General features: G+C 38.0%; 2 protein-coding genes, 2 long non-coding RNA genes and 1 pseudogene across 5 annotated transcripts; 3 read left to right on the top strand and 2 right to left on the bottom strand.

The window, feature by feature from the left end:
- Positions 1-7,529: 7,529 nt before the first annotated feature.
- Positions 7,530-18,707, bottom strand: LOC136238561 (uncharacterized). Of its 2 annotated transcripts, none has more exons than XR_010693031.1 (4): positions 18,615-18,707; positions 9,040-9,220; positions 8,578-8,699; positions 7,530-8,371 (listed from the first exon to the last, which is right to left on the bottom strand). It is a non-coding gene; the product is annotated as an uncharacterized lncRNA (long non-coding RNA). The 2 variants fall into 2 exon arrangements; XR_010693030.1 differs by lacking the exon at positions 18,615-18,707 and adding an exon at positions 10,416-11,661.
- An 11-nt stretch (positions 18,708-18,718) lies between these two features.
- LOC136238560 (basal body-orientation factor 1-like) lies at positions 18,719-22,044 on the top strand. Its single transcript, XM_066029114.1, has 15 exons — positions 18,719-18,845; positions 18,895-19,008; positions 19,057-19,114; positions 19,163-19,357; positions 19,483-19,563; positions 19,661-19,812; positions 19,865-19,961; positions 20,014-20,061; positions 20,482-20,550; positions 20,603-20,715; positions 20,762-20,852; positions 20,908-20,975; positions 21,024-21,119; positions 21,732-21,788; positions 21,836-22,044. Exons 1-15 carry the CDS (start codon positions 18,775-18,777, stop codon positions 21,942-21,944), a joined length of 1,419 nt encoding a protein of 472 aa, XP_065885186.1. The 5' UTR covers positions 18,719-18,774; the 3' UTR covers positions 21,945-22,044.
- Positions 22,045-22,683: 639 nt separating this feature from the next.
- Positions 22,684-28,876, top strand: LOC136237621 (galactocerebrosidase-like; annotated as a pseudogene).
- Positions 28,877-29,650: 774 nt separating this feature from the next.
- Positions 29,651-38,313, top strand: LOC136237620 (galactocerebrosidase-like). Its single transcript, XM_066027837.1, has 20 exons — positions 29,651-29,815; positions 32,227-32,295; positions 32,830-32,893; positions 33,559-33,647; positions 33,990-34,040; positions 34,092-34,205; positions 34,267-34,305; positions 34,350-34,480; positions 34,537-34,654; positions 34,704-34,741; positions 34,800-34,924; positions 35,169-35,311; positions 35,368-35,457; positions 36,215-36,304; positions 36,354-36,495; positions 36,546-36,646; positions 36,699-36,772; positions 37,489-37,649; positions 37,834-37,910; positions 37,965-38,313. Exons 1-20 carry the CDS (start codon positions 29,690-29,692, stop codon positions 38,109-38,111), a joined length of 1,989 nt encoding a protein of 662 aa, XP_065883909.1. The 5' UTR covers positions 29,651-29,689; the 3' UTR covers positions 38,112-38,313.
- Positions 38,314-39,158: 845 nt separating this feature from the next.
- On the bottom strand, positions 39,159-48,817 carry LOC136237622 (uncharacterized). The gene is made up of 3 exons (XR_010692588.1): positions 48,681-48,817; positions 40,364-40,502; positions 39,159-39,214 (listed from the first exon to the last, which is right to left on the bottom strand). It is a non-coding gene; the product is annotated as an uncharacterized lncRNA (long non-coding RNA).
- Between the last annotated feature and the right edge of the window lie 9,911 nt (positions 48,818-58,728).

Below are 58,728 nucleotides of genomic sequence, written 5' to 3'. Positions count from 1 at the left end.
GTTAATGATGTGACTACAGCAGCTGCTATGAAATCAATTGATGATGATGAACATTGGTATATATATTATACAAAACTATTTGCTACACCACAAGTGTGCATTATTTTTACTGCTATTAATTTCTTGGGGATTTTTACAGTATAATGCATTACAGATTATGATTTTCCCACGTAGAATTTACAGTTTGGCACCTACAAATTATTCAAATAAAAGTTGGAAAGTCTGGCAAAAGGGCAATTCTTCTTACTCTGCATCCTATATATTCAGCAACTTGTAATTGCAAGCTATATTTTATAGCAGCACTTTAATTTAAGCAAACACCAATACTAAACTATTAGCTAGTCTGACTATGTATGTTTACAGCTACTGTACCAGCCAATGAATTACATAATAGCCTGGTTGCACAAATAGTTTAGGCATTTATCAAATTGGACTGTGTTATCATGCCAAATTGACTGTGATCTTGATTATTGGAGACTGTGATCATGTTGGATTGACTATAACCATGATGGATGGTGAATAGTTTAGGCATTTTCTAAGTATTATCATGCCAAATTGACTGTGATCTTGATTATTGGACTGTAATCATGTTGGATTGGCTATAACCATGCATGATGGATGTGATCATGATCATAATTACTTATATATGTTTGACTCTTTACCTGGATGCAATGATCAAAGGAGCTGAGTGTGTAATACAGATTGCACCTTATGATGGCATATATTTCTGGATTCCATATAATTGCTTTCAGTGTACGTAGAAAGTTGGGTAGTGTTATTTGTTATTAGTAAATTGTGGCTATGGATGGAGTCATAAGTTTCTTAGAATCATGAATCGAGGCTTTTTCAAAGTTAATTTTTAAATATGCAATTAACAACACTGAGATAAGAAGAAAGGATGTATACACACCTCTCATGTATGTGCCTTATAGCTACCTGCCATAAACAAAACATTTGGCCAATGTGTCTGCAAATAGTTCATGTTTGCCGAGTTCAAGTGTGACTGTATATATACATAAGCCCATTAGTGACATATGCTGCAGATCTGGTAGACTCATTAGGTGACATCATCATGCACTAGTCCATTAGTTTGAAATGATATGACAACTTTATAAGATTAGTATGATTTCAACTTAGACCTTGTGATGATGTCATCTAATGTACATATCTACATATCCTCTCCTGAATTCAACTCCAGGAGAGGAGACAACAGACATGGATCAGAGTGAGACCTCTCCTAGTGAGCTCAAGACAACAGCCATGGATCACTTGACTCATTTAAATGCTGCAATATTTGTGAGCTCAGTAAGTAGCTGGAGTGCACAAGTTCAAAACTTCATAATTAAAATCGATATCACAGAACAAAATGGATACAAACAAGGTTCTGGGTAAACTTCAACTACAAAACTAACAAAGCATATGCAGGGGTATATCCAGCCTTTCATGACTAATAGGTTTTTCTAACTTTCCTTTAGGTTGACAGATTATAAGCTCCATGCAGTTACCAGGGCTAAGGTGCAGGGCTTTGTCATTGTTAGCCTACAACACTTGAACAATACAGAGACAGGTTGGTGATCTATGGGTGGTTGAGGATCTACAATGTGCTATACAATACATGAATAGCAGTGGCACAGCAGACATATAGGGGGTCTCCAGCACATTTGGAAAATAAATGCTTGGTCTCAAATAGAGGCCCGGGCTATTAATGGAGTCTACCATTAGTCTCTTTAATTCTTTCCCTTGCTACTGCTGTTTCCTCAGATTTAAGTTAAAGCCATTCGAGGGATGAAGGTGCTACGAGTAATCACATGAGTAGTCCATGCAAGTGTGTATGCACGCAGATCAGTGCTCAACTTCAACATTATCTTCAGCCCTCAGCAGTTTCCTGACATAACTAGCGTAGTTATATTGTAGATATGTTAAGCGAATTTGAAGTGCTTCAAAATAATGCTATTAACATGTCTCTATCAAAAGTAAAATAGAGACACATTGCAGATAAATGCTACATCACATAATGGATCTAACAGCTGTATAGATTGAAATTGAATTTCTTGTTACATACCTGTTCATCCTGTTACATACCTGTTCATCCCATTACATACCTGTTGTAGTACACCATCTTATGAATTCACTTATAGTAGATGATTGAGGATTTACCTTACTACTGTAAGTGTCCAGTCAGTAACATCTGTTATCCTGCTACATTTACACCTATTTTGCTGTCCTATATATGCCAAGTAACCAACAGGATACTACATTGAATTATTATAAAAAGTATGTTGACTGTGCATGCATGTCAAACTTAATAAGTCCTATGCAACCGTTAGTTAGGACTCTAAGTTTCAGTTTCAGTAAAAGCGGTGACTTCTGGATAAAAGCATGAAACTTGGTTTCAACAGAAAGTCTGCAGCTTACTCGTTCCAAAGCTACATCAGTTTTTAAAGGTACAGCATGCCATAATTTCTCCTGCCCACACATATGCTCTAATAGAGCAGTCACTTATTTTAATACAGCAGTCAGAAAACACTAATATACTCTAATAAATAGTCAGTTCTAGAGCATAATCTTGATTTTGAACACATAATTTTGAGCATAATAGGCTTAATTTTTGAGCAATGCTCAAAAGCATAATAGGTAAAATTTTGGACATACTGTAATAGGCCAGGGACTAATTTGAGGACAATCATTTTTTGGTTGTGCGGTGCCAATAATAGATGAAGGATATATATGCATGCGGAGCAAAGCCTCAGTGTTTGAGCATGCTGATATGTCGCTTTTGGATCTTGTAAGAACATAAACTATGAGCTATTCTATAGCACTGCACATATACTAATACACTCACAATTGTAGCACTAGGACACAGTATATATGTATGATTGTATCTTGATTATTGGACACTATCACGTGAGAGATCACTGAGTACCTCGTGGCAGATCCGTTCCCTACATGGCGCTGCGAGCAGTTACGTTCTAGCGTGGCTAATTGAACCAGTACAACAAGGGGAACAGTCACCGCCTGTCTTAACCTCTGGAGTTAATCCCTGGTGCCGGCGAGAGGCACCCGTGAAGGTGACGTCATAGCAGCCTTAGTGTTCATTCTCTTTCTGTTACTCCCCTCTAGCGGCAGCGAAGATGCCCTACGTGTTCCGGCTAAGTGACCTACCCAAGCTGGACCTCCAAGTAGACCGTGGCACAGACTTCGAGGCGTGGAGAGCCCAGTGGACGTCCTACTCAACCCTGTCAGGTCTCAGTGGTGAGTCAGCTGATACCCAGGTACAAGCATTAACTCTATGTTTTTCACGTGAAACACTCACAGTAGTTAATAACCTCGGTCTTAGTGAGGAAGACAGGAATAATGCTGAAGCAGTTATTGCAGCAATCAAACGCCATGTTGATGGGCACATTAATGAGTCTATGGAGCGTCGTCGGCTCCGGCGCAGAGTGCAGCAACCAGGCGAGAGCTTTGATGACTATCTAGTGTCACTGAGAGAGCTTGCTAAAACTTGTAACTTCTGTTCCACTGCATGCTCCCAAAAGAGTATCCGTGACCAGATCATCGAAGGGCTTGTGGATGGTGACACTATTGAACAACTGCTGAGGCAACAAAACCTAACCCTTGACACAACCATTACAATGTGCCGTGCACAAGAAGCAGCGAAAACCCAACGTAAAGACATAACTGACCACTCTGTCCTAGCCATCAGGCAATCCGCAAAACCACAAGTACGGCAGGTTCCACCGCACACTAGCCAGATGATTCCAAAACCTTGCCCAGGATGTGGGTTACAAGCACATCAAGGGGGTAGAGCACAGTGCCCAGCTCTCAAGCAGACATGCCGCTATTGCCTCAAAGTTGGCCATTTTGCTAGGGTTTGCCATGGTCGTCAACAGCACAAAAAACCACCAGCTGCTAGAGCCATCGCAACTGCAGAAGACCCAGACCAGGAGTCTAATGAGATATCACCAGAGCTATCCACCATCAGCCTAAAGCAAGTGGCCACAATAGACCCGGCACCAACCGTGACAGTGCACCTGCATACACACCATGGGTCCTATCGCACCCAAGTACTTCCAGATTCAGGGGCAGACATATCTGCTGCTGGTGAGCATGTCCTGCCACGACTCAATGAATACAGGGACAACCTTTTACCATCAGAATTCACACCACGCGCAGCTAATGGACAGAGGATGCATGCTATTGGGAAGTTGAGTGTTCGCTTTCAGCTAGCTGGTAATGAACATGAAGAAGATGTATACATCTTCCCACACTTGAGTGGGGTCATAGTTTCTTGGAGGGCAGCCAAGGCCTTGAAAATCCTGCCACCACATTATCCCCTACCACCCCCCAAAGCTGCCCCTGTGGAACCCAGTGTCAGATCCACAACAGCCACCCACCCCCTGCCAAATATGGATGACTTGAAGCAAGAATACCCCACAGTATTTGATGGCAGGATTAGGACAATGGAAGGAGAAGAATTCCATATATCTCTGACTGCAGATGCCAAGCCTTTCTGTGTCAACACTCCTCGGTCAGTCCCATTCGCCTATCGTGACAAACTTCAGGCAGAGTTAGACTTACTACAAACACAAAGCATTATTACACCAGTTACGGAGGCCACAGAGTGGTGTGCTCCCATAGTGGTTACTCCCAAGAAGAATTCTGATAAGATTCGTATGTGTGTAGATCTCTCCCACCTTAATCGTTTTGTGGTCCGAGAGAGGTATCAGTCTCTAACACCAGCTCAAGCTGTAGCTGATATCGCAGCTAGTGATGCAAAATATTTTACTGTCATTGATGCCCTAAAGGGATACCACCAATGCCCCCTAGACCAACACAGCCAGCCGCTGACAACATTCATCACACCATTTGGGAGATTCAAATACCTTCGTGCCCCATACGGAATCTCCTCAATATCAGAACATTATAATCGCCGGATGACTGAAGCGTTCAAGGGATTGTCAGGCTTTAGACGCGTGGTGGATGACTTTGTCATTTATGATGGCAACATCACAGATCACATTGCACATGTGAAACAGTTTCTTCAGCGCTGTGCGGATCAACACATCGCGCTCAATGCTGAGAAATGTAGATTCTTCCAAACCAAGACAACCTTTGCTGGGTTCTTGCTCTCCGACCAAGGCTACCAGATAGACCCATCCATCACAGAAGCCATCTCAAAGTACCCTGTCCCAACCAACCGAACAGAACTTCGCTCCTTCATCGGACTAGTGAACCAGTTGTCCTCCAGCACGAGCGCAGTTGCAACCCTCTTGACACCATTCAGACCCCTGTTAAGCACCAAGAATGAATTCATATGGTCACCTTGTCACGATACAGCCTTCATAGATGCTAAGAAGTCCCTCACCACTCAGCCCACCTTGGCTTTCTTTGACCTTACCAAACCCACTAGGCTCAGCACCGACGCCAGCCGGCAAGGGCTAGGGTATGTCCTTCAGCAACGACATGGAGACACGTGGTCCTTAGTCCAAGCAGGATCCCGATTTCTTTCAGACGCTGAGTCTCGGTACGCCATAATTGAGCTAGAGTTACTAGCAGTTGCTTGGGCAGCCACAAAGTGTAAGATATTTCTAGCAGGCCTTCAGCACTTCTCTGTGGTAACTGACCACAATCCATTGATCCCTATCCTTAACAATCGGAGATTAGATGAAATCGAAAATCCCAGGCTTCAACGACTCAAGTCTCGCCTAATGGCATACAACTTTACCGCTCAGTGGATCAAGGGAAAAGGCAATAACGCACCTGATGCCCTGTCACGCAACCCAGTTTCAGATCCTCAATGGGATGACTCCCTTTGTGAATATGACTGCCAACACCACCCAGAGCCCTCAATTACAGAGATCAGAATCCTTCAATGTGATAAACACGACAGCAATCGGCTGCATAACCTACGTGAAGAAGCCACCAAGGACCCAGAGTACCAACAGTTGCACCACACTATAACCCGGGGCTTCCCAGACCATCGTAATCAGCTGCCAGAGGCTTGTAGACGCTATTGGAACATTAGAGAGCATCTAACCATAGATGATGGGTTCATTGTATATGGATGTCGCTTGTTGATACCAGCATCTATGCGACAAAAGGTGCTAGCCAACCTCCACGAGTCACACCAGGGAGCCGTGCGAACAAAAGAAAGAGCCAGATTATCACTGTATTGGCCAGGAATCGACAACGATATTGACAACGTAGTCTTGTCGTGTAAGAAATGTCAGGATCGCCTCCCATCCAACTGCAAAGAGCCCATCATGTCTAAACCAAAACCATCCCGACCATTTCAAGAGATTGCTGTAGACTTCGGCAGCTATGGTGGACAGCAATTCCTCATCATGGTTGACTGCCTCACAGACTGGCCAGACATTATCCCCATGCGAAACAACACCTCCACACAGCACTTGGTCCAATCATTGACCCAGTCATTCTGCCACACTGCAGTTCCAGACATAGTGTGGTCAGATGGTGGGCCACAATTCACTTCTAAGTGTTTTAATGATTTTGCCAGTCAGTGGGGATTTGAGCACAAGACATCGTCACCACATTACCCTCAGAGTAATGGTAAGATTGAGGCCACTGTAAAGTCCATGAAAAAGATCATTGCATCGTCCTGGGGTAACAGATCAGTGAAACTAAATCTTATGTGTCGGGCACTGCTGCAATACCGAAACACACCATCACGCAAAGATGGACAGTCTCCTGCACAGAAGCTGTATGGTAGACCTATACAGGATACACTACCAGCACACCGACGCTCGTTTTCACCGGAGTGGCAACGCAGCACCCTTGAAACTGAACAGTTAGCAGAACATACCTTAGCACAGGCAGAGTTATATTACAACAGCCATGCCCAAGAACTCCAAGATATTCAACTGGGTTCCACTGTGGCTCTACAGAACCCTCGGACAAAGCTCTGGGACATTTATGGCACAGTGGTCAATGTTAGTCCCCACCGCAGATACTCAGTGAAGACTCAGAGTGGACGAGTCCTGGTACGTAATAGAAGATTTTTACGACATCGTACACCAGCCTCACTGTGCACATCTGGTAGAAATAACCCGCATCCAGATACTCCCCCCCGTCCAGAAGAGATAACAAGATATCCGAATGACAACCAAGACCTCCAAGCTCTACCACCACTGTCACAAGATCCTCAGACGCCAACACAGCACCCACAGACCCCACCACAAGAACTTCGTAGATCAGAGCGTACCTGTAGACCACCACAACGGCTGATAGAGGATCCCCAATGGCCATGATATCAGCATGGTTATCCTGTGGACTAAACCATGCTTGGTGGGGGGATGTAAGAACATAAACTATGAGCTATTCTATAGCACTGCACATATACTAATACACTCACAATTGTAACACTAGGACACAGTATATATGTATGATTGTATCTTGATTATTGGACACTATCACGTGAGAGATCACTGAGTACCTCGTGGCAGATCCGTTCCCTACAGATCTCATTAGTATCAACAATACTCAGTGTAATTACAACCATCATGATGGTTGTTCAAAATCTGCTCTCTATGATGCATATAGTACAACATCAGTATTAATGTAGCTATCTGTGAAATCATGATACAATGCAGTTCTATTATGTTTGATAGAATAGAGTAATTATAATTCTCATATTTATAGTTATTAAAAATAATTGACATCTGGCACACACAGCTAGCTTTCACAAGTCGGCAGGTCTGTAAAGCCTTCATCACATACATAAATACAAGTATCCCCTTCAGTGAGTATCCCATCATCATCCGGTGAACACCTGACCTCTCCATTATCAGGATCACCAAGCATTGGACACACAGCTGGTGTACATGTATATACAAATATACAATTATCACCTATAACAGTTCCGGAGTACTCGGCATAATTTGATTAACCTTACACTTTTTTGATTTTGCACTTTTTGACTAGCCCTCTGAAAGTCTGAACATCAGTTAGTAAACTGTATTTTCTGTAATATTTAATCATAATTGTAATTAATAGTATTGTTGGAAAATGCTAAATGCTTCTAGAGAACATATTCATACTGAAACAATTTTGTACTTAAACTAGATATTTTTGGCGATAATCAATTCTTGCACATGTGAAACGTTAGTTACATTACATTAAACATTTGAATACCTCACAGTATACTATCAATAAGCTAACAATTTCATTATTTCACCACTTGAGCAAATTGTTTCAGTTCCACTCCAGGTGAGATCATCCTGACAAGTCCTAGAGCTGCTATCACTGAACTCAAAGTCCTTATCACATGTGAAGGCACAAATGTCACCAACAGAAGTGCCAGAACACTGGATCATTCCATTATCAGGGGCAGGGAGTGATGGACACAACCTCTCTAGTGAAATGTGATACTATTATTAAGAATAGTGGAAAACTGTATCTGCATATAATTAAGAGGATTATAGTCTGTGAGTGCAGTCCACAAAATACATTAGGCCGGTGGTAAACAATCACCCATTTATTTAGCTAGTATTCATGGTGCGTATACTGTTTGTATAGTGCATAAACTCTGCATGCAATAGATTGGTACACAATGCAGACCTTCTGTGCACTCTGCCTCTGTGCCACTCCAAGTACCATCATCCTGACAAGTCCTAGTACCACTCCCACTCAGCTCATACCCATCATTCCATTATCAGGGGAAGTAAGTGATGGACATGACACTGGTTAAGAGAAAAATTCCTCAAAATAAACTGCATAATATACGTATACTATACATGCATGGATACTGTAAATTGTCATATAAACATTAAAAACAATGGACACACTGACACTTTGTGCTCTGCAATTAGTCCTACTGTTGCAATGACATTGTTACAAATGCAAATGATGCAATAAAAAATAATAATAGAAAGTGTACATATAAACTCTTTATATTACTTTGATCATGAAGTATCTTTGTATTTTGATATAATTATTATAGTGATCTATAGCTTTGTATTTTTGATATATTATAGTGGTCTATAGCTTTGTATTTTTAATATATTATAGTGGTCTATATACCTCTTGTACACATGGCTTCAGTGCCAGTCCAAGTGAAGTCATTCTGGCAGGTTCTTGTGTTGCTACCACTTAACACAAACCATGAAGCTACAAGTATCTCCTTCAGTGGGTACTCCATCATCACCCAGTACACAACTGATCTCTCCATTATCAGGAGCATCAAGCTGAGGACATTGTGTAGCTAAAATGTAATCACATTGTGTTATATATCAGAGCATATGCATTAAGCAAGAGCAGGCTATTGAAAGTTTACATGCACAAATTATAAATTAATGCTGAAGTCATTTAGAGACCGCCCCCTTGGATCTTTCAAATTGTGTTTAAAAACCCTCAGCTTTGCCTCAGGTTTTAAAATCTATGAAGATCCCCATGGTTGGTCTCTAACTATAACTAATAGAGTCAGGAGCCAAATACCCATTTATAAATGTACAAGAACAAGAGAATTTTAATTTCAATTAGGGATCATAGAAATAAACAGGGGACACCTGAAGATTTACTAGTGGAAAATTTAATATCTACTTCAGTTAGGCGGCCTTCCTATAGTTTCACAACTTTCTATCTCTAATCCCTAATTTTTCCTTATACTTGTTTATATAATTATGAATGGTGAATGCATGTCACATCAAAAGAAAGAATGCTACATACGCAATCATCAAATTAATTTTGTGTCTGAATGCATGCTCCAACCATCAATAAGTGGCCATTATGCTTCATTTTCAGCCATGTTTAGCACATACATGGCATTACAAACAAAGAACAACATGACAAGCATTTCTATGGAAATATGGATGACAGTTCCCATTATAAATGTGACAGTCAACACGTACAGGAAAGCCATGCTCTATACAACCATAAATTGATACTTGCGCTGTCAACGTGGACTTAACTTTGTCCTCCTTTCTGTCCCATCGAATGGGACACAAAAGAGACAAAGTTAAGTCCACGATGCGTGCACTTTTGGTACTGTGGTATGCCAAAAGACACCTGTTGGGCTGAAGCATGAAAAAGTCAAGCCTGTAGCCATATCTGTTATTGAGTTATGCTTGTCTGAAGGCATTAGTAAGTAAATCAGTTGGAAATCAAAACTTTGTAGCAACCTATTGAAAGCATTTTGGGTCACACTGAAGAAACTTTTGGGCTCACCAATACTGCCAAGGTGCCACAAAGGAATTGTGAGAGACTGATTTCTGGTAAATATTTGTTGTGAGAAAGTGCAAAACTTCATGATCCCTATAATATGCAATACTGCTGTACTGTATTATTAGTAAGCTGAATGCACTACGGTAACTATACATGCTACTAGTATGGGGAGTATATACATAGTATAACTTATAGTCTATAAAAACTAACAGAGTTACACAATTCAAGTTACATACCTAAAAACTTTCGTACATTAAATCCTGCAGAGTGACCGTGGCCAAATTATGATGTACTAAATGAATATGCTGTCACCTGGTCCATCATTAAAGCATCTGAACTATTGTAGTTTCACCAAGGAAGGTATGGACAGGATATTGCAGAACATATGCCACATTTACACTGTTGAGTTTATACTTTATAGGTGTCCATGTCACCATCACTTAGCGTCTTGTTGTATTTCCGCCAATCAACCGGATACTGTCAGGCTGAAAATACTCTGCCAGTACTATCAAGTTGACATGTCTTGCACTGCATGTGCTCTACAAAATTGCTGTGTGAAAACTCAAGCTCATTGGAATAATGAGTTACACCTGGCATTACTATCATCATTGTAGCAAGGCCATCATCACCATTACCAAACTGAGTCACCAGAACCTCCTTGTCTGAAAAAATAGCACAATTATCTTTAGGACCTAATATTTTCATAACAGACTCTCCCTCATCAATACTATGAGACTCCTGCACATTGTTACAATAAATATCAATATCAGTTGAATCATCAGTTGCCAGAACACTGATAGTATATGGGTGGTTGTTAGCTATGGGTGTAATATAGTGTACTCTATCCCATAAAGCTGTAGGTGGAATCTGCTCTATTGAACACTGCATGTAAGAAACATTGAATTCCTGCTCATGACCACTGAAAACAGACACAGGATTCTCTGTAACAATTTTACTTCCAGTCAAAGCATCAGGTGATGAAATGTACAAAGTTTGTAGCCTGTTGATCACAAAGGAGTATTGTGTATTAGGAAGAAGAGTAACTGTTCCATTGATATTGACTTGAACTTCTTGCGTGACGGTCAACCCCATTTCTGTATCATTCTCTGTACCAACTATCAGAATACTGCTTTTGTACTGACCATTAGTATTAGGAGATCTGGGAGATGTGCTGTAGTAGATGTACTATTGGGCAGCTAACCTTGCATGTGGTATCAACCTGAATGTACAGGATTTAGGACTATCAAAAGAGAAACCAAACACATCCGGCACATCATGGCCTGTTGTTAGGTGTATCCCTTTATTCTGATCATTGACAGATGATACAACCACACCTCTAGAAATGATTATATCAGGAAAAGAGGTAACCGTCCCATTTCTTAAATACCCTATTCCTGAGCTTCAATGCTATAGGGTACATCTTTTTCACTAGAGATATATATTCGTGGGGTGGCATCCACATAGTATCCTAAATAGTACTGATTTAGTCTTTTACCTATATTGGTGACCATAAAATAACAAATAAAGTTTGAAATACAATCCACCATGTCTTCACTTGAAAACACAAAATTTAATACTGCATGCATTTATCATGTTTGACTTCAATGCAATGCCTAACTATACAGTTAGGTAATACAGTGAAGCCAGGTCACTGTAAAATTACATAGTAGCTGTAAAATCCCAAAATGTTGCTGTATTACTGCAGCCACTTAATAATGCCAGGAGTCTTGGCCCAATGGCAACCAGAATGGACAGGTTTCACTGTAGTAGGATTAAACTTCACAAGTTCATTTAATGTTAATGAATGGATACAGTGTATGGTGGATATGCACAACAAAAAATCGGCCATGATTGCACCCTACTAAGGTTTGGAACACGCCAACAATACCAGCGCTTAATTATCTGAAAACTCCATTATTTTTGTCCGCTTTAAATAATTAACTATCTCTATCTCATCTTATTAATAGAGCGACACAGTTCAAAACGTGCACCTTAAATTTAGTTTTCTTTCGACATAAACTGTACACCAGAATTCTGGTACTTACCAGTGTACCACTGCAATTTGTTGTTATTTTCTAACTCGCTACATTTTATTCTAGTTAATTTCTTTAAATCAATACTCCTTTCAAGCAAAAGTTATGATTATCTTAAGCCACAAAGTGCCAATAATCCGCCATCCACAAAATTTAGTAATAGTTACATTTACTGTTGACCAATTCATGATACTGATAAGTAACTCTAAATTGCAATAACCATTTCAAAACAATGACAGTAGTATGGAAAACTATAGATGCCTTATCCTAATGAGAATGTACTGAACCAAACAGTAATGTTGAATAAACAGTTTTCCCCTCAATAACATTTACAATTTTTCATGCTTGAAAGCATATTCTGTGGAATATGTAAATCATCCCTACACAGGTTGTTTTTATGGGATTTATATAGTGATTGTTTGATCAGTTCTGGATTAATCTGAAGTCTGTTTTCATGTACTATACAGTAACGTTGTTTTAAGACAAACTATTTTCTTAACTTGGACAATTGTATGCAAAGTGCATGGTAACCCTGAAATAATGGCTATTAGACCACACTATAAAACCATGATTGATCATTAGATATTAGTGTATAAAACAAATAGGGTGTTCTTTCACCTATTATGTGAGTGCACCCCGAGTGATATATATTACTTTTACCATGACTGTTCGGGATTTGCTGACATAATATTATACACTTGCAGCCCTCAGGCTTTGGGTGCATATATCAGCAAACTCCCTCACAGCTGTGATGTAACTATTATACATTATGTGGTAGTTGTAACATGGGCACAAGTGATTTGCCTGAAATATGCACATGAGCACGAGGGTGCAGTCCGAGTGCAAGTGCATATCCCTCCTAGGAGGGATATAACTTGTATATACTATCTCCATTTCTCGTTGATGCATTCCTGAGTGCTGATAGCAGTGCTATTATACCACTTATACACCTTCTCTTCCCTTTGAAGTGAGGTGTGAAAGTGGTATATATATAAGTATATACATACAATATACATTAAAAAACAGAACACCATATAAAGGAAGCGGGGAAAAGGCTATTCTCCATGTATCCATATAGTTACAGTATAATTATAATGCTCAATTCCACTATCAATAGATGCATATATGTTACTGGAAAACATAATATCCATTATCCAAAGGAATCATTATTGAAGTGCTATCAATAAGGAATACATAGCTAGCTGCGGTAGATATCAGACAGTCAAGTATTACTATGACTTGAAAGACAAATGCGTAACAATGAAGTACACAACCCTAATAGTTGTCTAACACAATTATGTGCATGGGCTGTATAGATATGATCACAAATTGGCAAGGGGTGTAATAAATATGAGACACACGGAGGCATTATTACTAAAACACAATCATGCGGCTTGTTTCATGATAAACAATGCAGCAATGACGTTGACAGCAAGAATATACTGTACGAAATGGTCTCCACTAGAGCAATGCTCAGCTGAACTGTAACTTTTAGATCACATGCATTATACAGTAGATACATAAAAATTATTAACAGTTTTAAAATATGATGTTATAATCACAGCCTGTCAACATCTGGTCTCTTTCAATTTAATTGACTGGGTTTGTTTAATGATATTGTATAAGTTAATGATGTCATTGATGTGTCTATTGATGATGATGGAGTTATGAATCATGGTACAAGATAAGTATATACATGCTTCCTTCTTATCTTAGTGTTGTCAATTGCATATTTAAAAATTAACTTTGAGAAAGCCTTGATTCATGATTTTAAGAAACTTATGACTCCTTACATACAGTCACCATTTACTGTTAACAAATAACACCACCCAACTTTCTACACATGCACTGAAAAGCAATGGAATCCAGAAATGTAAACTGTAGTACACTCAGCTTCTTTGATCACTAAAAGATTTCAACCAGGTAAAGGATCAAACATAAAGAAGTAATCATGATCACCATCCAGCATGGTTATAGTCAATCTAACAATATCACAGTCAATATGGCATGATTATACAGATTACAGTTGGAAAATTCCTAAGCTACTTGTGCAACCTGGCTATTGTGTAATTCATTGGCCAGTACAGTAGCTGTAAAGGCACATAGTCAGACTAGCCAATAGTTTAGTATTGCTTGCTTTGTACTGCTATAAAACATACATAGCCTGTTGACAATAAAACAGGCAAATTTATATCAATGAAAGCATGCAATTGTGAGTCTGGACATAAAGGATACAAAGTAAGAAGAACTTTATTTCATGGTTTGTCCTTTTGCCAGACTTTCAAACTTTTATTTGGATAATTTGTAGGTGCCAATCATTTTAAAACTCAATTCTACATGGAAAAATCATAATCTTTAATGCATTGTAAAATCTCAAGAGATTAACAGCAGTGAAGTTGTCGTGTAGCATAGTTACCTGCTATTATACTATCTGGTAAACAAAAAAGTTGGCTAATGAGTTCATGTTTGCTGATTCAAGTGTGGCTATACCATTAGTGACATATTGTGAAGTGTTTAGTCAATTATGGTGCAGACTCATTAGGTGACATCATCACTATAGTTCATTAGCAGAAATGATAATATAATTATGACAACTTTGTAATGGACCATGATCCATTAATAGTGTAATTTCCTCTTAGACCTCATGATGAGGTCATCTAATATAACAGAACGCATCATTCTACATATCCACTCCTATATATAACTCCCAGTGAGGCAACAGGCACGGATCGATCACTACACTCATTTAAATGTTGCAATATCTGTGAGCTCAGTAAGTAGTCAGAGTGCACAAGTTTAAGGCTTCACAATCATACAGTATGGTAGTACTGTATATTAGAAGTTTTGGGTTTTTCTGGTCAAAAATATCACCCAAAAACCAACTTCACAATATCATCTGGCAACTTGGCAGCATTGGTATAACCATGCCCAAAAGTGCCTTCAGCACAACCTTAAATGCTCCAATAGATTGCCACTAAATTTTAAGAAAATTATATTCAATGGAATTTTATACTGACTGACTAACTGCCTGCCTGCCTGCCTGCCTGCCTGCCTGATGTCTTCGGACAAGCGTAACTTGATAATGGCTAAGACTACGGGCTTGATTTTTTACAGTGCTTCAGCCTGACAGGTGCCTTTTGGCATACCAGATACCAGACACAGTACATAGATGAACGCATTATGATACAAGGTACTGGGTAAACTTCAGCTACAAAACAAACAAACAGTTGCCAGCCTTTCATGATTACCAGGGCTTTCCAACTGTACTTTAGGCTGACAGATTAAGCTCCAGTTACCAGGCTTAGGTGCAGGGCTAACCATTGTTAGCCTACAACACTTGAACAGGTTTGGGAGGTTGAGGACCCACAAGTAGTCCATGCGAGTCTGCATGTATGCAGATTAGTGCTCAACTATATACAATGTAACCTTCAGCCTTCAGCACAGTAAGTTTCCTATGACATAGTTAGTGTAGCTATTGAAGACATGCTGAGTGAATTTGAAGTGCTATTAACATGTCTCCATTAAAAGTAATTAGACACACACTGCTCACATCACATTATGGATCTAACAGTTGTATAGATTGAAATTAAATTTCTTGCTACATACGTAGCACATGAATTCGCTTATAGTAGATGATTGATTACTAAGTGCCCAGTAACAACTGTTAGCTTGCTACATTCACACTTATTGTTCTGTCCTATAATTATTATTATTATATGTCAAGTCATCAACAGGATACTACACTGAATCATACAGTACGGTAGAACTGTATATTAGGTTTCCCTTCAAAGTCACACAAAAAAACAATTTCCTTTTCCCTTCATAACAGCTTGGCAGTATTGGTTAAGCGTAATCAAGTCTGAAATGCCTTCAGAACAACCCCAACTCTTTCCGTCAAGTTTCTATGGAATTTTAAAAACTTGGCAGATATAGATTTCAACAAAAAGTCCATAGCTTACTCATTCCAGTCACAACAACTTTTAAAGGTACAGCATGCAATAATTTTCTCTTGCCCACACACATGCTATAGTACACGTAAAGAAACAAAGTTGCTTATTCATTTCTTATACTCTTTGGCAATTATTATGCATGGGCATCAAGGATGGATCCATGCATGAATTACCATGGTTTGTATGCAGTATGAGTAAAATACAGGAAAGGGGTTGGATAGTATAATTCACCTGTATAGGCACAGCTGCAAAGGCACACTGATAGCTTAATTCTATCAACAAAAGTTGCAGCAAAAAGACTATTTTTCATTACAAATAACATGTTTAAGTGGTAGCATCCCCCGACTTACATAGACACACTTAATTGACCAGATTTGCAAAAAAGGGGTTTTCACATGCAAGAATACAATGAGAATTCATAACTACAGATTGAAAGAAGATGGCTACTTAAAATTTTGCAGCAAATAAGCTACAATGTAGAGCTATAGCTGGACAGAATTGCAGGTTTACATATTTGCACATAGCATGCATTGAAACAAAGTTACAGCCTTTCAAGATACAGAATTCAAATCCAATCACAGAGCTAGTAATGAAGTATGAACAAAAAGTCTCATGGTTTAAGCTACAATTTACAGTTGTCATGCCAGCCAGTGCAAAACTATATGTGTACACTGTATGCAGATATTCTACAGGAAATTTAAACATCCCTCAGTCACAAAAAGAATCACTTACTCTAATGCAGCACATGGTACTAACACAGACTGGCCATTACATATGCAATTCGTCTGCCCTACTTCCAACTTTGTTGGTATCATATAAAATTCTACTCATGGACATTAATAATAGGCATGATAGCAGTCCACAATAGTAGTTTTCATCAGCAAAACAACAAATATTGATTTGTTCCATGCTGCTTCAACAAAAGTATTAATTTGCTTTTGATTGGCTGCTTAATCATGTTTTCATGCATTTCCATGGAGATGAAGCAGTGGAATCATTTTGCTGAGATTCACTAAGTAGGTGAGTGGATTAGTGTTTCTAAGTGGTAGTTAGGAGAAGCTTACTAAATTATGTTAATCCCAAGAGTTACTGTCTACCTTTTTATATCCAGAACCCAGTTGGTATACCTTTTCAGCTGCTTGTAACAAAAAACATGACAAAAATGTAGCGTAACTGTGTAGCAATTACTAAGATTTTTGCTTAGGTTCCTTGGCTCATGGTAAGCACCTCATACAGGCTATACCTCCGGTGCCTAACTGGTAAAGCAGATAAGCAAAACAATTACCAGCTACTTAAGATTAGTTAGAGCTGGTCAATTCTCCTTGCATGGTTATATAATTATAGTTAGCTACAATTGTAAAGTGTAACACTGAATTCTACAGATGGCTTTAGGTGCATCAAACCTGCATCATTCATGTGGAAAGTATTGATCCTGGCAGCAATCTAGTATCTCCAAGAGACTTAGATTCTTGGAATACTCTTATAAGAGCTGCTAAACTTAGACAACATACACCACTGCTAGATATTGCTGCAGTTTTGTCTGAGGGAGAAGTACCAATTGTATTTTATCACAGAAAACGTTGGCAGATTTTTACTATGAAGCATGATTTAGAGGAACTGGAATGTAACAGTAATAGCGTCATTCTACAGCCAAAACGACAATCTGCTGGAGGAAAAGCGCTACATGTGTGGAACTGCAAATAGATGCCAAGTGGCAATACAGCGCAATGATACAAAGGTCTTAGCTCTTATGTAACTCAAGAGTTCATAATAATATGAACAATGAAAAATGATTTTCAAAATGCATAAAGATCCCAAAGTTTTGGGGATGAGAAGCATGTAAATCAAGTTTGCCTGTTCTGCTATTGATATCACGTATATAAATTAAAAACCATACCAATATTTTGGCCTTAGAGCAAACTCTGTAATACTCATGAGGATTAAATCACTATCAGTGAAAAAATCAAATTTGGCTTTGATAAGATACATGATCACTGTAGAGACGTAGTAGCTACAATGTAGGCAGGTGAGGCGGTTGCCTCATCAAATATTGGTGACTGAACTGAGAGCTACATTGGACCATTTAGATGCACTGAAAGCCTGCATTAACAAAGTTTATATGCTATTCAGTTCAACTTTTTGTACATATTAGGAGTCCATCCAGGGTCCCCTGAGCTCTATGGCCCCATCATGAAACTTTCAAATTACCAGACAAGATACATATAGTTAAAAATGTGCTCTTATAGACTAACCGAAACATGCGACTTACACACTGCTGTTTATGCAGCTTTGAACTATGTAATACGGCCTACTTTCTTTTTTATTACCCGCATTATTTTAATAGTAGTACTAACCGAGGATAACCGGCCATTTCCGGACAAGCGGATTACCGCATCTACCCATCACGAACGAAAAACTAGGCCTAGGGAGTTTTGAATTATACTGAACTCACAGGATTTGATGGTTGCAGGACACGAGACTGGCTTATATAATCTATAGTCTACCAGATTCCGTTACGGCGCTTATCGAAAGGAAATTATAAGCGCCTACTTCGAAAAAGCGCTTATACCACAATCACAAATATTGTGTTGTTATGGTAACGAAAGACAACCATGCCTGGGAAGAAACTAAAAAGCAAGAAAGGGAGTAAGAAGGCCGGTGGCAAGAAGAAAAAGAAGGGAAGGTTGTTACAACAAATTGAAGAAAACAATTCTTTACTATTGATGTTATAGTAAGAAGAAGGCTGAAGGGGGCGGTAGGGATAACTTAATGAAAGATGCCATCGCTTCAGCCAAGTTATGGGAGGCACGTTTCCATACTACGGAGAAATCAAGAAAGGAATATAGGTGCGTACGTGCGAGTGATACATGTGTGCAGAGCGTGTACTGTTTCAGCCTTAATGTGAAGCGACTGGTAAACGAGAACGAAACACTACAGGGCGCCATTTCTCAGGTTGTCTGACTGGTAATGTGCTGTGAATTTCATGTACTGCCACTGTAGACTGAAAAGGATACGGTTGAAGTCATTGCCTTTTTGCGTCGTGAAGGAACTGGCAAGGACGAACGAATTGCTCAACTAGAAGGAGAGTTAAAAAGTGTACGTCTTGAGGCTAACAAAGAAAAAGAACAGCTTATGGAAGAATACGGGGAACAGATTCACACCCTGGAGGACACTGTGGCAACACAGTCACAACAGGTACGTATATCTAACTGCACTTAGTTTGAGAATTAGAACCTACCTTTGAGTGGGCACTAAAATTCCCATTATTGTCTTGTCATAAAGATGGAAATGGCCACTGTTTTGATGTTGCTCTCCTATAGATCAACAAACTGCAAAATGAATTGAATTCTCTAAAAGAGTTCTCACGCAAGAGAGCATCGATGCAACAAGAAATAGAGAGGGTGTGTGTTTGTGTGTTTGTGTGTGTGTGTGTGTGTGTGTGTGTGTGTGTGTGATTGATGCAGTGTGTATCAATGTCTATTGTAATATTCTGATTAGTTTAACAAGATGGTTGAGAATATGCAGCAACAGCATGAAGAAGATTTGGCTGTCCAGCAACAGAGATTCTTAGAAGAAAAGTATCGACTGCAAAAAGAAGCAGCACGGAGAATCAGCGAAGTATCTAAGAATGCTCATGATGAAGCTATCAGGTGAAAGTTACATTGAATAGGGTAAACATCATCAGTAGGTCTTACATATCAGTAACCTTGATCATCAAACTAAAGAGATTTATCGGAAGAATGTTCAGATTTGTGATGCACTAGAGTTACACACTGAAGATGCTGAAAGGCTTAAGAAGGTACGTCCATACAATCAACAGCTGCTATAGTACCAGTGGTATGTTTCCATAGCTCAATGAGGTTATGTTTATGGAAAATAAACAGCTGAAAGCTGAGAAAGTAAGAATGTATGCATACACCCATGCATACATTCTGTGTGTGCACATGTGTGTTGTGTGTGTACTGCTGCTTGTGTGTATGCATGGGTACCCCACCAATATATACCTTACGTGGGGTAACATCTTTATTTATGAGATATGGTATAGCCTCCCATGTGGGGTACTAGTCCTGTGCTGAGGGAGGCTTTCCTGTACTGACTTCTAGGGCATAAGTGTGATTGTATAACAACAGCAGGCTGTGTGTGTGTGTGTGTGTGTGTGTGTGTGTGTGTGTGTGTGTGTGTGTGTGTGTGTGTGTGCATGCATACGTGCGTGCATATGCTCACACGGGCCATGTTTGTGTGTGCACATGTGTGAATGCATGTTTAAAGAGTGTGCATGTCATGTGTTGTAGACATTATAAATTTTACTAACTATACAGGAACTTGGAGAGACATTAGTACAAGAAAAAGTGGTACAAGCCCGACACCACAAAAAACTTGTCAGTCAGGTAGATAACTCCAAAAATGGTAAACGGTGTTTATGAGCCGTCATCAATGTAGCTACAAGATAAAGTACATGGTTTGGAACAGTCACTGACTGAAATTATTAAAGATTTTGATGAAGAAAGAAAGCAGCTAAAGGAGCAGAACAAACAAGAACAACAAGAGCAAAAGTACAGTGGTCCACAACATCACTATTGTACATGTATACTTTTCTAGGGCAGAGTTGGCTAGTGTCAAGAGGAGCCTGGAATTGATGAAGAGAGAGAATAAACATATACGTTCTCTAGGCAGGAGAATACTACAACAGGTGAGGAATGAAAGCAGTGATGGTTAATGGTGTTAAATGGTGATAATTGATACAGCGTTCTGATGTTGAACAGTTCTTCTTGGACTCCCTAGGAGTTGTACGTAGTGAGATCAGCAACAACAGGTAATAGAGATTAGAGGGCTAGAATATTTTATCATATTGCAAATGCAGGCTGCAGTATCAGAAGGCTGCTTCAATAGCTTACAATGAGCAGTTCTTGGCTGCGCAGAAAGGAGCAGCTACATTCCCCAAGATACGTACCTTCAAGTAAGCAATAATATAATAATAGTGGTATCTCTCATCCTGAAATGTGGACACCAGGACAATTGTCTATGGTCCCATGTGCAGGACACCTAACTAATAAGGATACCTTGATAATCAGGTCATTTGTTCATGGTCCCATTTGTATTAATGTACACACATTTAGACTCCTGAATTGAGGAGACCTTGATAAAATCAGGAAACCTGTCCATTTTAGTGCACACACATTTTGACCCCTTGAAATCAGGACACCTCTCTAATAAGGTCACCGTGATAATCAGGATGCTTGTCCATGGTCCCATTTGTATTAGTGTACACACAGTCCCCTTGAAATCAGGACACCTCACTAATAAAGACACCTCGATAATCAGGATACTTGTCCATGGTCCCATTTGTATTAGTGTACAAATGTTTAGATCCCTCGAAATCAGGACACCTCTCTAATAAAAACACCTTGATAATCAGGACACTTGTCCATGGTCCCATTTGTGTAGACCCTTGAAATCAGGACACATCACTAACAAGGACACTTGACTGAGCTGTTGCTCACAAGTTTTCTGGGTGTCATTGTATTCCTTTGTACATGCAGTTTTATGTTATGGTTTATTGTTACAATAGGAACACTGAGACAAGTACTAACAGTGTTTATCATGACATGGTAGCAGCTGAGAAATGGTAAGTATTATTGATTATTGTATGTGGCATCATCACTCTTATTGTAGGCATGATGACTCCAAGGGTAGGAAAGACTTGGCTGAGTTGACTTGGGAACAACGAGAACATGTGTTAAGACTGTTATTCTCAAAGATGAACAGTAGTGGTGTAATATAGTGTATCCTACTTCATGACCACCAGATGTTATCATTATGTGGTGCGACATGCTATACACAATCTATTGGTTGTTTAGTTGTCAAGATCGTATTTACCTTGACAATCTATTAAGGCTTTACAGCACAAGTGCTGAAGGTCTGTAGGACACCTGGTCCTACAGCCTGTTTAAAGTTGTTACAGAAAGTGTATTTGAAAAGATAACAATCTACAAGCCATTTTGTTGTACCATAGATTATACATTCCCTACACAGTAGGGAATATATTATAATCTATGGTTGTACTTAAAGATAGCACATACATATCAAGTCCTGTATGAGGATGGAATTGACGGTTCATTACACTCTATATAACAATTCATATCCTACTGGCTATTACTTCTTGAGCATGCTGAATCTTAACTGTTTAGACACAGGATTTTCCAGCTAAATAAGCTAGCTACTGCTTAAGAAATTCAGTATGTGAACGATTGATGTTTTCAATATAAATGGCCAGAATTTTTAATTTGACCAATATGTAGCTAGTGGTGCAACATACATAATGTGTGGTATTATAAAGCTTTGCTTTTTCAGAACCACTGATAAATAAATAAGTTGTTCGGTATGTACATGACAAATGTGTGCTGGATATATTATTAAAGCTTTACAGTGATCAGCACTGACAGCCTCGCTGACAGTAACTTGTGCTCAGTGCAGCCTTAACCTAAATTTTATGGGCTTCAGTGCCTTTTTGGTGCATATCCATAGCAAAAACAATGTACATTCACCCCCCACATTGCACAGGCAATGAAATATACACTAGACAACAGATTATCCAGCCTATCACAAATACGTATAACGTTTGGAAATACCGAGGGAAATACAGTGGTTCAAGGGTGATGGGGTCACGTGCATACTAACTGTTAAATCGATCACGTGACGACTATGGCTTGCAGAGTATTACACATGTTAGTCGCATTGCTAACGGCTATTGTCAACGCAGCTTACGTTTTGGATGACTCAGGCGGTCTGGGGAGAAGATTTTACGGAACCGGCGGGCTCAGCGCAGGCGCGGTAAGCTAACATAATATATGCCACGCCCACAACATCTTTTTTTTTCCCACAGCATCTTTGCACATGCAATGCATATCCAAGCAATAAATTACGGACTCTATGGCAATTTATGCGCTATGTGCTGTATGCCAGGACTCCAGCTGAGGTCTGAACTCTATACGTATAAATTATTAATATAGAGTTGTCTTGTTTTCAGTCATCATCACTGCTGATTAGCTACCCTGAAGTTTACCGCAACCAGATACTGGACTACTTGTTTCTGGTAAATGCATAATGAGATTGATGTCTCTGTAAGTGATAGCTATTGTGTCTCTAGTCATAGAGGGTTCGTATTACATTCCCTTCACTGCAAAGGTGTTTCTGGATGGTCAACAAGCTTATAACGCTGCTCTATTGGAGCATATATATAATTGCTTGTTGACCGTACTTCCAGTTATATTTAAACAGGCTGTAGGACCAGGTGTCCTACAGAACCTTATAAATAAATAAATAAATGTATATATGCTTTACACAGGTGTGGTGCAAGCTATAGCAGGCATGCTCCCTAGCTAGTGTTGCACATTAGCAAAATATTATTCTCCAACATACCACTCCACCTCCGTGTGTGCTTTATAGCTACCATGTTATTTCCTTGCAAATATTCATTGACAATTGCTTCCTGTACATATACTTATTTATGTCAGCATAATTGCAGGTCAGCATAATTGCAGCATACATCCTTAATCGACAGACTATTACCGTATCCTTACGCACATAGGCAGACAAAATTAAGCTGCTTATTTAGTATATGAACCTATAGGGATTGTACTCTTCTTTTTCACACACATACATGCATCAGCCATGTGTGTAAGGATACGGTAAATGGGGAAATTGGTGTATTAACAATACAGTGCTTAACAGCAATGACACTGTAATAGTGCAGCCATCAGAGCCTAATGATAAGCCAAATAATACAAAAGTGACTGGTAACAAAACAGGAGTTGATGAATCATACTGCTTCAAAAAATGGTGTATTGCTTATGACCCATTAAATCTAGTAAATAACAAAATTATGCATAAATGTTATTTTTCTATGGTCCAGCCAAACTTTGGAGTTTCTCTGCACATTCTCAAGGTGGAATTAGAGGTGATGGTCAGAGTACAGGTGTGTGCATGTTGCTTACTTCTTCATAACTATATATTGCTAGTGATTATGTGTTTGCCTCTGAAGAACACCTACTTGAAAGCAACGTCCACAATTTGTAAGGTCCATTAAAGTTCAAAATTTTAGTAGGAAAAGTCCAACCTAAATTTTGTGTTATTTTTAGTGACTGAAATGTCACTAAATTCAGCTTTTTAGTATCTACTTTCAAATATTTCCCTGGGAAGACGTGCCCCAGATCTCCTTAGTTTCAGTGTATGAAGCATGCATGCTGGTATGCTTCGAAACACCCATATTTCTACATCACAACAGTCAAGAAAGTTTCGCCTTTTCATCTGAAGAACCTAAAAGTCTGGCTACAATCCTGTACAGTATTGTTCCAGTGTCATCTTTATCATTGAGGAAACTGAGGCAGCTGCATTGGTAAAAGAGTTAGAATGAAGAGAATTTAGTACTGCTTAAAGTCAAGATGAGTCACCTTACTTTAGCTCTAGTAGAGTATTCAGCAGTGCCTCACCTTCAAAATGTTTCTAAGTGGCAGACCTACTAGGCTAGGTGGGCTTCTGTGATTTCAGCAGGAATGTGCTCCTTATCTCAGTGGTAGTTCATTATTGGTGTATTGACAAATTTGTCATAACAAACAAAACTATAATACCATGCACTGTATTTTAATATCATGCATACAATTTCATTTAACTAATTTTCATTATATATTCAGCAACACTTCTGAATCACTTTTCACCCCCACTGCATTAAAATGATTGAGATACTCTAATAGAATAGTCAAGTAACTACTCTAATGGAGGTATCAAAGCTACAGCTTAGTCACAAACTTTGTCCTACGGTTAGCTATAGTATTTACAGTTTAAATCATATAAGATATACTGTTTTTGTTAACTAAAAGTAGCCAATCTCAGAAAACTTAATTTTATTCTGCCTTATTTTTAAGGTGTATCTATCTATTTTCAGAAACCTCCTTTTTAAAAATCCCATCCACTGCTGGTTCTGGTGCATGCATAAAGTTGTAAATTTCAACAGATGGAACAGAGTCATCTCACATGCACACTGCTGATGAAGAGAACTACCAGAGAGGTTATGAATGGTGGTTGATGGGAGAGGCTAAAAAGGTATAGATTATATAGAAAATAATTCTATTTATATTCTGTATGTATACCATGTGTAATGCAGAGAAATCCTAACATCAAACCATATGGTCTGCCATGGGCTTTTCCAGCATGAGTGAGTGATGCATACGTACGTACAGTTGATTGTAGTGATCCAAAAATTATTAACTCTATGCTTTTAGCTGCATAACAAAGTTAAGACTTGCTACATAGTATATATATATATAGATTCTTTCAATTATATAGGTTGGAAATGATAACTCCAGTCCATACAAATACCCTAATTTGACTGCTGGCTATATTTGTAAATGGATCAAGGGAGCAAAAGATCATTATAATTTCACAATAGATTACATTGGAGTGAGGAATTAGCTATTGTTTATGTACATATAACTGAGTGTGTACATGTGTGGTGTTGTAGGTTTGGAATGAGCGTAACTATGATAGTAATTACACAAAGGTGTGTTCTAGGCTTTTTTCTGTGCTTATGTGTATGCACAAATTATGGTGTGTTAGCTGCTATGTAAAACTTTGGATAGTAATGGGTTTGGATCCACTGAGATAGTTGCTGCTAATGGTGGCTTTGAAGGTATTTCTGCAAACATTCTATTAGACAAAGACCTTGCTAATGTAGTTAGTGTTATTGGATAAGTCATGATTCTCCCAACTTTTGTTACAATTGTATTTTATTCAACAGGGCCCATTGTCCTGGTACTAACAGTCCTAGCGATGCTGTGAAAACTGGTAAACCATTATGGTCCTCTGAAGACTTCAGTACATATAATGATGAAGTGGGTACTGGATGTTGGGCAAGGGTGAGTAACAATCATAACATTGTAGTGTTTGAGTTGTTTCCTTGCGTGAATGTGTAGATCTTAAACCAAAATTATGTAAATGGAAATATGACAAGGTGTGTATTTGTACAAGCAGCTAGATAGTTAACAGTTTATCAAACTACTTTCCAGTACTATCACGTGGAACTTGATTGCTAGTTACTATCCTGGCTTGCCTTTCTATCGTGATGGTCTCATGACAGCTGTTGAACCTTGGTCTGGTTCTTACAATGTTACAGGGACCATTTGGGCAACTGGTATGCAATTGAGGTGCTCATGTATTTGTAGACATTTTAATGTACACAATTAATTTGTAATGCTCATTGTGAAATACGTTTTAATGCTTTTTAGTTCACACAACCCAGTTTGCTCAGCCAGGATACTATTATTTAAAGCATGGTAGTGGGACTGGTAAGCTACAATATGGAGGGAGCTATGTCACTCTAGTCAACAAGGAAAATCCTAAAGACTTCTCTATCATCATTGAAACAATGGTATAGTAGGTTATACACCATGTCAGTAGTTACAATTGTTACTGGTTTCATTATTCACAGACACACGACCATTCAAAATGTATTCGTCCAACACTGTCACCATACAATATTGTTGACCAAAATGTAACATTTGTTCTTAAAGGGAGTTTTGTAAGTGTGTGCTTGTGTACAATTGTGTACAATTGTGTGTGTAGTTTTTGTGTGTGTCCGTGTGTGTGGTGTGTGTGTGCGTGCGTGCGTGCGTGTAGTTTGTGTGTGTGTGCATGCGCGTGCATGTGTGCATGTGTCGTGGGCCTGGTAGCATGCCACTCTAGTGGTGTAGCAAATGATAGCAGCCCTGGTATTGACCATGCGGTAGATACCAGGCAGGGCCAGGGTGCCCTTGAGTTGGCCTTGCAAGCCAACAACAGGCTTAACACTATGCATACATTGCATCTTAGGTCCCTGCAGTTGTCAGTGGTCCATCCACCCTCCTTGGGAGTCCATTCATTCATCTGGCCTAAATAAATTGCTTGTAATTAAGTTATCCAGCATCCCTTGGCTAGATGGGTGGGTGCTGGGTGGGGGACCGAATTGAAGAAGAATCAGGACAGGCAATCAAGAAGTCAAGAAGTGTACATGTATGTGTGAGTCTGTATGTGTGTGCACATGCACATGTATGTGTGAGTGCGTGTGCGTGCATGTGCGTGTGTGTGTGTCTGTCTGTGTGTCAACCAGGTTTTAGTGTAAACATGCTGCAAGTAAATTTTAGCTGTCCCAATCATTCGTGTGCAGGCTCAGACTACCAGTTTTAATGCAAGGATATCCAAACCTGGCTTTAATGGAGCTGAACCAAACTATTTTGCTAGGATGGATCCACTGAAGGTCAGTCAAAAATACCTTGTATAACAACAGACAGTGTATTTGTAGGTGGCTGGTGGTAGATTTAGTGTTCATGTAGCTCCAGACACTATCCTGACTCTATCAGCATCTACTGGTCAGAATAAAGGCTCTTATAGAGATATTCCTCCATTCAAATCATTCCCCATTCCCTACAAGGATGACTTTGAAAGTATGTACATATCAGTACCAGTTCCAGGGTGATTTCCAGAAACTGGTCTAGCAGCGCAGCATCAAGATGCTGGGATATCTTAATAGAGCAGTCATTCTCTAATACAACAGTCGATCATAAATATTAGATAAACTGCTGAAATCACTCTCTAATTCAAACTTCACAGTAGGTCTAACTTTCAAAAATTTTCCCTGGAAAAAGCATGCCCCCAGACCCCCATAGATTGACAAATAGAAGATTGTCTCTGGCATCACAAAAAGATGGCGGCCCTGGCATCACAAAAACTCTGAATTGGAAACTAGTCACCAAATTCCTGGAGTTACCATGCATATGCATAACAGCAGCTTGAAAAGTACTATACTAGAAGCAAACATTACAGTGTTAGTTTTGTAGTCTTGCATGGCTTTTCTAAGGATTGATACACTGAGTATTCAGTAAATGTAATAACTGGATCATCTGTTGAGGTTGATATTTAGATATGTTATCTTCTGCAATGTGTAGAATATGCTGAATATAGTGAAGCTGACTACTTTGCTGATCAGACTGGTGTGTGGGAGATACGTCAAGATAATATAAGCATGAAAGGCAAGGCCATGGAACAGGTAAAATCCTAGCTAGTATAGCAATCTTAACTCTACAGGTCATCACACAACGACCCATTACTTGGTGTAGTGATGCAATTCAACCTATTAGCATCATTGGAGATGTTACATGGTAAGAAGCATCAAGTGATGAATTTAACGCATGCATGTACATGCAACATCACAATAAGCTAATACTTTTGTATTGCTTACAAGAAAGGTTGGCTAGTTCTACTATTTTTTTTTTTTTTTTTGGCTATCATGTAGTCTAATATGTACTTTATTTGGATGTCATACTTTATTGATACTTCGATCTCTGTTTCTTTCTATCTCTGATTTACTTTATATAACTTCTCTGGTGTCTCTCTATTAACTACACCTGCATGTCTGTCTTTCTTGTATGTGTCCATACTTAAATTTTCTTTTATTCATGTATATAATTATTTATGTGCAATGTGCCTAGGAAAAAGGAGGGACAGAAACCACCAGAATTGTTATAGACTTGTATCTTTAACTAGGAGTAGTGTCAATGCCATCGTCAGTGTTATGTTGATGGCTGATGGAGGGTTGTTTTTAGCATCCTTAGTTGACAGAGGTGGTTGTCAAGTTAGAGGAGCAACTGGAGTGTTTTTCTGGATCAACAGCTGGCAACAACGGTGGACCATATCCAGTGATTTGGGTGAGTCCATATGCATGCAGTATTACTGTACGTATATTAACATTGAAGTACATTTGTTACCATGATATATACAGCTGGTAATAATGTGATTAAACAAGAGAGTGCTGACCTCATTAAATTCCAATGGTACACATTGAATTTAATTGTGCAGGTACGCTGTGATACTTACATAGCTAATTGTATATGATTAAGTAAGTATATGTACATGTGTAATATGCACAAAAGGTATGGCTACTATAAATCTTGATGGGAAGGAGTTGGCTACAGTGAGCATAGCAGCCAAAGCTGGTTTCGTTGGTATAGGAACTTCTTCATTTATCCGTGCTGCTTTTGATGATTTTGACATTACTAGTGGTAAGTTGATCAGTGAGAGTGCTTCTATACTAGTCTATTGATTTTTATTGGCTGTTGTTGATCCTTTTAGCATCGTAGTGCTGCTGTAGCTGATTAGAAGAAACTGCATTAGCTATTATTTTGTGGTGTGCTTTTTACAATCTCTTTTGATCTTTCCAATGTTTCATTTCTTATTTGTGTCATATAATAACAGGAAAACGGTTACAATAGTGGTTTCTGGTGAAAAAGCAGCAGCAGCAGCAGCGGCAGCAGCAGCAGCAGCAGCGGCAGCAGCAGCAGCAGCAGCAGCGGCAGCAGCAGCAGCAGTAGCGGCAGCAGCAAGCTGCTGTTTGTGTTGCAACTGTACGCATGTAGTATTCTGTGTGCGAACTCGTGACTGCATTTTAGTTAGCCATATATGGTATTTTTTCTTTGTTATGCAATCAATCACGTGGCAAGTATGACCTTGAGAGCAGTGAGCTTCTTGGCCTTGTTGGCGGTTGCTGCTAGTGCAGATTACGTGGTGGACGACACTAATGGTATAGGCAGAATGTTTGACGGAATAGGAGGACTCAGCGGCGGGGGGGTAAGTTAATTCTCATAATGTAATTATTTCATGCCACGCCCCATTCGATTAGACGCAAGGTTAGATGTGTCCGTTTAGTTAGCAACTGAGGGTAAATAATTGTGGCATTGTGTGCACATGCATACGCAGGCCCTATCGCTATAGTGCGAGACGTTTGAAATGACCAAAAATGAAAAAAAAAAATCATGAAAATTTATGTTAAAATTTCTGTATTGTAATGATTGACTTCAGCATAACCTGTTACAACATACATAAACTTAGTGAGGGTGGTTCCATATATGGATATACGTATTAAGAGATACAATTAATTTAGAATTGTGTGGGCGGCAGCAAATATACATAGTTTTGGCTGAGTTAGATTGTTTGAAGATTTCTCACTGCTACAGAATTGTAAAAGTTAGTGTTTTGGGTCATTTTTACCTAATTCTTTTCTTGCATTTAAAGATGTCATTAATTTTACCCAGTAAGTACCCCTATTTTCTAAAGCGAGTACTAGAGGACTTTTGAATGAAATGTTCAGTGCCTCAATCTCTGTTTCACAGAGAATTTTCTATGGTAGAAACTCCAATGAATGGACAATTGCAATCAACCCAGACTGTTTTTAATTTGTGTAATTACGTAATATCATGTACTTAATTTTCATTTTGTTCATCATAATCATGAACTGTGGTGTTTAATAAATATTATATGAATGTCTGCTCTTTAGATTTGATTTAAGAGGTCATCTGTATTACCAAATGTTCACTTATCTTGTGGCATGTTTCTGCACCAAAACGTGAGGCATTACTCTGCATGGTTAAGTTACTGAACTCAATATTATTTTTTTGTATTTTTCTCTACACAAATACAGAATGAAATTAAAATTTAAAAAACTGTCTTAGGTCTTAACAAAAGGAGCCTTTACTGTAAGTCAGAGCCAGTAGGTAAAACCAAATTTCTAAAAACAAGTGTCAAAACATTATACTCTAATAAATATCACACTCCCCCAAATTTATGGGGGTTAGAATTTTGATTTTAAAAGTTGTTGATCTTCAATATGTTTACAAGTAGCAAGTACAACTGGTTGGTGTTTTTTATAAATCACAGCTGGAGTTATTGTCAATTGTTTGTGGGGGTTCGTGTTTCGGTCATACATCTTGCACTATAATAAGAATGATATCCATCATACACTGATTAGTTAGATGATGCAAATAATTACTGGATACATGGGCTGCTCTAGGAATTTTGATCAACGGTTTCAAACTTCCTGCACACTGATAGCATCATCGTCTAGAAGGTTAAAAATTACATAGTTCGAAATTACTTCTGCTGGCATATAGGAGCAATGGAGCAGTCCAAAGGGTAAAGGGGTGGGAGCAATGTGAAGTTTGAAGTAGTAAAGCGACATGGATGCAGGATAAGGCTAAATTCTCTGTATACCATCCTGCACCCAGGCATATTTTCATGTGGGCAGGTGGTCCATTTCCATTGCAATTACTTTTTAGGCCATTATTTAACCATAAAAGTGCATAAACATGCTGAGGCTTGAACTTTCCTTTTTATGTTGCAAAATTAACACAAATGTCAATTTGTGCATGCCAACTTGATAGCACACTGATACGTGAGCTGACACCCTTACAAGATCACTTTTACTGACCCTGCAGTATGCAAGAATAACTGGAAAATAATTGAAAAATACAGAATAATGGAATCTTTAGAGCTGACAGTAACCAGATGTGGGTGGTGGGTGGGAAACATCAGTTTGCAGATTTTAATTATATAGTGACTGTTCTATTAGGATGGTCGACTGCTCATTCAGAACCTTGTATAATTATGTGTTATAACTTAGCTAGTTTCTGGAAGTCTCAGAAACTATCTTGGTACTGCTTTTGCTGTATGTGCCTAAAATTAAGGCGGTAAACCCTCAGACACATGTGATCAAATAATCACAAAATGGGACCTGTGTTGGCATGGCAAGGAAGGTGTGGTTACAAAAGATAACAATGATTGGAATTCTTAAACAAAGCTAGCTGAGTACACCCACTTTTTGTATGATCAAAACACAGAAGTTGAGATATTGCTGGCAGTATCATCTAACATCTTCCTGACAAATGACACGGAAATTATTGTGTGTCAGAGCATAACAATAACTGGACAATAAGATGTCGTTAGTGCAATTGCTGCTTGAGGTGCTGGAGGCTCTGTAGCTAAAGTAACAGGAAACAGTCAAATAGAACTGGAACATGTATAGCCAGTGTCTTGGATTTGTTTTCAAGACATGGCTACATACCCTACGTAGTTCCTGCAGCCAAGGATCAGTTCAATGATTCTCACATTTTAGTTGCTGTTTTAAAAGTGGTGTAATTTAACAGTGCATGTATTTTATGTATACTGTGCATGCAAGATAGCTACTGTGTCTATTTTCATTGCAGGCAACATCACGACTTTTAGTTAGCTACCCAGAGACTACTCGTAATCAGATTCTGGACTTTTTATTTCTGGTAAGTTCATGTGCATGTCCATTGTATTCTATAACTGTACACTATAAACTTAAATGTACAGCTTTTGCTTGGTTAGGTAGCAAATATTTATAATATTTATATATGCAAGAGTAATGTTTAGCCTAAAGTCTATTATACTCCAAAATCTTTCAATTATTGATCTGGCATTTCATTTAAATCCACTAAAAATTATTCCAGATAAATTTTCCAGGTACTAGTCATATAATAAGTGATTGCTGTATTAAAAGTGTGGACTAGAAGATGACTTTATTAAGGTGTGACTGCTCTATTAGAGTGTTTCCATATTTTTATGCTTGCAGTTTTTCAGAGCTATCAATATTTACAATTTTACAACCAATTATTTCTAGGACTCATCTCTGATTATTCTGAAGTATTTCTCAGCATGGTACTTATAATATTATAATTCCCAATTGCAAGGCATACTAGACGCATGCCTAGTAACTTTGTGCCCATGGAGAAAATTTCTTGGTAGTTTGCAGTGGTTCCACCTTATTCATTTTGTTCTGTGTCTAGCCAAATTTTGGAGCTTCCTTTCACATCCTTAAAGTAGAAATTGGAGGTGATGCTCAGAGTACAGGTAAGTCCTGTAACTGCATACAAATTGTATAGCATGTGTTGATGTGATGAAGTGGCAAATCTTGCTAAAGTGATTTGGTAATATAGATAATTAACACAACATAGGTGGTGGAAACGGGCACACACCCCTCCCCCACTTTCATTGCACAGTCCTTTCAAGGAAAGATCAGGATACTCTGATAGAACAGTCATTTATTTGCAAAAACACAGTGAAATCATCTAAAAGGAGTGTTGTCACATCCTGAACAGAGTGAGTAATGATTGGAATAGTTTACCAGGTTATATTGTAAATGCCAATTCATTAACATCATTCATGACAAGAACCTTTTAGATTGATTATTTTTATAATGACTGATTTTGTATGTATTTGAGTAGGATTCACAGGATGTATCTTTTTCCTGAAATTACTAAAATATATACTTCCCCAGAGCTCTTCTAAAATATGAAAATTTTCCTGGGTACAAACCCCCTGACTCCCACGAATAACAGCCATAACTGTTATATGCTCCAAACTTCATGCACTGTGAAATTTCACTATCAAAGTTGGCCTCCACTCTCACTGCTTCTGTAACCCAATAGCAAGAAGCCAAAATTAATTAGTGGGGTTGGAGGATGGCTAAAAAAGTATTGCATACCTTCAAATCTTTTTCTAATTGTTTTATATAGATGGAACAGAGTCATCTCACATGCACACTGCTGATGATGAGAACTACCAGAGAGGTTATGAATGGTGGTTGATGGTAGAGGCTAAAAAGGTGCAGTGTACATTTACAGTAGAAGAAAAGAGCTGTAGGCTGTTATTGAAATAAGTATTATATACACCTAGTGACTGGAAGTGGGCGGAAAAGATGACCCTAATTAATTTATGCAACCATAATTTTTCAGGCTGTTGCAGTAATTTTCTGCAGTCACACATAGTGCATGCTTACAATTAAAATTATAGAGAATGATAAATCAGTCAGTGTACTGCTACAGCAGTGTACACAATTGGGATGGAAATGAGTTATTATCTCATGAACATTAAATTATCACTCTCGACAGTGATAGAGCTATAACAGTTTCATGTAGTTATTGTTTATTTGATACCTTTATTACAGAGAAATCCAAACATCAAGCTATATGGTTTATCATGGGCTTATCCAGCATGGGTGAGAATTTACTGAATAGCATGCAATATTGTGTAACAAAAATTATGATAGGTTGGAAATGGTACAGGTAGTCCTTACAAACATCCTGATTTGACTGCTGGCTATATTTGTAAATGGATTAATGGAGCAAAAGATCATTATAATCTCACCATTGATTATGTTGGAGTAAGGAAATATACAATTCTATATGTAATATTCATTATCAAGCTTTTAACCACACATACAGATATGGAATGAACGCAACTACGATAGTAACTACATTAAGGTACACACATGCAGTCTCTTACTTTGCTGAAGTGGACATTTTAGGTTTTACGTAAAACGTTGGATAGTAATGGATTAAATTCCACTGAAATAGTTGCTGCTGATAGCAGCTTTGGGGGCATTTCTTCAAATATCCTCTCAGATAAGGATTTAGCTAATGCAGTGAGTATTATTGGGTAAGAATGGTGCTGCAAGTTTCATGCACTATTTGTTTCATGTTGTTATTGTACAGGGCCCATTATCCTGGTACTAAGAGTGATGACAATGCTGTCAAAACTGGTAAACCATTATGGGCCTCTGAGGACTATAGTACATTTAATGATGAAGTGGGTACTGGATGTTGGGCAAGAGTGAGTAAAGTTATTTACAGGCCAATACTGTTTATTTGAAACTGTTTAGATTTTGAACCAAAACTATGTGAATGGGCAAATGACCAGGTAACACACTTAGTGTAAAATGTTTGTTGTGCGCATAACATATGTAATTGTTTTTTAGTACAATCTCATGGAACTTGATTGCTAGTTACTATCCTGGTTTGCCTTTCTTTCGCGATGGTCTCATGACAGCCATAGAACCTTGGTCTGGATCCTACAATGTTACTGGAACCATTTGGGCAACTGGTAGGTCTAGCGAACACATTTGTATATACTAGTACTAAGTTGACATTCACTGAGAGAGTATTAATTTTAGCTACTATGTTACGTGTCTAGCAAATACTCTGACAACTTTACAGAAATACACACAGTGTAGTTGCTATGTATGATTTCATATAGATACGTATACTCACACACACATGTACACACTGAAGATGAGTTTAATGACTGTTATAAAATACACGCATTTATTGGTGATATTTTAAACTAGCTCATACAACCCAGTTTGTTCAGCCAGGATACTATTATCTCAAAAATGGCAGTGGGTCTGGCAAACTACAAAATGGAGGAAGTTATGTCACTCTAATGAACAAGGAGAATCCTAAGGATTTTACAATTATTATTGAAACAATGGTATGGTATACTATATATGAATACTCGATACTTGGTATAATGGCTGTTGTTGTTAGACTCATGATCACTCCAAATGTATTCGTCCATCACTACCACCATACAATGTAGCTGAGCAAGATGCAACGTTTACTCTTAAAGGAAACTTTGTAAGCCAATACTTGTATTGTATGCATGCATGTGTGTGCTTTTATATACGTGACCTAGTCTGGGAAAACCGGATTTATCACCTATTTTGAAGTATATAATTATATATAGTAAAAAATGCCAGTTTAAAGGTATTTAGTGTATTGTAGCTCACCATTGGTTGAAGCTATGTGTACCAAATTTCACATGTTTTACACCACTTCCTTACCTCCACTGTACAAATAGCCAACAACTAAATTTCCCACCATTTTAGATAGTTCTTTTCTCAATGCTGGCTGTATCAAGCAAGCCCCTATAGAGGTAGTGGGAGGAGAAGGGAGGGCAAGAGGTTTGTTTAAAAATGAGAGAGGAATACACAAGGATGAATTATGGGCCATTCAGATCTCAAAACTGGCTAAAATTTACAGCACAGGTCTTTATTCAACACCATGGAGCTGTACAGCCACATACAGCCATGGCTAGAACTCTTTTAAGGCCCCATACCGCTTGTACAGCTTGCCACTGGGCTTAGGAAAGGCAGCTGGCAAAAGCAGACCACTCAAGATAGGCTAGCTGAATGTGATTGTGAAATTCAATAGTTTATTCATGTAGCTTTGTATTCTTGCTGAAAAATCAAACCTGCTGTCATAGGTGCTAAGTCCAGTTTTTCCCAGTTTCAGTCACATGTTAAATGTTTATCATACTTCGCGCATGTGTTCTACATTGGATGATATAATGATATGTACTTGCACATGTATTTATCTCACAATATTCCTGCAGGCACAAACTACCAGCCTTAATGCATGGGAATCTAAACCTGGCTTTAATGGAGCTGAACCAAGTTACTTTGTCAAGTTAGACCCAGTGGAAGTCAGTCTATACAACCCTTTGCAATGTTTTACTTTTATTGCTCTGTCAGGTTGCTAATGGCATGTTTACTGCCCATTTACTACCAGACACCATTCTTACACTGTCAACATCTACTGGTCAGAAGAAAGGCTCTCATGGTGATATTCCTCCATCCAAGCCATTTCCCACTCCTTACAGGGATGACTTTGAAAGTAAGTCAAGGTTGTAGTGTAATCACATTTCAGCGTTTTTATGCTGGCAGAATATGATGAATATAGTGAAGCTGATTACTTTGCTGATCAGACTGGAGTGTGGGAGATACGTCAAGACAGTACGGGAATGAAAGGCAAAGTCATGGAACAGGTATGGTCCCATGTAGTAACACAACTACTCAGTGAAGATTATTTGTATACAGGTCATCACACAACGACCCATCACTTGGTGTAATGATGCAGACCAACCCATCAGTATTATTGGGGAGAACAGTTGGTAAGTGCACTTTTGCAAATTTAGTCTGCATGTATACATTAGAGCTGTCCGATGCCACTTTAAGTTTGCACATCACAATACCATACTTAGGGTATCACAGTATACTTTAGGTTTCGATGTTACACATGATATGACCTATCCAAGCTAATGTGCACATAAAATTTGGCATTTTCATAATTTAGTACATGAAGATGCAAACTATGTAATAGGATCCTATGAAAAAAGTTTGACTCGAACCAATTGAAAATGTGACCCAACATCATCAACTATCTAGTTATATTGCAAAAATTAGATTAGATTATCAATTTCTGTCAAAAGACAAGGATTACACAAAAGGCAAAACCTGCAAACGTGTTCCCCTTGATACCTATGATATCAAATCTTGGAGTATAGTATACTTGGTATCACGATACCAGGTATAGTATTGATAGTTTGCACAGCTCTAGTATACGTACATACAAGATTAACTGTATGGTTAGTGTAGAGTGAGTAGTTTCCACTAAATGTTGAAACAGATATAATATATATTTAATATCATGAAAATAATAGAAAATAATATATTTAATACAGTAATTGTTTACTCAGTGTGGTTAGGGTGTGGTGCAGCTGGCAAACAATTTAAAATTTGACAACAGATACACATGTACTGTAGTGTGTCTATTTCAAACTAATTATCTATTTATCTATGGATTAATGCGTCATTGATTATCATCCAGGACTAATGCTAATGCTACCATCAGTGCAATGTTGATAGATGATGGAGGAGTATTTTTGGCAGTATTAGTTGACAAGGGTGGCTGTCAAGTCAAGGGAGCAACTGGAGTGTTTTTCTGGCTCAACAGTGTACAACAGAAGTGGATCATATCAAGTGACTTAGGTAAGTTGTTTGAAGTTTGGCGATGGATATAAATAGCAGTATTTTCCAATTTAAAAATTCCACAAACCTTTGATGCTGTGAAAATGACTCTTTGTATCTTAAATTCATTAAACATTTCCCTACTGCTACACTTTTCAATAAACAGTTTACCATGCAGTATTAGAGTGTTTACTACACTATGTAGCTGGTAGAAAAGTGATTAAACAAGGAAGTATTACTATCAAGAAGAACCAGTGGTACATGTTGAGCTTGAATGTTCAAGTATGTGTATACATTATTATTGTTGAATACAATGTATGCATACTGTTAACATAGAACGGAATGATTGATATACATCTGGATGGAGGGGAGGTGACCACAGCAAGCACATCAGCAAAGCCTACTGGTTTTGTTGGCATAGGAACTTCTTCGTTTATTCGTGCTGCTTTTGATGGTCTTCTGATTACTGATGGCACCAGTTAATATTTATAGTAATGTGATGGCCACAAATAGACAATTATTTATTGCTTGTAGTTGTGGTAATGTAAACATGTTAAAATTAGTAGTTTAAAACTTGTTCTTTATAGACTTACAACATTTGATTTAAAATACACATTGATATACTTGGCACCTTCAAAATGACTGCACAATAAATATTTGTATGCATTGTCCATTCTTATGAAAAGTTCTGCTAAACAAGTTGTCAGTTAAAGCAGTAGCTAGTTAATCCAACACAGCAGAGTAATACATAAATCAAATAGTGGAAACAGAGGTAAACCATCGTACCAATAAACATTGCATTGTTACATTTTGAATGATCTTCGATCCATTCAGACATTGATCCCCATACCCACAGACTCCCAATTATGGTCCAAATGAATGAAAAGACAAAAGCAATAGCAAAGTAAGAGCTGAGGACGCTTTCCAGCAAGTCAAAAAACTTGTAATGGGGACAATCACCAGACAATTTTCCTAGTATCAGCGTTGCTACAAGCCATATCAGAAAGCTTATATTAACACTTCCTTGTACAATAGCAAATGTAGGGATTTTAGGTTCAACTGGACAATCAAGTAATGCTCCTACATATAATTATAGTAACATCATTTTATTATTAAATTAATACTATACCTGTTATAATCAAATCATAGGCGGCGGAAAGGGGGGGGCTAGGGGGCTAAAGCCCCCCCTCGGTCTGCTGAGGGGGGGGCTTAGCCCCCCCTCAGAATGATATCACACCGAAATTATCTTTCTTGGAGTGGGGCTGAAAACCGTGATAAAGATCGAGATACTCTAATAGAGCAGTCACTGTAATAAAGTAGTCCGTGTGTAGCGAGCTATGTAAGGATTTTTATGTAGTTTATCAGCTAGAAATGGTAGCTGGTGAGGTGGAAAGCTCTTGTCAGTTGGTTGTGACCTTTTTTTTTTTTTTTTTTTTTTTTTTTTTTTTTTTGGTCTCACCTTACCAAACTATAGAAATAAGTCTGGGTCAGCCCAGCCCCCCCTCATATCAACTACTTCCTCCGCCGCTGAATCAAATATATGCTTGCAAGGATCCATAGTAGAACAAACAGTCTGATACAGCAAACTAAAAATAACCAGCAATATATGTATATAACAATTTTATCATTGTTCTTATACAATGAGGGGTCTGACACTTCAGAAAGAGCGTACAAGATTTCCAGATTTCTACCGTGATTTCTGATTTCCACTCACGTAAGTTTTAGTTTATGGAAAAATGTCTCCAATTTACAGAGAAACAGGGAAGTTAGAGGCTTGATTTCTGATTTCTACTGCAGGAGCGTACGATATTTCACAAAGTGTCGGACCCCTCATTATATAATAACCAACAAAAGTTACTTAATTTACTTATATCAAGAGTTCATAATATACATACTGAGGAGAGTATCCTACTCTCAACCCCTGTAGAAGAGTGTACGCGAAATTTTGATGTAGCATTTTTGAGTTCGTCCGTTTCTCGTTGTATAATTAATGATGTCATTAATTGAACATAATATTAATTGAACGTGTGCCTAACAATGTTGCTAGCAACTGGGCTAACGCTCTCAGCATTTCTCACCGAACTACAAGCATGTCTTCATGGGTTCATAGGTATTTCTTGCCAGGCCATTCACGAATATGGCATTCCCGAGCGTAGCACAGTGCTAATTATTCTTGCACTTTTATGGCTGCTCATACATCACAAACCACAACACCTTGTCGTTATGTCATCTACAGGGGTATATGAGAGTAGGCTCAATATATATATATATATATTATGAAGTCTTGCTTGTATTGATTTGACTCAACTTTTTGTAGGGCATACATACGTACTTAACATTTAAAGTTAAAAGCCAACAAAATTTTATGCTATGTAAGTATTGGCATATAACACCTAAAACTCCTTATAGCTACATGCATATGGCTGGTTTAAATCCTCACACTGGCAAGCATAATTCTATGTGCTGATGCTTTAATGACAGCAGGATGTGACTGTGGAATAGCAATGTGGCTTATTGTACAAGAGGAATGACAAAGTCAAAGAACTGCAGACTGGTGTTACTACATTTTCTGATTCATTGTACTTCAAGTGCATTTTGACATGTGAGTTTTAGAGACTTAAGCCTCATTGGCCCGGTATAGCTGCTAAATAAGAAATATCCAAACCAAAGGTGAGAAATTTTTGTTTAATATAATTATTTATTTTACAATGAAAATACAATGATAATATCTATACCTTTAAAATCATTCAAGGTTTTTCTGTAGTTTCTCTTCCTATAGTTGAAGTCATTTGATGAATCTCTCATTTCAGTAGGTGAATACCCATCTCTAAGAAGAGGTCTAGTAGGCCTGGTTTGAACATGTTCCCTATAGGTCTATAATGTGAATAATGGTTAGATCTTCTCTTCAGAAGCAACACGACTGAAAATAACATCATGCAAGCTGTAAGGCTCTGTGGACCAGCATCTAATTGTAGCAGTTGTTGTAGTAGTATATAGCATTAAAATAGAGACAATCAGTGATTATATCTATGATGGTCTAATTTGAAATGCATGAGTGTGTATTCGTGTGTCTATCAATAACATGAAAGCTTATAGGCATTGTTATTAATTTTCATGTTTACTGAAAGTGATTTTTCAGTTTCCTTAAAAGAAGCCTTTCTATTCATCTGTGGAAGAAATCAACAACTTTATGAATACTAATGGCTTGAATTAAATTAAATGCCATAGATAAGTTCCTTAGTTTAAGAGTATGTTACCACTACTTACTGTATGATAGGGGTTAAGCTTTATCTGAAATAAAAGTGTTCAGCTCCAGTCTCTCCTTCTACTATATAAGCTGAGATTTACAAGCTACTTAATGTGCTATCTGTTGTAGTGCGTCGTCTCATTTCTGCATACAGTCTATATAGTTCTTATGCTGTATGTTGACATGGTTCATATACCGTGCTCAATTCATTATTGATAGATGCCCACCTCTCAGGGTATGGGAATACCTAGTCTGGTATCATCTGTCTATTAAATTTTTGCACATGCAGAGAGCAAGGGCATAAGTCTTTCTATAGCATTATATGCACAATGGTATTAGTGGAATGTACTGTATTACTGGATATTGGAAAAACAACAATACGGATGCATGGCATGGTAATAAACATATTTAAATGTTGTAACTACCCGGCAGCCATGCGTATGAAGTTTTCACCAACTGCCTTCAAGAGTGTCCATGCAGGAATGGTACCACTCAAATGTAATGTCATCTTGTGAGAGTGCGAGCGATTAAACAACTCGTTAATTAAAGGGAATGGCACTCATTTTGCTTGCAAGTATTTATCCCAAACGAAATGGGATGAATTCTTGCTAGCAAAACAGGTGCCACACCATAATTATAATTAGTAAGTTTTTTAATCGCTTGCACTCTTACGAGACGACGTTACATTTGAGCGGTACTGCAATTCCTGTAGAGCAGAGTTCCCCAGACAGTTGCTATTCTGGAGGTTGGTCACAGTGTTGTCACAATTAAGTGGTCACATCTCTGGATGGTGGGTGGATCATGGACAACAGCTATGATGTAGGTTTCAAAATGGATGGGGATGGTATTTGAAGGTACAAAGCCAAATAAATACCTGCATGTTGTAGGCAGCTTACAGGGTTAATTAAAATCTCACAAAACACACATTAGCACTCAACTCATTTTGTCCATGGTATTTCAATACCCTCTAGCAAGTCCCTGGCCTTCAAAGAGCTGTAGGCACAACTGGCATGGTTATACAACTGAGATTGCCGTCCCATGTCAGTTTAGACTCTCATTTACACAGAAGTGTTTTGATCCAAGGGTACCTACTGCTGGAATAACTTACCTTCTTCTATATTTATGCAGCTAAAGAGTTGTTATGGTTTTTAGAAGCAAACATTATGGCATCTTTCAGAAAATGATTAAATCATACAGTACTAGGAATCATGGAGGTTTGGGTCTTTTTGGCCAAAAAAAATCACCCAAAACCAACTTCACAATACTATCCTGGTGCCTTGGCAGTATTGGTTAGGTATAACAAAGCCCAAAAGAGTTCCTTTGTTATGAAATTAAAAAGAAATTAATGGGAATTTTCTACTGAATAACTGCCTGATACTTTCAAGTAGAGTTGCACCGATAATCGGTTGAATAATCGGTAACAGCCGATATAAGGTGATTTTGCAAGTATCGGTATCGGCTACAAAGAGGAAGTTATTTGCCGATAACCTAAACCCACAATCAATCATTAACGACAGTAATAAACATGTGACAGAATTAAAAGAAAGCAGTGAATGCAGTGGTAAGTGGTAAACATTTATTTGCTGTACCTGTTTATAACTATTTAGGCTTGTTTATGTGTGAATAGTGTGGCTGCAAGGCTATAATAGGCTGTGTATATTTATCGGCCGCCCACGCAATCAACCAATCACTATTTGGAAAGGGTCTGGAATCCCACCAAAACTCCGTTTGAGAAGCTGACTTAGGTGTTTTATAACTACTTGGCTTTCATTTCCATGTAAGGGGTTAGTGGCACACTGGTAGCAAACATTGTAGAATTGGCCGCCCACGCAAGTAATTAAATTATGTTATACACACACATAAACTTTAGATGATTTTTGCTCCTTCTCCCCTGACCTACAGAATAGAAGAATATCGGTAAATATCGGCATATCGGCTACAGGAATGAGTGAAACATCGGTATCGGTAAAAGTGAAAATATGCATATCGGTGCAACACTACTTTCAAGCAAGCATAACTCGATAATGGCTAAGTCTATGGGCTTGATTTTTCCCTGTTCAACATCACTTTTTCCTGAGATGTGCCTTTTGGCATACTATAGTACGTACAATGCACGCATCATGAACTTACCTGGGTCCCCCATTTATTTTTGCTGACAACCCAAACTGTCGATTTGTGGTAGCGCAATGCATAGCTTCCCTATGTGTGTAAATGAGAATTGTCTGTATTTTCTGTGGTGACAGACTGGATTGATAGCAGAGGCGCTTCTCCTGTTGGTCTTCATTTGTAGCACTCTGTAACAGGCTGAGCATTGCTGAAAGTGAAGCGTAAAAAATGACTCTCAAGTCAGTAATTGATAGCTGGGGCGCATTCAGACAAAATTGTTAATTCTGGCACCATACTTTTCTTTGATGCGGTATGCGTGGGTTCACCAGTTATAACAATGTTACAAAAAAGTAAACAAATAAGTATAAGGAAAAATTTGGAATTTTAAGTTTGATTAGGGATCATAGAAAATAGAGAAACAAGGGAAGTTGCCTACACCTGCAGATATACTAGTGAACATTTAATCCCTAATTCAGTAATGCAGCACTGTGTTGAATCTTTCAGTTGTTGGATGTCACTTTGTAGATGTGGTGACCATGCAGAGGATGCATATTCGAAAATTGGTCTTACAAAGGATTTAGTTTGAATGTTTCTTTTCAGGAAAGACTTGGCTGAGTTGGCTTCAGTATAGATGTTGGCATTGTGACATTTCCAATTTAGATACTCATCAAAAGTAATACTCCCAAGTATTTTTTGCTTTGGAGACTCTTTTCACAGATGTGATAGTTACATAACAGAACTGGCCACAACACAAAACTATACAAATTAATAAACAACAAAATTTAATAATAACAAGTGTAATGAAAAAATTAGGAATTTTAAGTTCGATTAAGGATCATAGAATAAAGTAGCAAAACAAGAGAACAATACTTTCTAATCTCACTCTACATCAACATTGTTCCTATAACAATCTTAGTATTAAACTTGTTGAAGGAGTTATTGAGATCCCAACCCTACAACTTACACCACTCGCATCAATCACAGGGTACATCATAAACAATTTGGAATTCTGCAAACCAGAACTAACTTATATTTGCACTCCTCACCATCAATGATCAAGCTTTGGATCCTAATTATTTAGGCCAGGCAAACTTGATGAATTGTTTCTCATCCCCACCTGCATCCCTTTTTACTCCCTCTCCCCCTACTGCCTATAATTTCATTATTGCTGTTATCAATCACGTGCACACTTATTTTGATACTAAGAAGATCATTTTACAGCACAGTAAATGTCACTTGCATTTCAGAAACAGTGGTAAAACATAAGTAGTAGTTCTTAAAAGGCTTTAACTAACCTTTATAGTAACAGACATCTTGATTTGGAGTATTTTCAATAATGAAAAATGACCTCCTGCCTGCATGGAAATCCAAATTCTTGTGGATGAGAAACAAGTAATCAAGTTTTCCTGGCCTTAGTTGAGACATCACCTTGAATTCTTTTAAAGAACAACTGACTAGCTAATTATTTAAAAATATAATCAATATCTGTGTGATTGGACTCTACAGGTGCACAAAAAATTTCGACTAGAGTAGGGACCATATATAGTACATCAATAAAAAGTACTGAAACAAGTTGGAGTAGTGCACGATAGAAAATCACAGTAAAACAATAAGAAGTGCTATATCCCTACTGTGCTGAAGTTCATCGATAAAATGTACTGGAAAAGGCTGCAGCACATGTTGCTGTCAGACCTTCAGTGCTGGTCACTATAAAGTGTTATAATAATGAAACTAGCTGGAGTAGTGCACAATATTAAATCACAGTAAAACAATAAGAAGTGTTATATCCCTACTGTGCTCAAGCTACCATAATGGAAATGCACAGTAGGGATATAACACTTCTTATTGTTTTACTGTGATTTAATATTGTGCACTACTCCAGCTTGTTTCAGTACTTTTTATTGATGTGCTATGTCCCTACTCTAGCTGAAATTTCCAATTTTGTGTACTTGTTTGTTAACTTTTTTGTAAAATAAAAATTATGACTGGTGAACCCACACATACCGCATCAATAGAAAGAAATGGTGCCACGTGCCCCAGCTAACAATTATCGTCTGAAAAGTAAAGTAGCTATCCATGTTTAACCCATTACACAGCATTACGAATCAAGAACTGTTTGAAAAGCACCTCTGAAATCAAAGTAGCCATTATGAAAAATGTGGACAATTTCTGTTATGAAGGGAAGCCATGCATCATGCACTACCACTAAATTGACATCTTTCGCTGTCAGCAAAGATGAATGGAACACAAAGGAGGACAATGGGACACGAAGGTGGACACTGGTAAGTCCATGAAGAATGCATTGTACATACTGCGGTATGCCAAGTCACGTGTCCAGCTGAAGCGACGTCGAACAGTGAAAAAATCTAAGCCTGTAGCCTTAACCATTATTGAGTTACCCTTGTCTGAAGGCATCAGTCAGTCAGTTACTCAGTCAGTCACTAGAAAATTTCGTTTAATACTTTTTTTTCAAAATTCCGTAGCAACTTGTTGAAAGCATTTCAGGTGGATCTGAAGGCTTGTTTGAGCTTAGTTTTACCTAAACAATACTGCCTCATAGTTGTCAGGGAAAAGTGAGGCTGGTTTTTGGGTGATGTTTTTTCATGAACCATGCCCAAATCTTTGTGCCGGGTCCCTACCGCATAGGCGTCAAAACGGGGGGGGGGGGGGGGCACACTATTTTCAAAAGCATGTTTTGGCCCCCCACTTTTTGGGGCAAGCACTAGTAGCCAATCAGCCAAAGTTATATATACACACAGAAATACATATCTCCATACGAGAAGCCATACATCCATCACGCAAAAGCACTCTGGGGTGTGGCATCACCAGTCCACCGCAACTGTCAAGCCATTCATTGTATGATTAAATAACACAAAAGCGCCTGTAATTTTATTTCTGTTATGCTTGCATGTGATATCTGTTGTTCAAATATTTCCTGGATCCAATTAGGCCCCTAATGCCTGGATCCCGTGCAGTGAGAAGTTTAAACAGTAGAAAGAGTGTCGTATCTGTGGCATTGTATGATGTGGGAAAGTTTAACTCAAATTGAGGGTGGTAACAGATCTAAGTCTAAGAGGGCAGTCACACTGTAGTGCGCGAGTGTATGGGAGTTGCTGACTACGATTAAACCAGAAATTATTAAGACTTTGTGGTGAAGTTGATTTATCAAGAGAAACAAACAAGGATGTTGAAACTCAAAGTGGCCAACCGTGAATGCAGTGTGGTATTCACGTGATCTTCACTCAGTTTGGGAACACCTGCTAGAGCAGACATCCCAGCTTGTAGTTCCTTAAAGGTAACGGTGTTTCACTTTGCAGATAACCACTATTAATGCTGTAATCCTTGCAGTGTGAAGTACGTAAAGCTCGCATAAAGAAAAGACCTTCACATGACCATGATTTCTCATGTGATATATACATGTATCAAGCACATGCAGTAGGTGTAGAGGAGCATAGCGGCAGGATAGGGAGTGAAGAGATATAGCTATGTAGTATAGGTGTAGGGCTATTGGCTAGTGACAACACACCCCACAACACCTTTATATAAACGCACGTATGAATTGGGTGCAGAGGAGCCGGACCCTATGTGTCTGCATGGGTATTAATCAGCTTATGGTTGACCGGTTATGGCTATCTTTGGCCCCCCACTCTGAAAATCGTTTCTACGCCTTTGTCCTACTGTATCGTACTGTACGCATGATATGAGTTTACACAGTAATAATAATAACTTTGATATCATACAGTATGATAGTACTGTATATTAGGGACATCGAAGGTGTGGGGGCGATCCATGATATAATATAACCCAAAAACCTGCTGCAATTTTCCCTCACAACGACATGACAGTATTGGTTGGGTAAAACCAAGCCCAAAAGTGTCTTCAGATCAACCTGAAACATTTCCATCAAGTTGCTACAGAATTTTAAAAAAAAAAATTTATAGTCAATGGAATTTTCTACTGCCTGCCTGCCCGCCTGATGCCTTCAGTCAAGCGTAGCAGAAAACTGGCTACAGCTACAGCCCTAATTCTTTTGCAGAAATGTTTCTAGATAGCTTAAGAAAAAACCTTTGGTATATTGATAAACATACAATGCTTGCGCTATTGTCTTACCTTTTATCCTTCTTTACCATGGCCATCAGTCAAGGTTCTACCACTGAGTGTTAATAGACTACAGTACGGCTTCCATACCAGTGTATATTGCATCAAACTATTCGAATACACGTGGTTGCCGGTTGTACCAAAAACACATGCGTACGTCAGACTCGCTGTTGATATCGATCAGAAAGAGATAGCAATGTGTAAGTCAATAAATATATAGTTTATTTAGTAACAATGTTAAACCAAGTCGGGTCACCCAGGTCCTGCTTTACAGATTATTCGGGTCTGACCCCACGTGCTAAATTAAATGTGTACGCGTTACCACACGTCATAGCGTAGCTCTGCTTCTTTCGTGAGCCACGCCCACTTACGTAAATTACAGTCTGTAGACATATGGTAGCCACGTCCATTCATCAGTATGTAGGTATGCACGAATCCACGCCCACTTACGTAAATTACTGTCTGTAGACATATGGTAGCCACACCCATGTAGATATGCACGAATCCACATCCATTATTGTCTGCAGGCTTATGTAGAGCGACGCCCACTGATCAGTTGTTATTGTATGAGTCATAATCTAGTATAATAGTGCTGTGAGTAACTCAGCAGATATTTAGTGGTCATGAGCTTGCAAAAAAACTTCACAAACAAGTATAAGAAAAATTTTGGAATTTTAAATTAGATTAGGGACAGTGTATAATGCTGCAATAAAAAGTACTGAAACAAGCTGGATCGTAGTACGTAATGTCCAAATACTGTAAAACAATAAGAAGTGAATATCCCTACCGTGCATTGAGTGTAGCACAGTAGGGATATTCACTTCTTATTGTTTTACAGTATTTGGACATTATGTATTACTACGATCCAGCTTGTTTCAGTACTTTTTATTGCAGCATTATACACTGTCCCTAATCTAATTTAAAATTCCAATTTTTTTCTTATACTTGTTATAATTATTAAGGCAGGTTATATAGAGCCGGTACCGGTTACACTGTTTTGCCGGCTATTTTGCCGGCAGTGGAGGGTATAATACTTAGAATGTTACGTGCATTAAAAAAAAAACTTGTACAAAAAACCTAAGAAAGCGAAAAAAAAAGTTGTCTAAGCGAAGGTTCGAACCCGGGCATCCGTACTCATAAGCAATGTTTGTAACGATTATACCACCGGTGCTGCAGCTAGTCATATTATTTAGTTTCTACGTTATAAACATCCGACTGAAGTGAACAAGAGTGAAGAAGAAACCAAAGCTGAACCCTAGCCTACCCCTAACGCTAAGGAACTACTTTTCGCATCCCCTAAAGTTGAATGCTCGGGGCAACCTACTAGACGCGTGCCCTAAAGTTGAATGCTCGGGGCAACCTACTAGTGCCGGCACAATAGCCGTTAGTGTTTGCAAACCGGTACCGGCTAAATATACACTTCGAATTATTAAATGGTGGAAACTAAGGTCTTCAGTTCTTCACCCACTGTGACACATATTAAGGAATGGCCGGTCTGGGGCACAAGACCATAGCTATATGTGGCTCACAAAATGTACCGTCTGTGTAGCATATTAAATACTCTACGCTTCAATATACTATAGTATACAGACACAGTGCACCTCCTCACGATGATTTGCGCGTGGATAGACCGGAGCCGTCACTGTCAGTGCCTCAACAACCATTACACCAGGCCGAAACTGCCATAGCCTCCCAACTAGGAAAGTTCTGTTATTATCACCGCTCATAGTCAGATACCACTGAGATAAACAGGATTTTAAAATTTTCCTGGAAAAACCGCAGCATGAACACATTAAACAGATACAAAATAAAATAAACACATTGAAACAGATGAGTCAAGCTAAACCTCTGCCAGGCGCAGTTCAGCAGAGGTAGTGGGGCGCTCCACATGTACAGGTCTCATGCATTAGCAGAAATTCGGTCAAACTTGAACGCTCTATTAGAGAGTTTTATTATAGTAATTTTGTGGATTTCAGTTAATTGAAGGTAAACGATCATGCTACAGTAGCTTACCATACCACGATCCATTAGAAGACTACAAAATGTACCATAAGTGGTAATAAATTCATTGGTGCATGGTATGAATCACGTTAAGAAAATCTTCGGCGATAGGTATTTACCACACATGACCACGGATGTCGCCGAAAGCCATATGAACACGCTTAGCATTTCTAAGGATTTAATTAAGCAGACATACCATAATGAACCACCGCTCAAGGATCCACTGTATACTGAAGTTAGATCTACAACTATATACTAGAGATGCAAATTGAATTACGACAAAACTCCCTAATAGAGTAGTCACTGCATTTCTGCTAATGTGGTTCAGTCTACCGCCCCGGATAGACTGCCAAGATGGCAGAACGGAGTACAGAAAAAGAGATGGAACATCGCATTAGTGAAAGTGTCTTGGTATAGGGTGTGCCATGTTTCTTAGAGAGTAAATCAGCTAAGCGGCTATAGAATATACTAGTTGCATCCGGTCCCTACCAAATTCACCAAATGTAGAAAAAACAAGAGGGGTAAATGAACCACACTCCACACTGCGAACCCTATCACCATATTCTCGCTTCTTTTCTAACTCATGCCTTCGTAACCTTGTAGCTAATTGTTACTGCGCGTAGCTAATTGGTTGATAGTCTGCAAGGCGCCCTTATATAGTAAATGATTGCGCCTCTGTACATCACATTTCCAACCCGACTAGAGGCACCGTGACGAGCCGGTAGCTATTCCGTATCTTGTTCATCACTCTGCGCGTGCCGGCGTTCATAGGCATTTAGGTGCCGTATTAAACGATTTGCATGTAAACTGAATGGGTAAGCAGTGGCGGATCTAGATGCATGGGTTCTGGGGTTTCTGTCCTTTTAATAGCTCAGTGGAAGTCTAAATACATAAACATTGTTGTACTGATAATTTATCATATTAAACAACTATATACCACTACATTTCAGTAGCATGCATGCATGCAGCTGCACTTAACTGGCACCATTTATAGCTATTAAACCCTCAGCAACACTTCAATTTTTATCTCCCACTCATTAAAAAACGATCGAGATACTCTAATAGAGCAGTCAAGTAACTACTCTAATAGGGCAATCAAAGCTACAGCTTATAGTTACCCTATAGCTAGTTAGCTATAGTATTTACAGTTTAAAGCATTGGATTTATTGTAATTGCTAACTAAAAGTAGTCTAAAATCCAATCTCAGAGCTTCTAAAATCTCAAGAACTTGAGACATTGCACACCTAATAGGAGTGCACACTATATTCAGAAATCAGATTTCTTTGAAGTTATCTGTTATCTCCCTTCTCTTATATAGGAAATCAAAAAGCTGTGATTGTGGGATTGAATTTTGCCAAACAACCTGTGATTATGGGATTCAATTTTAATACATCAACAGTAGTTTGTTTGTTTTTCACTTTTGTAAATGTAGTATTTAAAAAATTGTTATATTAACAAAAGTAAAATCAAACTACTGTTTGATGTATTAAAATTAATACCCACAATCACAGTTTGTTTGGAAAAATTCAATCCCACAATCACAGCTTACTTGGTTCCTTATATAAGAGAAAGGTATAGCAACTAAAGATTTTGCCAATTAGGTGAGTCTGCATGCTAAAGTAGAACACATAAGTTATACCACGGGCACTTGTGCTTTGCCTGTATATACGCACTCTCACTCGGGCCTGTGGCCCTCGTGCTCGTACACATATATCAGGCAATAGTACTCGTGCCTGTGGTATAACTATTATATACATATATTGCTAACTTTGCATACTAATCATAGCAAAGTCATGCCTTAGCAGTGGTGGATGTGGGGGTCAAGTAGAGCTCTTGACTCCCCTCCAAAAAATTATTTAGTCTACATGTCAATTTTGTCATAAAAATTTCAACCAGTGATGCTTTATCATTTTTTTAGCTGCATAAATAGCTACATACCAACAGTCTCTATATCATATAAATGCTGTGGCCAGTTTGGTAATTGGAAACAGTGGAAATGGAAACTGGAAACGGAAAATGGAAATGGTCAAATTGTTATATACATGTAACCTAGAGTAACACCCTCACTTTGTGGTCACCTCCTTTAACAAAAGACCACCTCTGTACAAAGACGACATTGTAATTTGGTTCTAAGGCATACTTAATTATCTAATTGATTAGATCACTTCATGGTAACCTTTTGTAGAGACCACTTCTTTACATGGGAAAAATATTATTTTGATAAATTTCTACATGTATATTTCATAAAGGGATCAATGTTATCTCCCATAGTTTGGTCCGCACTTCACTAAAGTCATCTGGCTATCCGTACCCTTATTGTACCAGAATGTGTCATGTTAAAAAAATTAATGGTCCATGCAAGTGAAGTGTAGCTAGTACACTATAAAAATCATAGTGAGGTCTCATAAGGAGATGATAACCTTATTAGCCTAGCCTGTTTTAGCTGACCTATCTATAGCTGTTTTGATAAAATTAATATGTTTGGAACTTACAATGTGAAGAGGTGGTCTTTGTAAAGAGGGTGGTCTTTATATGAAGTGGTCTTATAATAGGGTCATTCAATATGCCTTAGCCATCTTTGAGATTTAACATATTTGAGTGTTGTATAAAAGTACGTAGCTAACTGTGCATATATGAGTGACAGTGTATAATCAAACAAACCACAAACAGTGACATTCCTTTGATTGTTGTCTAAATGTAGCTACACACCAAAATTTGTTAAATGTATTAATCTTTCAATATTCAGAGTTTGTCAACATTCTGATTTTCAAGGGAGATGAATTCTAAGATCCTGTATAGCTGCTACTACCATTCAGCTCTGATCCTGCTCTGCATTCTGCACAGTACACATAGGTGTGTACTGTGCAGAATGCTGTACAGGCTGTATAAAATACAGTAGTTCAGCAGGAGGGTAGCAGGAAACCCTGGCAATTGTACACTATATAAACATCGAAATTGAGATACTGTAGTCCCCCAATATACAGCACTGTGTCAGGAAAATATTCAGTAGTACTATGGCTATACTAATAAGCTGTTGTAATCAGCCACACATTCAATTTCAATGAGTCTAATGTTCAAAAATTTCTTGGGTGGCATGCATTTAATTGGACAATAGCAACTTTGTTATTCAAGGTTGGTACACCCTAATAGAACAGTCAACTTAGTCTAATACACCAGTTGAATAAATCTTGTGATGGACTCATAGCCATGCTGAAATCACTCTCTGATTCTGCATGTCTCAGGAGATAAAATTTCCTGGGGGCATGCCCCCAGACCTCCTAGGTTGGCATGCCTGTGATTTACACACTAAGGTGTGCCTTCCTAGAGTCATTTCATTTTGACCCCTCCCTTTCCAAAAGTCTGGATGCATCCCTATGCCTTAGGCAGGGGTTTACTATTATTTCTGTAGCACATCTTTTACAGGTTATCCTAAACAGCTTAAGACACTATTATAGCTAGCTATGTATATCAAGCTAGACCATACAAAAGTAAATATTGAGAAAGGGAAAATTTGTTGAATATATACGCTTTTCTGTCATACGGTAACTATTATTGGTGCTAAAATTGTGACCCCTTTCAGTATTGCTTTGATCCATATAGCTATCACATAACTAACAGCCAGACTAAATTGACACAACTGTGATGGACTAAGTTATAAACCTGACCAGTCTTACATGACTTGACAATTAATCATAACGTGGCATGTGAATAAGATGTAACATGCATGGTAAGCTTGAAGTTGTCGTATAATAAATATTAAATGATGTTTGCAAAGTTTCGAGTATTAGCTAGATTCATGCAGGTATTAAATAAAGGCATGCATGAGAAGTTGTGAGTTATCAAACTTGTGAAGCTCCATTTGACCTTGTGGCAGGAGCACTTGAGCATGCACCAAAATTAATATAGCTATATAGCTAGTTAGGAGCACAGGTAGAAGTGTAGCTGAAGTACAGAATAAAGATAAGACAAGAACAATGAGTTGACAGTATATAAGGGGGCATCTCCAAACTGATTTTGGTGCGCTTAACACCATTATGATACTAACTTTGGATCCCCCCCTTAACATCACACTAGGAAAAATATATTGTCAGTAGAAGCAAAAAAACAGTATTCTTTGCTTGAATACGTAGTCTACAAACAGTACTGCTGCTTGCATGGTTACTGACAGTAATTGTTTTCCTAGTTGTTTACACTATGGCTGCATGCATTAAATGAAATTCAATAACGTCATGGACTGAACCCCCCTCCCTATAATGTCATAATTACGTTAAACATACCAAAATCAGTTTGGAGATTCCCCTAACATTATTGATTTCTCGCTATCAGGGATGGATCCAGAGAGTATGCAGTGGGGAGTATACAGCTAGCTAGCACTCTGTTGGTGTACACAAGCACCTTTTGAGGTGTGAGTGTATATATAAGCCTCCAGTGGGGTGCAATGGACCACCCCATTTTTTACAGTCTCAGACTGCTTGAATGACTTACCAGGAAAAGTAGCCAGCAGAGGAAGACTACTTAACCCCTGTTGACTATGACAGTGAAATTTGATAGTGTAGCTATTTATGTAGTTTTTTTTTGTTTGTGGAACAAAATTAAACTTACTTTCATGGGCAACAAGACCGGTTTTCCCAGAACCAGTCACGTTGTAATTGAGTCATCAACAACACGTAATGCATATTAAGGAATTGAAATGTGCATGTTGTGTAATAATATGTAGCAAACATGTGCAACTCTGTATAGACTCTACTGTGAACAACATCTATTCCAGTACATGTTATTATTATTTTGTATTCAGTGGAATGTTTTCAACATGCATATACATTCATATGCACATAAAGAAATGTGTACTATATATGTATAGCTGAGAGATATAATCAACAGTTTTGTGCGTATCATATGAGTGTAGTCAACAAGTCAAGAGCTAAGAGTATAAAAAATATCATTAAGATTCTACCTCGTTTTATTACTGAAGTGCATGAATACAGTGAGTTACATAACTGCATCACAAAAATGCCACAAAATGTGCATTTGTTATTTACAGTAACAAGTTCATTGTTGTACATCACATCAGTTTATGCTTCTGTCACATAATATGTGGTACCTGATGATCACACTAACAGTAGTGCTAATACTTTACAGTATTACATCAACAATACTCAGAGGTACTTCCGCTCTCATACTAAATTTCAGTTCTTACCAGGTAAACATCTTCTTGAAAAGAGTTTGATTGTGAATAATGTTGCTAGTTTTTCTATATATGGAGACACTATTAATAATACGACTATTTACTGTTATTCTCCAGCTACTATGTTATTCCAAAGCTCCAAAATTATTACCATTAAGCATCTGACAATAAAAAACTGTTCATACTATGGACTTTTGACAAAATCACTTAACACATTGGTCTTATGTAATTGTTCAGAGGTTGTAATCTTGAATTCTACAATTGAGTGCCATTACCAACAATGTAGCCTTGTGTTACTTGATGCTAAGGGATCTTGTAATTTAACCAACATTAAATCTGGCCAACTCTTACTAGTCCACAGAAATACCACAAGTAATGTTACTACAGAGATCAGTTATTATGAACAACACGGATGTTGTACAAAATTTAATGATACAGCTATTAAAATTATAATAGAACGACATTCACAGAAAATAAAATTTTCTTTATCTCACATAAAACTCACTCTAGATAAACCGATTAGTATTTACTGTTCAACTTGTAAAGGTGGGAATTCTGTAACAATTAAACAATTAAAATTATTGGGAACAATATTCTCACATCATATTGTTGATATTGCAATGGAAGGTTGCAGCAGAAAACGTAAAGAGAAGTATTATAATAATCCATTAGGCAACATGATCAACTTAATTGATTGTCACTTTGCTAAACTAAGTGGAACAGATGCAGTTATTTATGTACAAGCAGATCTGTTGGATGATATATCACGTGTACACATTTTAAACAGTAGTTTTAGAGACATTAAGTCGAAGTTGATATTACAGACAGATGTAATACATGTGAGCCCAAGTTATAAATTCAGCAGTACAGCTATGTACATCAATAACACAACATTTTCTTTAATAAACAGTAGCACCGCTGTCATCTTGTTGACAGAGACACACATGCAACCACAAGGACCAGTATTATTTACCCATATAATAACTGATACGATAATACTACCAATCAATAGTCACGTACATATTAAGTATAACATACAATTTTCCTACAATATAATGCGTTTTGGTGTAGTAGCTCATATTATCTTATGCTCAGCTTAATATCATAGCAAACACATTTGTATGGTTCTTTTTTGCAACAAATCAGTACCTGTGGTTATACTATGAGACTTATATGAAATGCTTATTTCAATACATGGAAATCCATCAACACCATCTAATAAATGGTGATGAACAAGTTCTGCAAACACATCACAAAAAGTATTCAGTACTAGTGAAAGACAATGAAGGTGAATTCTTGTTCAACTACAGGTTTGCAGTATCTCATTGTGATTGGGTTGATGATTCAGTATACAAGTATACAGATCCACATGAAATAAACCAACAAATTATACGTTACGTTAATAATTCTTTTAAAAATACAAGAAATACAAAGGAAAGATACATTTGCTACTGCACAGATGACCAACACTACAATTGTACAATTGATGAGCTAGGACCAGTTTATCTTGGACAGACATATACAATAAATTTAATTGTTAGCAATGGTGTTGAAGGTGTAGTAATGGCATCAATTGACAGTGGACCTAACAGAGCATGTAAAAGTCACAGTATCAAGAATCATTTTCAACTATTTTGTAATGCTTGTACAGAAATAGACTACAACATACAATATGACAAAAATGGAAAGAGTTGTGAGCTATATTTGCAAGGTACTGCATTAAAATCAGTTGCTAATGGGTATCACAGGTTTACATTCTTGGATGCATATCGCATTAAAATCTTACCGTGTCCGGCAGGATTTTTACTGAGTAAAATCACACAAATGTGTCAGTGTGATCCTGTATTGAAAATTGCTAGTAGTTGTAACATTGATGATCAAACAATACTACGTCCAGCTAGAAGTTGGATTGTAGCTAGCAAAACTGCAGCACAAAATATCCACACCTATCAGGTATCCTCACATTGCCCATTTGACTATTGTCTACCTCACTCATCACACCTTAACCTCTCCAATCCTGACTCTCAGTGTCAGTTTAACAGGATTGGTGTGTTGTGTGGAAGATGTAAAGAAGGCCTCAGTACTGTGTTTGGCACTTCTCAGTGTAAACATTGTACTAACAACTATTTGTTTCTTCTCTTACCTTTCACCTTAGCTGGCATTGCTGTAATTATATTTCTTTTCATTTCCAATTTCACAGTTGCTGATGGTAGCATAAATGGACTTATTTTCTATGCTAATATTTTGAGTATAAATGGTCCTGTGTTTTTTTCCAACTACAAAGCTACCAAATATGCACACATACTAACTTCACTGCTCAACCTTGACTTGGGTATTGAAACATGTTTTTACAATGGTATGGATGACTATGCTAAAATGTGGCTACAACTGATATTTCCCATTTACCTGATCTTCATTGCTACATTACTCATCATAACAAGTCGATACTCTACTAGAATACAGAGGCTCACTGCACACAGAGCCCTACCAGTTCTTGCTACACTATTCCTATTGTCCTATACTAAGATACTACATACTGTATCCAGTGTGTTGTTCTCTTATTCCACAATAACTAGTCTTCCTAACAAAACCACTACACTGGTGTGGTCAGTTGATACAGAAACTAAACTGTTTGGATCGAAATTCAGTTTTCTATTTGTTGTGTGTCTTGTTTTATTCCTGATACTATTACCATTCAATGTAGTCCTAATATTCACTAGGACACTGTCACAATTTAAATTCATAAACCATTTCAAGCCAATACTTGATGCTTACCAAGCCCCATACAAGGACAGGTTCTGCTATTGGACTGGTATACAACTACTATTAAGAGCAGTATTTTATGGAATATCAGCTCTTGACAGAAACACTAATATGATGATAGGAATCGTTGTACTTGGAGTATTGGAATGCATGTATGGAACAAAGTTCCCATTTAAAAATAAGGTTAACAGTTACCAAGAACTCTTTCTTCTATTGAATATTCAAGTACTCTTCGTCACTTCAATGTATGCTACTGCAAATTCCATTGCAGTAAACACACTAGTTTCACTAGCTTTGATTCAGTTTACTAGTTTTACATTTTGCCAACTAGTACTACACAGAAGACTAAAAAGTATCTTATCACTACTGTTTGTAAGAAGATACTTTGCAAAGTATTTTAGCTTCATACAGCAAGTAAACCAGCAAGACTTACAATTACACAATGCAATACCAGAAGTCAAGTACAACTACAAGGAATTTCAAGAACCTCTAATTGAATATGATTAATAAAATATCATAGCTAGCTATAACAATTGACTACTGTACACATATAGAGCACATGCACATTTGCAATTTGTACACCACTATTACTTTATTTAAGCAATGCAAATTATTTATATGAAGCTAAATATTATTTCCACCATAGGAAAAGTGCACCAGTTGTACTACTGCTTTCAATATGCTATATTAATGAAAGCATCACTATTATGAGAAATTGTTTGTAGTGAAACAGTTTATAGTCCTACGTAGATCAGGGGGTATAATATCCATGGTGTACTGCACTAAGGTGAAAAATTAAAGGCACTGGCCTGTGTATATAGATCATTGGCTGGGATAGATATAGCTGCATTAGTCCAGATGTCACCCAGTGTTCTCAGTGCTCTCATTTGGATTGTTTTATAATGTTGTCTATGCCAGGGGACAATCTTCTTTAGTTAAGTAAAATAATTATCATCAGCATATCTCTGATTACAGTTTTATTAACATTGAAAGGGGGGGGGGGGGCTAATGCTGTTCCTTGGGGTACACCACATGTCACAATGGAAGGGTAACTGCTAGTTCCATCTATGGTTATATATGTTATCCATATCAAAAGAAGACCCCTAATTCTGTAGAAAGTAGTGTTGAAACGAATAGCAATTTTTACTATTCGAATATGTAGTTGTGAACAAAACGACCGAATATTCGATTATTCTTTAAGCATGTATTTCTGCTCAATAAGTACTGAAACCTTTGCTAGGGAACAAGCTAAAGCCTAAGAGCTATTTTTATTTCTTCTAAAACAGAATCTTTACATCATAAATATGCCATTTTTCAGACTCTAAAGTTTCAAGACTGGCTTTGATCACAGTGTACAAAGTGCTAACGAATATTCGAATAGTGTCTTAACGAATCGAATAGTGTCATGCCTACCAATTAGTCAAATAACTGAATAATTGTTTCAGTACTAGTAGAAAGACAGTTTGTTACATAATCTGTTGCATGGCACTATGATCCTATCAAATGCCTTAGAGAAATAGAAATATGTAATCAATCTGGCTGTTATCATTTAGACAGTTGGCAAAGTCATTTATAGTCATAACCAGTTGAGTTTTGCAAGATTCTGGTTTGAAAACCATGCATGCTGCCTTTTACTTAGGATGTTATGTTCTATTAGGTGAGAGAATATACAACTGTATACTAGTCTCACATGGCCAGAC

The sequence above is a fragment of the Dysidea avara genome, chromosome 11, assembly GCF_963678975.1.
Source record: "Dysidea avara chromosome 11, odDysAvar1.4, whole genome shotgun sequence".
NCBI lineage: Eukaryota > Metazoa > Porifera > Demospongiae > Dictyoceratida > Dysideidae > Dysidea > Dysidea avara.
This window is presented reverse-complemented; position numbering and strand designations above follow the sequence as displayed.

Excerpts from the sequence above, each read along its gene's own strand:
- LOC136237620 (XM_066027837.1), top strand. The coding sequence starts at position 29,690 with ATGACCTTGAGAGCAGTGAGCTTCTTGGCCTTGTTGGCGGTTGCTGCT. Across the intron at positions 34,041-34,091 it reads CATGGGCTTATCCAGCATGG|GTTGGAAATGGTACAGGTAG; the intron begins GTGAGAATTTAC and ends AAATTATGATAG. Across the intron at positions 34,925-35,168 it reads TGGAACCATTTGGGCAACTG|CTCATACAACCCAGTTTGTT; the intron begins GTAGGTCTAGCG and ends ATTTTAAACTAG.
- LOC136238560 (XM_066029114.1), top strand. The coding sequence starts at position 18,775 with ATGCCTGGGAAGAAACTAAAAAGCAAGAAAGGGAGTAAGAAGGCCGGT. Across the intron at positions 18,846-18,894 it reads AAGAAGAAAAAGAAGGGAAG|TAAGAAGAAGGCTGAAGGGG; the intron begins GTTGTTACAACA and ends TTGATGTTATAG. Across the intron at positions 20,062-20,481 it reads AACAGCTGAAAGCTGAGAAA|GAACTTGGAGAGACATTAGT; the intron begins GTAAGAATGTAT and ends CTAACTATACAG.